This window comes from Tachyglossus aculeatus, chromosome X4 (genome assembly GCF_015852505.1).
Source record: "Tachyglossus aculeatus isolate mTacAcu1 chromosome X4, mTacAcu1.pri, whole genome shotgun sequence".
Lineage (NCBI taxonomy): Eukaryota > Metazoa > Chordata > Mammalia > Monotremata > Tachyglossidae > Tachyglossus > Tachyglossus aculeatus.
Window position 1 is genome coordinate 8,887,040 of NC_052098.1, and position 72,089 is coordinate 8,959,128.

At 43.2% G+C, this 72,089-nt stretch overlaps 1 non-coding gene across 1 annotated transcript; it reads right to left on the reverse strand.

Moving 5' to 3' along the window:
* Window positions 1-27,803: 27,803 nt before the first annotated feature.
* LOC119948483 lies at window positions 27,804-27,941 on the reverse strand. The gene has a single exon (XR_005456875.1). It is a non-coding gene; the product is annotated as a small nucleolar RNA SNORA7 (small nucleolar RNA).
* Window positions 27,942-72,089: the final 44,148 nt, after the last annotated feature.

Below are 72,089 nucleotides of genomic sequence, written 5' to 3' on the forward strand. Positions count from 1 at the left end.
AGAGCTAGAAAAGATACTGAAAAGGGCAATCAAGATGATCTGGGGGATGGAAAAGCTTCCATGTGTAAAGAGACAAAAATGTATAGAGCTCTTTGATCTGGAAAGAAAGCTGAAGTGGAACATGATTGACATTTACAAAATCATGAAGGATGAGCATAGGATGAATACAGACTTGTTGTCACCAAATCGCACAACACTAGCACAAAGGAATGTGGAATTTGTTATTGTAGGAAATTGTTCAGGCCAAAAGAATAAATAGATTGAAAGGGTCACAATAAGCCAGTAGAGGGAAAATTTGGTATGTTAGGAGGAAATAGAGGGAAAAAATGGCGCATCACTAAACATTCAGATGGATAACAAGGATGGTGACTGTCACATGGTTCCTCCAAGCAAACTGTTGCCACCGTTGAGAATGAATGCTGAGCTGGAAAGGCTATTGATCTGACCCAGTAATGTCATTGTGCATGCTGTAACAAGGAGGGGATGTCAGTGCAAGGTATTCTAATGTCCCTCCATGAACAGGAGGGAAGGAGATTGATTCTCTTGCCCTTCATGAATTAATTCTATGGGACTGGTTGTGACCCCGGGCAACCATCTGACCCAGTGAAGGAAATTATGAATTGAGAAAAATATCTTTGACTTAACAGTCATTTTTTAATAATGAGCAGTGCGGTTTTCTTTCTCTAGTCTCCAATAATACATTCCTTCATAGGAGGATGCTCTTTGGGCTTCTTGGAGAGAGATAAGTGAAGATGTATATATAGAAAAATAGAGTCCCTAAGAATTATCTTAGTGATACATTTTTTAAAAGAATCTACAAACCCTTAAAATTTTCTCCTGTCTCCAAATTTCAATCAGTCCCTCTTTCACTTCCCTCTCCTACAACTTTCTCCATCTCTTTCCACTCAGTGAACACAGCAGTGTGCCTGTAGGAAAGTATACTCGAGTTCATGCAAAAACTAAATTCCTATGAGCATCTAACAAATGGAGAACCAAAACATGACAGAGATGGAGCGTTTATTAAATTATTATGGCTGGTGGTCTGCTTTCTTTGAAGTTCTCTTCCTGATTTTCTTGTTGCCCTGGGCCCCTACCCAATTAACAGTGATATACATAATACATATATATCTCTATGTGCTATATATATGCATATGTATAGAAAAAGTAGGCTGTGCATTTATACATATGTGAATATAAATGCAATTAGTAGCAATCTCTGGATACAAAGCATTCATTAATAAAATTATGTGTGTAAAGTCAAGGTAAAATATTAATTAATAACATCACAGCTCAAACAGTTACAGAGGGATTGTAGGCCACGTGCCAGATATTTAAAATATAATTTCCCATTTATTAGAAAAAGTCCCAACCTATAGGTCTATTACAATAAGTCAAGTATAAGTAATTTGGAAACTGTGATGTAATTTTGCAGCTTATTTCATAGACTGGACAACTTCAGTACTACTACTATTACTACTAGTAACAAGTGTGGTATTTGTTAAGGTATTTGTTATATGTGCCAAGCACTGTACCAAGTGTTGCAACAGATACAAGATAATCAGGTTGTGCACAGTCCATCAAAAAATGATGTGCTATTTTAGGGATGTGAAACTCCATGAGGGAGAAAGGAGAGATTGACACCACCCCCCAAGATCCAACATCTCCCAAGACCTGGACTGTGAGGAGGAGGAAAACCTATTAGCATAGGCCAAGCAGCTAGCCCAACCAGCCTTTAGAACTGGATGGGGGCCAACAAGAAATGGAGACTCAAGATGGTAATATCTCTACTGAATTACCTCCAACCAATTAAGCTGTGGCAGGGTCAGATTCTTGACTACTCTCTGCTATGGTCAGTGTTGGGATCTCCCTGGCCCCTGACTTTAGTTGGGAGTAGGAAGGGGATGAGCCCCTCCCCACAGGGCAGGACTCTCTCCCTCATTGTGGTTCTGGGACTAGCTAGGGGCTTAACTAACCCTATCTAGCCTCCAAGGCTAGGCTGAGAATTTCACTTCACCTCAGCAGCTCCATCATCTATAAGGGGGCTTCTTCTACCCCTACCCCCACTGGATACAGACCTGCCCCTGGCACCCCTGTCAGACTCCCTGTCTGACCTCATTGTCTGTCTCCTATTTGTCTCTCTACTCTCTGCCTCTCTGGGACTTTCTGCCACTTTATCTCCCCCTGTGGAAGTCTTGTCCCTGGAAGGCCTCCTTCCCAAAGTTCCACCCTAATTTGACGATTGTCTTGTCTTACACTGTCGAGTCATCTCTGACCCACAGTGACACCATGGACACATCTCTCCCAGAACACCCCACCTCCATCTACAATTGTTCTGGTAGTGGATACGTAGAGTTTTCTTGGTAAAAATAAGGAAGTGGTTTACCATTGCCTCCTTTAATGCAGTAAACTTTAGTCTCCACCCTCAAGTCTCTCCCATGCCACTGCTGCTCAGCACAGGGGAGTTTTGACTTGTAGCAGATTGCCTGCCACTAGCTAGCCACTGCCCAAGTTAGGAATGGAATGGGTATGCCTCTGCTTGACTCTTCCCTCCCGTAGTCGAGACTGGTAGAGTACTGGAAACACTCCAGGTGTGACCCTGAGAGGGGAAAGTTTACAATACCTGTACTCAAAATGTAAAGTTGGTCCCTATGCTGCCTCTTTCACTGTACTGCACCTTTAACAGGACCAGATGAATTGAGGCTGTGCTGGGGAATGAGCAGAGAATGCCCAATGGAAGCCTGAACCTAAAGTTTGGGCCTCCCTGACTTCCCTTCCCCATCCCTTCTGGAGCTATTTTTGTGACCAGCAGTAGCTGCAACAAAATAGGAACAGGGGAGAATGAGGTTTAAGAGAAGCAGCATGGCCTAGTGGCAAGAGCACGGGCTTGGGAGTCAGAGGACATGGGTTCTAATCCCAGCTCCACCACTTATGTGCTGTATGACCTTGGACAAGTCATTTAGCTTCCTTGTGCCTCAGTTACCTCATCTGGAAAATGGGGATTAAGACTGTGAGCCCCAAGTGGGACAGGGACTGTGTCCAACCTGAAAACCATGTATCTACCCCAGCACTTAGAACAATGTGTGGCACATAGGAAACCCTTAACAAATACAATTATTATTTTTATTTTTAGGGAGATGGGGATGAGGGAGGAGGATGAGGGAGGGCGAAGAGGAAGACTACATTACTTTTGAGTTTCATTTAAGGCACTTCAATGTCATTGTCAATGTTAGCATTAACCTTATCTTGACCACTCCTTCTTTCTTTATTCTCCTTTCATCAGGCCCAGATTTCCTTAAAAAAATTCTCCTCTTTGCTCCAAATGTTGGTTGACCCTCCCCAGACATTCATGCTTCTTTGTCCAAACAACCACAGTTCATTTATCTCTGAATTCAACATGTTTTTAAACAATGTCAGAACCTCACAGAAGAGAGCTGATAATTTCCAATTTCTATTGTCAGCAGGTGTGATGGGAAAAAGGGCCTCACTGAGTATCCCCTTTTCATTATAGAAAGGCACCAGCCATTTTTTAGAACCACTGTCAAAGGCCCTGGCATTATCTAGAGAAAGGCAGAGACTGAAAACAACCATCCTTCACTGAGAGACACAGACTGCTTCAAGGGAGTTTCTAAAACTAGAAACTAGGGTATTGTTGACAAACTGCTGCCTGGATTTCATTCCTCAGGGTTTCTAACCTGATAGAAAGTTGGTTCTATGACCTTCATAGATAGAGGAAGGATTTTAAATCCCAGCTCCTTTTCTTTCCACTCCTATGGCCATCTACCTGATCCAAGCCCTCATCTCCTGGTCCAAACCCTGTTAACTACCACATCTTCTTACTCATCTTCCTGCATCAAGCCTCTCCCCTCTCCAGTCTATCCTACACTCGCTTGCCTGGATCATCTTCCTCAAATACCATTGAAAACATATCCCTTCCCTCCTCAGTGACTTCCGATAGCTACCCATTTCTCAAAACTCATTGGATTCAAGTCTCTCACCAGTGGTCTCCTACTTACCTTTTCACTCTCTTTTCCTGCTACACTGCAGATCACATTCTTCACTCTTCCCAAGCTAACCTCATCACTATACCTCACTCTCAACTCTCTCGGGCCATATTAATTGCACCCACCCTTCTCCCTGCTTGGAATTTCCTCTCCACTCAAATCCACCATACTATTTCCTTCCCAACTTCACAGCCCTTAAAAATGGTCATCTTCTCCAGGAGGCATTGCTTGAGGAATCCTCATCCTCTTGGTCTTTCTATCCCATCAGCTACTCTTAGCCCTTATGTGGCTATTGGTTCATTCATACATTGCAATTTATTGAGAACTAACTGTGTACAAAACACTGCACTAAGTGTTGAGGAAGAATAGAAAAAAAGATCTATAAGACTTGATCTCAGGCCCTCACATGTCTCGCCACCTGAAAGTGGGTATGGTGAGGGATGTTGGCAAAGGGCTAGTGAGGAAAGACTAAATACATAAAGACAAAGCAACATAAGAACACAGGGACACTAATAGACACAATTACAATTCCAGATCACTGCAGTTAAAGGAGCCATATTCAGCCTTCCACTCAGGCTGTCTGACCCACAGGTTGCATGGTTTGGCCTTTTTAAATTCAGAAGTGGAAGGTTTTTTTTAGCCTGTCAATTGATCTATCATTATTAATTAGCATTTTTAGAGTATTTTACATTTCAGAAGTACTTTGCAATCACTTATTCATTAGTTTCCATGAAATAAGGTCAATGCTATCAATTTCCACTGGAGAGCCACGAGCTGAGGAGAGGTGAAGTTACAATGTTACTCAGCCAGAGTTCTCAGTGTGTTGGGGGTGAGCAGTGGAAAATTTTATGTTGTGGATAAATACTTGATACAAAGTAGATTTTTGTTCTAGACTGTGAGCCCACTGTTGGGTAGGGACCATCTCTATATGTTGCCAACTTGTACTTCCCAAGTGCTTAGTACAGTGCTCTGCACACAGTAAGTGCTCAATAAATATGATTGAATGAATGAATTGTTGTCATTCATATGATATTCCAAAATTAAGGAAAGCTCTGGAAAAAAAAACTCTCTGGAATTAGGGAAAGACCCAGAAAAGAGAAACCAGAAACAAAATGGGGAGGCAGAGAATTACCCCATTCAAGAGGATTGAGCTAGAGGCTGGTTCCTCACCAATCTCTACAAGGACCAGATCCCAGCCAGAGTGAAATTGAGGGAGATGTTAAAAAGTTGAGGAGGAGACTAAAATACCCCCAAAAACATCTCTTTTAAAAGTATCTGTCAAGAAAGTTCTATGCAAGGCTGAAAGTAAAAAAAAAGTCTGGTGCTGGTGGGGATGAAATAATAATCATAACTGTGGTATGTGCTAAATGCTTACTAGGTGCCAAGCACTGTTCTAACCACTGGGGTAGATTTCAGATGATCAGACTGGACTTAGTCCTTGTCTCAAAAGGGACTCACAGTCTAAGTAGGAAGGAAGCAGAGAAGTAGTGTGGTCTAGTGATAAAAACACAAGCCTGGGAGTCAAAGAACCTGCGTTCTAATCCTGGCTCTGCCATATGTCTGCTGTTTGAGCTTGGGCAAGTCACTCCACTGGGCCTCAGTTTCCTCATCTGTAAAATGGGGATTTGATATTTGTTCTCCTTCCCATTTAGACTGTGTGCCCCACGTGGGACAGGGACTATGTTCGACCTGATTATCTTTTATCTACCCTAGCACTTAGAACAATTCCTGGGAATTGTTAAAAACTTAACAAGCACCATAAAAAAAGTAGGACAGATATTGAATACCCATTTTACGGACAAGGAAACTGAAACACAGAGAAGTCAAGTGACTTAACCAGATCACACAGTAGCAAGTAGTGGAGCCCAAATTAGAACCCAGGTCCCCTGAAGTGATCACAGTACTCCCCCAACACACCCCTGTTCATCTGGCAGCAGAGTCGGACCATACCCTCTGCATAGAAAAATGGCAAGCTAGCGAAGAGGGACTCACTTCTGCCTCCTCACCAGTGGGCCAGAGACACCGATGTGGCTGCAGTTGTATGCAAGAAACAGCAGGGCTGAGGATGGAACCAGGTGGTACAGATCCTCCCCGGCTTGGGTCCACGTGGGAAGGATTGCTGTCCTCCTCTGCTGAAAGGGTCACACCCACCAATACCCCTACCACCCCCAAAAAATCATTCCAGGACTTTTTTAAGTTCCAGTCTATTCCAAGTTACTTTCAGCTTTGGTACGATGTCTGTGAAATGCAAAGAGAAGTTGATATCCAGATCATTCAGACCTAAAAGTCTGTTTTGGCTTCCATTATTCAAATATTTCAAGCCAAAGTGTTTTTCTGGCCCAAAATATCCACATCATGAATTTTCAGCCTTCAGCACTCTCCTCACACATGGTTTGAATCAAAAGGCTAAGAACATGGCTGGCAACACTTCACCTGAAATATCCAGATACTTGAGGCCAAAAGATATCTTGAGGCCTGAATTATTCAGATAATGTGCTATGGAAGACACACCCTAGACAATTGGAGGTTGGGGAGAAGATATCCCCTCTCACTTACCTCTTTAACTGACAGGCCCATGTGGCAGGGCCTGTGTCTCATTTGATTCTCTTCAGGGCTTAACACAGTGCTTGACACATAGTAAGTGCTTAATAAATCCTGTAACAAACTAACAAACAAGGAAATACACTGATGAGTTTTTTTCAAGGTATGAACCTGCTATGATTTAGCTTGAGACTAGATCTTAGTAGAACAGAGTGGAACATGATCTGGATATCTGAAACACCGTCAGTTTTAACTTCCATTATCTAAACTATTGTAGTTGGGGAAACCAGGCCTGAAATGCCTATGTTCTGAAAACACTATTGTAGAATGAAATTACCAATAAGTGAGTCTGTAAATGTTGCTGAATACATGGATTGAATAGATTAATTAATTCATTCATTCATTCAATTGTATTTATTGAGCGCTTACTGAGTGCAGAGCACTGTACTAAGCATTTGGGAAGTACAAGAATAGATGACTGAGGTTTACTGAATTTCTAATTGTGATTTTAAAAGGGTTGAGCAGGTTGTAATATCTAATCAAATGCTGACAAAATACAGGCCACTATGGTACAGTCCTTTCTCAAAGAGGAATTTTGCAATTATGTTTAACAGATAAAAGACACTCCAAAGGCACGCGCGCACACACACACACACACACACACACACACACACACACACACACACACACACACACACACACACACACACCCCCCCCCCCCCCCCCCCCACCGAGGAACTTTCCCATGGATTGCAAATCTCAGGGTCAGAAGGTGAAAAGGAATCATACTTATCTTCCCCTCTATTCCCTAGTTCTTTCCCCTCCATCTCAGTATCAATACCCTACTTTTTAGACTCACTTTTAAACCATGTTAAAAAAAAATGAATTCATCCTTTTCTACATCTCTTGAGTCTATCCTGTGATAAACTAAAATATCCAAAGGTTGGAAGAGATGAAGTAAATGCAGGTTGAAGCCCTTTGGAGCACTGCTGCGAATATTGGAAGAAATGAATTTGAAAGGATTGAATTGCAGGCACTCTGCTGTCCTTGTGGATTATGACATCATCCAAACAAATTGATTGAATTACAGTCTTCTTTTCCACCTGTGACCATGTATTATTCAGAATGTTATTTGTTAACAAAGAAAACTCATCCTTTTGAAACAGTTCCCTATTGTCTGAAGTTAGTTTATTAATAGCAAAACTGCTGTCAATCATTTGTGAGGAACTAGGTACAATCAGAGGCTGCCTTGGGTAGAACACCGAGGAAACTGTCAAAAGATTCCAAGAAAATCAAGTCTTAACCCCTAAATAAATGAAATAAACCCCAAATAACTGCATAATTCCAAACTTAAAGGAGCTTCAACAAATAACCTAGAAAGAAAAATAAAACCATGTTACCTAGACAAAAGAGAAAGCAATAAATTAGCAATAATTTTTGTAACCAGATATCTTTTATTTTACCTTGGCCAGTCAGCAAGATTCCTAAGAAAAAATCATCCTCTACATCCCTTGCAATTTTGAATCTTTGCTGGCATGGGAAGCTAGCAGAAAATTTCTTAGAGAATTCTGTCTTGGTCTCTCTCTGTCTTTCTCCCCACCCCTCCATGGATTCTCCATGTCCTTTTTTCTTGAATGTCAATGCTGAAATTTGTAACCAGTCTTCCAATTAAAGTAACCCTGGATTTCCTTAAGAAAATAAAGAACATGATTTAAAGATTGTTAGTGCTGGAAAATATTTTGGACGATGGATTGCCTACCAAGTCACAGGAAACAGAAAGGGAGCTGGACATCAGCAGGAAACCTCTGACTATATTTGCTTGTGCATCAAGCACGAGGTAAAGTTTGCCTTTTAGTTTTATTGTTGGCTCCTCAAGAAATGATATTCAAAGACTCTAATCAAAGACTTGTGGTCACCCCTCAGGGTGGATAATTGCTGTACCTTGTGCTGCAGAGCACAAAATGGTACCCTGTGGCCTGTGTTCTAGGAATCTTACTTACAGGGCCACTCTTAAGAGGTTCTGGGATGGAGTGTGCAGGACCCTGTCATGCTTGGGGGTGGAGGGGAGAAGTAGAAAGATTGTTGAATAAATCAATCCATCACTGGAATTATTGAGTGCTTACTGTGTGCAGAACGCTTGGGAAAGTACAATGCTATAGAGTTGGTAGATGTAATCCCTGCCCCCAGGGAGTTTATAAGCCACAGGGGGGTACAGCCTTTAAAATAGACATTTAAAGAGTGGAAGCTGTGCCCTTAGATCTTTCCCCCACAGATTGACCAGCTAATCGGGGGCAGGGAATGTGGCTCCCAACTCTGTTTTATCATATTCTCCCAAGGGCTTAGTATAGTGCTCTTCACCCAATAAGTGCTCAATAAATACCATTGGTTGATTGATTTGTAGTGTTGCCAGGCTTCTCAAAAGATAATCTGCCTTCTCAGCCCTCCAGACAGCCCTGGGCCCGCACCATAGAGAGCTGCTGCAGCTACGTAGAATAGGGCTGGGAAGGTGGGAGCTAGTTCGTTATGGGCAGGGAACCTGTCTGCTAATTGGGTTCATTCATTCATTCATTCAATCATATTTATTGAGCACTAACTGTGTGCAGAGCACTGTACTAAGCGCTTGGGAAGTACAAGTTGGCAACATATAGAGACGGTCCCTACCCAACAATGGGCTCACAGTCTAGAAGGGGGATACAGACAACAAAACATGTGGACAGGTGTCAAGTCGTCAGAACAAATAGTATTAAAGCTAAATGCACATCATTAACAAAATAAATAGAATAGTAAATATGTACAAGTAAAATAAATAGAGTAATAAATCTGTATGAACCTAAATACAGGTGCTGTGGGGAGGGGAAGGAGGTAGGGCGGGTGGGGATGGGGAGGAGGAGAGGAAAAAGGGGGCTCAGTATGGGAAGTCCTCTTGGAGGAGGTGAGCTCTCAATAGGGTTGTATTGTACTCTCCCAAGGGCTTAGTACAGTGCTCTGCACACACTAAATGCTCAATAAATATGATTAACTGATTGGCGGCTGGAGAATGCAGGAGGAAGTGGATGTAACTGATCAAGCCTTGGGAGCAGGACCGCCCCTATCTTTCCACCATTGCTCCTCATAGGACCAGGACAATTACCCTTATTGGATCTATGATCCAGATGGCTCTATCAACTACCAACCATTGACTCAACCACTGGGGAAAATAAAGTCCAGCTAGATAGCAACAGAGCCAGAGCAGAATTTACAGTAAGTCTGCACGCTATTCAGTCGGCGACATTCTGAAGGGGTTTCACCTAGGCTACTTGAATGACTTTCTTTTGGACTTTTATATGTAAGTTTCTTTCCTCCCATTCCCTTATTCAGTGGTCAAGTCTGCATGTTTCCCAAATTCTTGTTGGGAAAAGAAAATTCCCAAACCTACATACTTTTTTTTTTTGATGGCATTTATTAAGCGCTTACTATGTGCAAAGCACTGTTCTAAGCGCTGGGGTACATACAAGGTGCTCAGCTTGTCCCATGGGGGGCTCACAGTCTTAATCCCCATTTTACAGATGAGGTAATTGAGGCACAGAGAAGTTAAGTGACTTGCCCAAAGTCACACAGCTGACAATTGGCAGAGCTGGGATTTGAACCTGTGACCTCTGACTCCAAAGCCCGTGCTCTTACCACTGAGCCACGCTGCTTCTCTTCCCATCTTCAAAGCCCTTCTGAAATCCTATTTTCCCCAGGAGCCCTTCCCTGATTAATCTCTCATAATAATAATGATAACAATAGTAATAATAATAATAATTATGGTATTTTTAAACACTTACTATGTGCCTGGCACCGTACTAAGTGCTGGGGTGGCTACAAGCAAATCGGGTTGGACACAGTCCCTGCCCCATGTGGGGTTCATGGTCTCAATCCCCATTTTGCACAGGCAGTAACTGAGGCACAAAGAAATGAAGTGACTCTCCCAAGGTCACAGAACAGACAAGTGTCAGAGCCGGGATTTGAACCCTTGACCTTCTGACTCCCAGGCCTGGGCTCTGTCCACTAGGGCCATACTGCTTCTTGTGCTTCTCATCTCTTCACTCTATTTCCTCCAGCACTTAGAAGCAGCATGGCCTGGTGGAAAGAGCACAGGCCTGCAAGTCAGAGGACCTAGGTTCTGACCTCGGCTCCACCAAGTGCCTGCTGTGTGACCTTGGGCTAATCACTTCACTTCTCTGTACTTCAGTTACCTCATCTGTAAAAATGAGGATTCAATACCTGTTCTCCTCCCTACCTAGACTGTGAGCCCTTTGGGGGACAGAGACTGTGTCCAAATTGATTATCCTGTATCTTCCCCAGTGCTTAGGATGGTGCTTGACACATAGAAAGCACTTAACAAATAGCACAATCATGATTATTACTTCTGTGGTACCTAAGCACTTTGGTACTCACTCTGCCCTCCTCCCCTCATAGCACTCATGTATACATCTTTAGACTCTGATGATTCCCTCTACCTGTACTTCATTTTAGTGTCTGCTTCCCCTGCTAGATTCTCCATGTCTTTTTTTCTTGAATGTCAATCCCGAAATTTGTAACTAGTCTTCCAATGAAAGCATCCCTGGATTTCCTTAAGAAAATGCAGAACAAGATTTAAGATTGATAGTGCTGGAAAATATGTTAGACAATGGGCTGCCTAACAAATCACAGGAAGCAGAACAGGTGCTGGAAGTCAGCAGGAAGCCTCTGTCTCCGCTTGTCCATCAGGCATGAGGCAAAGTTTGTCTTTTACTTTTGTTGCTGATTGATTCCTCAAGAAATGATGTTCAAATGCTCCAATCACAAATTTGTGGTAACCCCCAGGGTGGTTAATTGCTTGAAGGAAGAGATCATGTCTACTAACTCTACTCTACTTTATTGTACTATTGTGCCACTGTTGTACCTCTATTGCACTCTATTGTACTAGGGAAGCAGTGTGGCCCAGTGGAGAGATCGCGGGCCTGGGAGTCAGAAGGACATGGGTTCTAATCCCGGCTTCACCACTTGTCTGCTGTGTGACCTTGGGCAAGTGACTTCACTTCTCTGTTCCTCAGTTACTTCATCTGAAGTAGTGTGGCTTACTGGCAAGATCACAGGCTTGAGAGTCAGAAGACATGGATTCTAATCCCGCCTCCACCACTTGTGTGCTTTGTGACCTGGGCAAGCTATTTAACTTCTCCGTGCCTCAGTTACCTCATCTGTAAAATGGGGACTAAGACTGTTAGCCCCATGTGGGACAAACCGATTACCTTGTATTTTCCCAAGCACTTAGAACAGGGCTTGACACATAGTAAGTGCTTAACAAATACCATAATAATAATAATTATTATGAGACATGGACTGTGTCCAACTTGATTATCTTGTACTAACTCAACACTTAGTACAGTGCCTGGCACATAGTAAGCACTTAAAAAATACCATAAGAAAAAAAGAAACAGAAGAATTCTCTCTGATGAAGAGAGAATTGGCCCCCCTCAGTAAACCAGGGGGGCCAAAGGAGATGCCTAGATGACAAAAAGTCAGTAGGGCTGGGAGAAAATGCCAGATTCTGCTTCTTAGTTTTCTCCTTTGTTCAATTAGAGCAGAGAAGGAGAGGAGAGGACTGATCAACAGATTGAACGTCCTTTTGGAATTTGGCTCTTCTTGTCCCTCTCCCCTCTTCCAGGGCTACTCCCAAACAGCATCCCCTCAAACCATCCCTTGGAGTTAATTGACAGCAGTTAGCCAATTAACTGACATCAGGCAACAGGTAACCGGTCCAAAATGGTTTCTGTCAGGTTTGGATTAACAAATAATATTCTGAATAATAAATGGTTCCATGTGGAGTTTCTTATAAATTTCAACTGGCACAATTTATGCCACCTATGTTGGGGGGAAAAAAGAGGTTATATGTTTTTCTGAGTTTCTCCAGCTTCCCATCTTTTTTCCATGATACTTTTAGGAAAGTGATTCTAATGTTAAACCACAAAGTGAGTGTCTTCCTTGACACCATACTTCAGGAAATTGAAAGTGAACAGCACATATTCTAGCCAGCAAGCTCTTTGAGTTGGGAATAACCATTCGCTGTTGGGAAATCAAATAGAATTTGATCCCAAATTGGCAGTTCTGCCTAAGGGAATATCATTTCTATTATTATTATTATTGTATTTGGTAATCACTTAATATGTGTCAAGCACCATTCTAAGCTCTGGGGTAGATACAAGTTAATCAGATTGGATGCAGTCCCTGTCCCACATTGGGCTCACAGTCTAAGTATAGACTGTAAGTATATCCTTACCTCAAGTAAGACTATCTCACTTGAGGTGATTTACAGGAAAAAATGGGGCTTTACAGATCTCTTATGCCCAGAGATCTGTTTGGCCAGAAAACTGAGGAGGGAGAAACTTGTTACCTGTTATTTGCATCAAGGACTGTTAGTATTTACAGTATCTATGAAGATCATTTTCTAGGGTAGGAAGCAACTCCACTAAGCTTTATTAAAGACACAGGCATTATAATGCTAAAATTCTCAGTAATGACTTTAAAAAGTGATTATGGACTAGCTTATTTCTTGATGCAGTGTGCACTACAGTAATAATCCAAATTGCCTGTGACTTATGAGTATATTTGGCAACAATCACTAGCTCCCACTGTAGTGTGAAATTAACACCACAGACTGTAGCTGTGGCATTTATTGAACACAAGGGAGTTGATTATAGCCTCATAAATTCAAAGGCAACCTCTGCTATTACTTAATTAGAATCAGTATCTGTGCATAAATTATAGTAGCCTCACTAGCACTGTTATAGTTAAAAGATTTGTCAGATTCCTTATCATTATCCCTTATTTTTCTGCATAAATCTGCAATTTGGAGAGGTTATACATTGTAAAAACTCACTTTGAAAGGGAATCTGGCAGACTGCGAGACTAGTAGGGCTTGTTTTTCTTACTACATGTAAGAAAAAATCTCCAGTTGCTACTTTTTTGATGTTAAAAAGCTTCAAAAATGAAAATAAAGAAATTCCTTTTATATACCTTGGACTTTCCATAATACACAAATGTTTTCTTTATTTTAATACAAATGTTTGTTTTAATATTTTTCTTTCCAGAATATTTTTCAATAATAGTGAAGAGCCTAGAGAATTTATTGCCAATCAAGACTTTGAACTGCACACATTTCTGTGTTCATTGACCCTCAGTGAGGCTATTTCATTCTCTGATGATGGTGGCTTCGATTTATGAAGTATTTGAAAATTACATTTCAAATTGACCATAAGTTGTTAACACCTGGACAAATAAATAAATAAGGGCAAAACATTCACCAGCACACATACCTTTTTTACCAGCTGCTTTCCAGCCATATAGCAATTTCCCATCGAAACTGGGATGTCAAAATGGAACATCTGTTGTTGAAAACAATATTCTGTCACCAGCAGTTATTCATTCAATTGTATTTATTGAGCACTTACTGTGTGCAGAGCACTGTACTAAGCACTTGGGAAGTACAAGTTGGCAACATATAGAGATGGTCCCCACCCAACAGTGGGATCACTGTCTAGAAGGGGGAGACAGACAACAAAACAAAACATATTAACAAAATAAAATAGAATAAATATGTACAAGTAAAATAGAGTAATAAATACGTACAAACATATATACATATATACAAGTGCTGTGGGGAGGGGAAGGAGGTAAGGCGGGGGGATGGGGAGGGGGAGGAGGGGGAGAAGAAGGAGGGGGCTCAGTCTGGGAAGGCCTCCTGGAGGAGGTGAGCTCTCAGTAGGGCTTTGAAGGGAGGAAGAGAGCTAGCTTGGCGGATGTGTGGAGGGAGGGCATTCCAGGCCAGGGGGATGATGTGGGCCGGGGGTCGACGGTGGGACAGGCGAGAACGAGGCACAGTGAGGAGATTAGTGGCAGAGAAGCAGAGGGTGCGGGCTGGGCTGTATAAGGAGAGAAGAGAGGTGAGGTAGGAGGGGGCAAGGTGATGGAGAGCCTTGAAACTGAGGGTGAGGAGTTTTTGCCTGATGCATAGGTTGATTGGTAGCCACTGGAGATTTTTGAGGGGGGGTGTATCATGCCCAGAGCGTTTCTGCACAAAGACGATCCGGGCAGCGGCATGAAGTATGGATTGAAGTGGGGAGAGACAGGAGGATGGGAGATCAGAGAGGAGGCTGATGCAGTAATCCAGTCGGGATAGGATGAGAGATTGAACGAGCCGGGTAGCGGTTTGGATGGAGAGGAAAGGGTGGATCTTGGTGATGTTGCGGAGGTGAGACCGGCAGGTTTTGGTGATGGATTGGATGTGAGGGGTGAACGAGAGAGCAGAGTCGAGGATGACACCAAGGTTGCGGGCTTGTGAGACAGGAAGGATGGTAGTGCCGTCAACAGTGATGGGAAAGTCAGGGAGAGGGCAGGGTTTGGGAGGAAAGATAAGGAGTTCAGTCTTGGACATGTTGAGTTTTAGATGGTGGGCAGACATCTAGATGGAGATGTCCTGAAGGCAGGAGGAGATGCGAGCCTGGAGGGAGGGAGAGAGAGCAGGGGCAGAGATGTAGATTTGGGTGTCATCAGCGTAGAGATGATAGTTGAAGCCGTGGGAGCAAATGAGTTCACCAAGGGAGTGAGTGTAGATAGAGAACAGAAGAGGACCAAGAACTGACCCTTGAGGAACCCCTACAGTAAGGGGATGGGAGTGGGAGGAGGAGACCACAAAAGAGACTGAGAATGAACAGCCAGAGAGATAACAGGAGAACCAGGAGAGGACAGAGTCTGTGAAGCCAAGGTTGGATAGCATGTTGAGGAGAAGGGGGTGGTCCACAGTGTCCGAGGCAGCTGAGAGGTCGAGGAGGATTAGGATAGAGTATGAGCCGTTGGATTTGGCAAGCAGGAGGTCATTGGTGACCTTTGAGAGGGCAGTTTCTGTGGAATGTAGGGGACAGAAGCCAGATTGGAGGGGGTCGAGGAGAGAGTTGGCGTTGAGAAATTTGAGGCAGCACGTGTAGATGACTCGTTCAAGGAGTTTGGAAAGGAATGGTAGGAGGGAGATAGGGCGATAACTAGAAGGTGAGGTGGGGTCAAGAGAGGGGTTTTTTTTAGGATGGGAGAGACGTGGGCATGTTTGAAGGCAGAGGGGAAGGAACCAGTGAAGAGTGAGTGGTTGAAGATGGAAGTTAAGGAGGGGAGTTCATTCATTTCTCTAAACCAATTGCCAACAGAATAATGCAGCTAAGCTAAAGTGGCAAACTGGCAAAGAGTCTCAGGCATTTGTTGCTTCAGGCTACAGGATTTTTGACCACATCCCATGGTCCTTTGCTGTGTCCTAGTCCTTTGTGAGACTGAAAAGAGGAAAGTTAAAATGGCAAATGGCCTACTGAACACGTCCACAAGTCACTGTGGATTTTTGGACGCCTCAGCAATTTCAAATTTTCAATGATTGGAGCTTAACTGATAAGCAATTTGGCCTCATGGAAAGAGCATGGGCTTGGGAGTCAGGAGATCTGGGTTCAAATCCTTGTTCCACCATTTGCCTACTCCTGGTTCTCCTCTTATCTCTCCGGTCGTTCTTTCTCAGTCTCTTTTGCAGGCTCCTCCTCCCCCTCCCATCCTCTTACTGTGGGGGTTCCCCAAGGTTCAGTGCTTGGTCCCCTTCTGTTCTCAATATACACTCACTCCCTTGGTGACCTCATTCGCTCCCACGGCTTCAACTATCATCTCTACGCGGATGACACCCAGATCTACATCTCTGCCCCTGCTCTCTCCCCCTCCCTCCAGGCTCGCATCTCCTCCTGCCTTCAGGACATCTCCATCTGGATGTCCGCCCGCCACCTAAAGCTCAACATGTCGAAGACTGAGCTCCTTGTCTTCCCTCCCAAACCTTGTCCTCTCCCTGACTTTCCCATCTCTGTTGACGGCACTACCATCCTTCCCGTCTCACAAGCCCGCAACCTTGGTGTCATCCTCGACTCCGCTCTCTCATTCACCCCTCACATCCAAGCTGTCACCAAATCCTGCCGGTCTCAGCTCCGCAACATTGCCAAGATCCGCCCTTTCCTCTCCATCCAAACCGCTACCCTGCTCATTCAAGCTCTCATCCTATCCCGTCTGGACTACTGCACTAGCCTTCTCTCTGATCTCCCATCCTCGTGTCTCTCTCCACTTCAATCCATACTTCATGCTGCTGCCCGGATTATCTTTGTCCAGAAACGCTCTGGACATATTACTCCCCTCCTCAAAAACCTCCAATGGCTACCGATCAATCTGCGCATCAGGCAGAAACTCCTCACCCTGGGCTTCAAGGCTCTCCATCACCTCGCCCCCTCCTACCTCACCTCCCTTCTCTCCTTCTACTGCCCAGCCCGCACCCTCCGCTCCTCCACCACTAATCTCCTCACTGTACCTCGCTCTCGCCTGTCCCGCCATCGACCCCCGGCCCACGTCATCCCCCGGGCCTGGAATGCCCTCCCTCTGCCCATCCGCCAAGCTAGCTCTCTTCCTCCCTTCAAGGCCCTGCTGAGAGCTCACCTCCTCCAGGAGGCCTTCCCAGACTGAGCCCCTTCTTTCCTATCCCCCTCGTCCCCCTCTCCATCCCCCCGTCTTACCTCCTTCCCTTCCCCACAGCACCTGTATATATGTATATATGGTTGTACATATTTATTACTCTATTTATTTATTTATTTATTTTACTTGTACATTTCTATCCTACTTATTTTATTTTGTTGGTATGTTTGGTTCTGTTCTCTGTCTCCCCCTTTTAGACTGTGAGCCCACTGTTGGGTAGGGACTGTCTCTATATGATGCCAATTTGTACTTCCCAAGCGCTTAGTACAGTGCTCTGCACATAGTAAGCGCTCAATAAATACGATTGATTGATTGATTGATTGATTGACCTTGGGCAACTCACTTAACTTCTCTGTGCCTCAATTTCCTCACGCATAAAATGGGGATTAAACAACTGTTCTGCTTCAGAATGTGGGTCCCAAGTGAAGGAAGTATGCCTGACCTGATTGTCTCATAACTACCCCAGTGCTTAGTACAGTGCTTGGCACATGGTAGGCACTAAACAAATATCACTATCATTATTATTACTACTATCGATAATAACAATAATGAGCAATTTATATTAGATTATTTGTTGTCTGTCTCTGATTTTTGTTCTCTTTCCCCCAGGAGACACTGGTAATAAAGTGAATGAACATACAATTTTCTTCTTTTCACCTGGCATAGATTGCTCTTCATACTAGGCAAGAAGTTAGGTGGCTATTTGCAAGACTTCATTAGGCTTTGGAATCCCTGTAAAACTATCAACAAGAAGAGTGTTATGAGCTCTCGAGGGGAACTGTTTTCTGCTAATTGGAGTAAAATTTCTTCTTAACATTGCCACCGGTCTTCCATTTGCCTTGAAAAAGTAATTAAATGCCATGTGCCTCAGACTTATCTGTTAATTGGAGATATGATTAATAGAGCTGTCCTTGGTTCGAAGATGATGCAGCTGATATAATTACCTGCTTATTAAATAGCATTTTAACATGAATGATTACTATAAAGGGACTGAGCAATTTAAGAGAATGAAAATCCATTTATTTTTAAAATGTCTTAATTGAATTCAGCATAAAGGCCCTCAAAAACTCAAAGTGGATAGCTGCTATATAGAAAGAAGAGGGTAATAATATGCTTTTTGAAAAATTGCCTAAGTGCATATTTGCATATAGCCAATTTCTAAAGCTACAATACACTGATATAGTTGGTTGTCATATCAACTTTCCAAAGCCCTTCTGAAAGATTTCTTTTTCTTTTTAAAGCTAGTTATATAACAAACGCTCACAAATATTGCTCTGGAAAATAGGAAAAGGGAATATAACTTTGCCTGTCTTCTAATGTACATGAAATAATTATCATCATACACAACCAATAACGCCACGCTGGGGAAAAGCCCACTGTGGTCAGGGGCCCTGCATTAGGCACAGCCTAGGCCCCTCCGTCCATCCCACTGACTGATTGGGCAAGGTACATGGATGATAGTCTTGGGCCGGGGGAGGGCTCCATCTGCTGCAGTCAGGGAAAGGCTCCCGGAGGCCGGTGAGAAACGAGAGTGCCTAAGTAGTAACAGGAGTAGTGCTTAGGACAGCACCCGGCACATAGTAAGCACTTAATAAATACCATTGTCATCATATCCAGCTCCCCATCATTCATTCATTCATTCAATCGTATTTATTGAGTGCTTACTGTGTGCAGAGCACTGTACTAAGCGCTTATAATAATGACAGCATTTGTTAAGCACTTACTATGTGCAAAGCACTGTTCTAAGTGCTGGGGGGATACAAGGTGATCAGGTTGTCCCACTTGGGGCTCACAGTCTTAATTCCCATTTTACAGATGAGGTAACTGAGGGTCAGAGAAGTTAAGTGACTTGCCCAAGATCACACAGCAGACATGTGGCGGAGCTGGGATTCAAACCCATGACCGCTGACTCCAAAGCCTGTGCTCTTTCCACTGAGCCATGCTGCTTCTCTGAATGAGTGTTCTAGAAACTGACTGCCAAAATACATTGTCTTAATCTGTGACTGATTTTAGAAATCAATTCAATTTCGTTTATATTTATTGGAGTCCCACAGAATGAACAGTACCATTCCATATGCCATATGTGGCTTTAAGTTGAGGGCTTTCAAGAACACCTGATTCCTCATATTTTGGGGGGCTTTGCCTACATAAATGCTATCAAAATCAAGAGTGATAGTCGTTTTTTCTCTTAGTGATTTTCCAATCAAGATATTTCTGTCTTTCCCTCCAGGAACTTTCTTTTCCATTTTTAGTTCTTCCATGGAAGGCGCTCACCAATGGGGTCTCCCTAAAAAGAGGCTTTTGTTTTCAGATGCCAATGTACATATATGTATGTGCAGTCAAGAGTCTAAAAGTGACAGGTCAGCTCCCAGTGGTCAATTCTGCCTATATCTCAGCAGGTTTCTTGGTCAATTTCAAATTGGGGCCAGCAGGCCACTCACAGTTATTGTCTTGGCCATCCTCCGCTTTGAACACACAATCCTACCATTATCTTGGGAAGATGGCTCCCCTAGAAATGGGAACCTCCCCTCATCGGAGACATCTCAATGTTAACAGTTTCCTTCCCCAACAGTTCTCTACAACTTGCTCCCACTTAGGTGTATGGTTTACATTCTACCAGATGCAGAGAATTTAGATGGCTCATCAGTCCACACTTGCTCAAATTCTTTCTGCGATAAAGTGACAGAGAAACTAGGAATTTGCTATTTGGTAAATGTACAGAATCAATCAATCAATCAATCAATGGTACTTATTGAGTGCTTACTATGTGTAGAGCACAGAAACAAAGCACTTGAAAAAGTGCAAAAAAACAGAGTTAGTGGACACATTCCCTACCCACAACAAGCTTATAGTCCAGAGGGGGAGACAGATATTAATATAAATAATTTACAATATATAATTTAAAGATATGTACATAAGTGCTATGGGGTTGAGGGTGGAGCAAATATCAGTTACCCAAAGAATCCTCTTTATATCTCTCAAGAAGCACAAAGAGTATCCCCTTTCAGAATATGAACTCCTAGCCCTCCCATTACTACCACTTACCACCACTGTCATAAATTTATGTTCTTATTCAACACCTAAATTCATTCATACTTCAGGTTTCCATCCTTCTGAAAGAGATGCCTCCTCTTATACAATAATCCCTGCCCTCCTCCTTTCCAAAGAAGCATGTAATGAGATTGCAAATTAAAGGGATCTGAAATTAAATGTAGAGAATTTGCTGGCACTTTCCAACTATTTTTGCAGTTTTTAAGTTAATTATTGTTTTTGCAGCTTTTCCCTTCTGCTAAACTTCCCTAAGGGTTTTTTTGTATTTAGATATGTGTTTTCATTAAGGAGAATACGTAGCACTTAAACTGCACTTGGCAATCCTGCACTGGTTTCAACATTCAAAGCATCACTGGAATAAGGAAGGGAAAGTCTCTCGGAAAAATTGAGAAACAGGGGCAGAATCAATAACAGCCCAAGTTCGACCTGAAAAGCAAATGTAAGAGCATGGTAAAGAACCATCTTTAGGTATTCACAGCATGGGAAGGACTACTGATTACACAAGGACCTTTCCACCCATTCCCCCATCACCCCCTCCACCCACAACTATAGGCAGCTATATGCAAAGAACTACTCCAAGTGAGCTTACAGAAGCCAGCTAAGATTCCTTGAAGCTCTAATGAAACATAGCACCTAGCATATAATGAACACTCAATAAGTATTCAACCAACACATTTCAATTCTTAGGGCATTATAGCACTTCAGAAGTTCCATTTTTCACAACTTATATTTCATCCAAGACTCATTAGCAGATATCTCCAAATCCACCATCAGCCCCTTTACTCAGACAACTTTCCTGCACACTTTGTAGTTTTTTCTCCAGGCTTATAACATCCTAGGGAAATAAATATAGGATTTCCTGTTTGTCTTTCAGTTTGCTAGTCTCTTTTTGATTATTTTCTACTGAAATGACCATTTTGCTTATCTTAAAGCCTTCTTTGTCTCTCATCCTTTTTCTATTGTTATGGAAAAAACTGTTCATACCTTATTCTTTACATTAACACAGCAAATGGAAAGTGATTAAGCTCCCTTCCTTTTAGGAAACATTTTTGCAAAAACCCTCTCACATGTTCTTACAAAAAATTTCCTTGGCTTGTTTTTTTGCGTGGCTCAGTGGAAAGAGCCCAGGCTTGGGAGTCAGAGGTCCTGGGTTCTAATCCCAGCTCCGCCACATGTGTGCTGTGTGACCTTGGGCAAGTCACTTAACTTCTCTGGGCTTCAGTTACCTCATCTGTAAAATGGGGATTAAGACTGCAAGCCCCACGTGGGACAACGTGATCACCTTGTAACCCCCCCGCCCCATGCTTAGAACAGTGCTTTACACATAGTAAGCACTTAACAAATGCCATCATTTATTTTATTTTAGTCTTTTAGATGCTGCACTAAGATGTCCTGACTTTGCCATCACACTCCTTGGTCAATCTCTAGAGTAAATTCTTAGACAATTGCCTGAATTCTCTGACCGTCTATACTTAGTACTTAGAATGAACAAAAGTGAAGAGCTTTCAGTGGTATTGATCCTCTACTAGGAAGGGGAGGCAACATGGCCTAAGAAACAAGCACAGGACAGAATAGAGAGGTCTGGGTTGACCTTTCTTCCTGTCTCTTCAATCATCGAATCAGAGCATTCTGAAACTGAGAAGTCTTTGAGAAGTCACCAAGTCCATCTGAAGGCAGGACCATGCCTAAACCAGACCTATGAGAATCTATTATATCGCAAATACTAGTCTCTTTTATTTTCCTCTGGCATCAAATATACATGAAGGCATGCTACATCAATGCTCAGTAGTATTTTTCTTTCTCTTCCTCCTACCTTGTTTCCATACATTTGAATCTTATCATTTTCACAGTGGCACAGGTAGGTGGAACAGCGACTGCCTGATCTGTTTATCTTATGCTGTATCCACCCTGGTGTTTAGAGAATGCTGTAAAAAAAATAGTAATTGGTTTCTTTCCTTAGTTTGATTTGCTCCATCATAAGAATGTCGGTTGCTATCAGAAACACCTGTCACTTCTCTCAGGGAGTGGCAGAAGGGCAGGGGAGACAAGGGGCCCCAGGAACATATGTGTGGAGTCCAGCAGAGACTGCTTCCGACTATTTCCTCTCCTCGTCCAAATTCCCCTTGGCCAGTTCTCTCCCATCATTGCTTATGTATCTTGCATATGACTCTCCCAGGTCAGACACCTTGCTGGTGCCTACCCCCCGATTAGAACTCCCACCGCCCTCAAATCAACCAAACGACACCCTTTTCCACTTCCAAAGCCCTCCTCAAAAGTCACCTCCTCCAAGAGGCATTCCCCAATTAATCCCACCTTCCTGGTCACATATATCATTTCTTCGGCCCCCTCAGTACCCATGTCCATATCTAATTATGGATTGAATTGCCTTTTTTTCTTTTTATCCCTCCTATTCAGATTATGCACCCCATGGGGGCCAGGCACTGTGTCCAACCTGATTATCTTGTATCTATCCCAGTGCTTAATACAATACTGGGCACATAGTAAGTGCTTAAAATGGACCATACTTCACAGTGCACAACATCCCTGCCAGCCTTCTCACTGGTTGAATTCAGCAGCCCAGTGGAAAGACCACTGGCAGGATTGAGAGCATGAGTGGCATGGCAGATATCCCAAGGGCTCAGATTGATTCGTTTCTGATCTCGTCCAGGTTCTCAGTACTGAAATCTCTGGGCTGAGGCTGTCATTATCGATGGGAGGCTGCAGCATCATCATTATCATTATCATCATCCTTTTGGGGATTTGTATAGTCTATCTCACAAGGATCATGTCTTTTTACTTAATAATAATGATAGAATTTATTAAGTGCTTACTATGTGCAAAGCACTGTTCTAAGCGCTGGGACCAGGTTGTCCCACGGGGGGCTCCCAGTCTTAATCTCCATTTTACAGATGAGGTAACTGAGGCACAGAAAAGTTAAGTGACTTGCCCAAAGTCACACACCTGGCAATTGGTGGAGCAGGGATTTGAACCCATGACCTCTGACTCCATAGCCTGTGCTTTTTCCACTAAGCCACGCTACTTCTATCGTAGATTCCCAAAGGCCTAATATAGTGCCCTGCTCAGAGAAGGCACTCAGTAAGTGCTGCTGCTGTTGCTCCTGCTGCCATTGAGGGTACCCCCTATGCCACCTCCATCCCCACCACATGCCCTCCTTTATTTCTGTCCCCCATCATTTTTAGGATCCTTAGCTTACTCAATCCTATTTATCGAGCATTTACTGTGCGCAGAGCACTGTATTAAGTACTTGGGAGTACAATATAATAGAATTGGTGGAATGTTCCCTACCAACTAATCTTACAGTCTAGAGGGGAATCTACACTTTATATCATTCCAACCATCCTTGCTGTCCTTCTCTTCTAAAAAGGAAAGTTTAATATTTCATAGAATCAAAAGACTGGAAGGAACCCAGAGAGGCTGTTTCATCCACCCCTCTTATTCAGCACCTAAAATTGCTAAAGCAGATGTGTATCTACCTTCCAATACTAAAGCTCTTCAGAGAAAAAGATTCCAGAGCCTCCCAATAGGGGTCAACAGAATTTTTCTTGTTAGATGTTTCAGTCGACACAATCTCTGTATTTTAATTACCCTATTTGATTTCCATCATAGTTTCAACTAACTACCAGCTGTTTGGTTTCAACAGTAATGTCATCATTATCTCTAATGTGTACCAGCTGGCATATTGTTGCCAAAATTGAAAGTTTAGCTTCCTGGCCACCTTCATCCAGGATGATGTTCATATCCCACCCCTACACCTCCCTCTCCCTTAACAGACTGTCAAAACACTGAAACCAACAACCTTCTGAATTCCAAAGCTTACAGTGTGAAGCACTTCAAAGGAGAGGCTTTTCTCTGCAGATTTGCACAGTTGCAAAGAGAAAGAGCTTTTTAGTCATTTCTGAATAATTCCTCTTAGAAACAGCTCCTCCAAATGTATAGGAATAATACCACGGCATCCATAGTCCAAGTTGCTGCTCTTGATAGTGTGGATAGTGCTGGGGATAACTGAAGATGGCCGTGACCAGATGCCCTGCATTAGCCATTACCACTGTGCTTTTGGTTCCCATCACCTGAATGATAATAATAATCATGATGATGAGGATTACATTTGTTTAGCGCTTACTATGTGTCAAGCACTGGGGTAGATACAAGTTAATCAGGTTAGACACAGTACCTGTCTCACATGAGACTCACAGTCTAAGAAGGAGGGAGAACAGGTATATAATCCCCATTTTACAACTGAGGAAATTGAGGCACAGAAAAATTAAGTGACTTGCCCAGGGTCATATCACAAGAAAGTGGCAGAGCTGGGATTAGAACCCAAGTCCTCTCACTTCCAGGCTCATGCTCTTTCCACTAGACCATGCTGCTTCCGAATGGCGAAAGCAGGGAGCCATTCAAAATCCTCTTTGGTCAGAGAGACATGAGGGAATGCCTCAGCCACTATGGTAATGGCGGTGGCATGGTAGCAGGGAGGAGAGAGGACAAGAGGGAGAATTGGGAGGAGGAGGAAGAAAGGGAAAGGAGGGGGAAGGAGACTATGGAAGGAGGAAAATAAAGAGGAAGAAGAGGAGGCAGAATCATCTCTTCCTCCTTTCCAGTAGCAACAGCTTGATGCTGCCACCACTAATCACTGTAGCAGCTGCAAAGGGCCTTGCTGAGGCTAGGCAGGATAAGGAGGATCTGGAGCAGGTGGAACTATGTGTTCCTGGCTGCACTGGAAACTCCTACTCATTCCGGTCACAGCAGAAGCTGGTAACCGCTGCCACTGCTACTTCTATCCAAAATGCAGTGTTAATGGCAGTACTGATGGGGTTCCTGGAGGAACCAGATGATTCTAAGCCACAGTTTCCTCATCTGTTAAAATGGGGATAAATCATACCAGCTTCTTCCTCTCGGAGTTGTTGAGAGGAGAGGATGAGATCACTGATGTGGAAAAAATAAGTGCAAAATGAATATAAGGTATTATTTTAATTTCCTCTTCTCTTTACTTCTCCCCCTTCACCATCCCTCCTACTCCTTTTCCCCCCTCTCTCCAGCCACTCTTTCGTTGTTCCTCCTTTTCTCTTTGCCCTTCTCATTCTCCTCCCTCCTTCTTCCTCACTCTCTTTGCCCCCTCGCTTCTCTGAACTCACTTTCTGTAGGCCCCACCCCACCTTAGGCGTCTAGATGTCTTGTCAGTTTACTCAAGAAGAATACTTTTCTCATTGGATAGATTCGAGATTGCCCTTTGACAAGTAACTCTGGCCACTGCTGTTACTCTTCCTCTTCACTTCATGGGCTTCACATGCTCAGAATAAATCTCCTTTGGAAGAAAAAACAAACTTTCCTTCCCCTCATCCCCTCATTTCCAGATTTGGGGAAGCTAAATGCTTCAGGTAATGTCTCATCCTCCACCTCACTTTCCTCATGTAGCCATAACTAAAGAGAAACATCTTAAGAGAGATAGTCAAGGGAAGCATTTTGGGTTTTTTGAGTCTTGACAAACATAAGAGAAAGGATCCTTAAATTTGTTTAATGTTTTAACAAGTTCTTCCCCTTGATGATTATTAAGAAGCAGTGGGGCCTAGGAGAAAGCACATGAGCCTTGGAGTCAGAGGACCTGGCTTCTAATCCTTGCTCTGCCACTGCCTGCTATGTGGCCTTGGGAAAATCGCTTCACATTTTTTTAATGGTATTTGTTAAACGCTTACTATGTGCCAGGCTTTGTTCTAAGCACTGGAGTAGATACAAACTAATCAGGTTGGACACATTCCATGCCCCAGGTGGGGCTCACAGCCTTAATCCCCATTTTACAGATGAAGTAATTGAGGTCCAGAGAAGTTAAGTGACTTGCCCAAGGTCACACAGCAGGTATATGGTGGAGCCGGTATTAGAACCGAAGTCCTCTGACTCCTAGGCTCAGGCTCTTTCCACTAGGTCATGCTGCTTCCCAATAAGTGCCAAGGGAAAAAAACAGTTAAAACACTGAACAAATCCAAGGATCTTCCCTCTTCTCTCTCATTTCTCCGGGCCTCAGCTTATTCATCTGAAAAATGAGGTTTCAATGCCCCTTCTCCATCCTACTTCTATTGTGAGCCCCAGGTGGGACGGGGACAGTGTCTAACCTGATTATTTTCTCTCTATTTCAGTATTTAGTACAGTACTTAGCACATACTAAGCCAATATGTGTTACCACCTTGTACTTCCCAAGCGCTTAGTACAGTGCTCTGCACACAGTAAGCGCTCAATAAATATGATTGATTGATTGGCTTAAATACCACTATTAGTATTGCCAACTACAATGGAAGGTAAAAAGGAAGTAACATAAAATTTTGTTCTATAAGATGACATTTAAGTCCACCAATGAGCTCCTTTTCTCTGAAACACTTTTGCTCCACCATTGTCCCTTACTCTCAAGTCATGAAATTTCACTATCATCTCATGAGAAGTAGCATGGCCTAATGGAAAGAGCATGGGCCTGGGAGTCAGAGGACCTGGGTTTTAATCCCAGAACTGCCACTTGTCTGCTGTGTGATCTTGGGTAAGTCATTTCACTTCCCTGTGCCTCAGTTCCCTCATCTGCCAAATGGGGATTCAATACCTGTTCTCCCTCCTACTTAGACTTTGAGATCCATGTGGGACCTGCTTAACTTGTATCTACCTCAGCATTTAGTACAGTACTTGACACATAATAGATGCTTAACAAATACCACAATTATTATTATTTTCTCTTCTCCACCTATTCCTTCTCTACAAGTCTTGGTGTTGCAGTCAGCATTTCTTCATTCCATCTTCCAGTAGAGTTATCTTCCCATCTAAGGTTACTCGTTTCATGTTTAGTTTCCAATAAACCTGTTTTGCCTGCCTAGCTTAGAATTGTTCTAGTTCCTTGAAATTCACTTTCATTACCCATGGGTGTTTGTAGCCTCATTCAAACTCCCCCTGGGATGAAAAAAGGTGTCATTGGTTTAGGAAGCATTTGGAAGACTTCTTATAACTCTCATCTTTTTATGCACTGCACTTGTCAAGGGCCAATTAGACTTTCCAACATCCATCTTTTGAAAGTTGATGTTTTCTTTAGGGGACATCTTTGCCTTTGGGCAAGCTGACTGTTGTCCATTTCTCACATCCCTGAGGAGGCCCTGTCTGAGGCTGATAATAATAATGATTGTATTTGTTAAGTATTTATAATGTCCCAGGCACTGTTCTGAGCACAAGGGTGGATACAAACAAATTCGGTTGGACACAGTCCCTGTCCCACAAGGGGCTCACAGTCCTAATCCCCATTTTGCAGTCAGTCAATAATATTTATTGAGCGCTTACTGTGTGTAGAGCACCATACTAAGTGCTTGGGAAGTACAATACAACCATGAACAGACACATTCCCTGTCCACTATGAGCTTACAGTCTCCGGCTCCCCCACAGATGAGGCAACTGAGGCATACTGTTGCTGTCTTATGCTGTCGAGTCATGCCCAACCCATAGTGATGCCATTTACATATCTCTTCCAGAACGCCCCACTTCCACCTGCAATTGTTCTGGTAGCATATCCAGATAATTTTCTTGGTAAAAATATGGAAGTGGTTTACCATTGCCTCCTTCCATGCAGTAAATGAGTCTCTGCCACTGACCCTATTCCCTGCCGCTGCTGCCCAGCACAGGTGAGTTTTGACTTGTAGCAGATTGCCTTCCACTCACTAGTCACTGGCCATGCTAGGAATGGAATGGGCATGCCTCTGCTTGACGCTCCCTCCTGTAGTCGTGACTGGTAGAGTACTGGAAACTCTCCAGGTGCAACGCTCAGAGGGGAACTGAGGCATAAAGAAGTGAAATGACTTGCCCATGGTCACACAGGAGAAAAGTGGCAGAGCTAGAATTAGAGAACAGGTCCTTCTCACTCCCTGGCCCATGCTCTAGCCACTAGACCAGGCTACTTCTTAATCAAACCGTACCCACTGCCCTAGCTACTGCTGCTCCTGGCTAAAGAGGCCTGATGCACAGAAGTAATTACAGCCAGGTGCATGATGGGAAGGGAGTGAGGTGAGTGTAGACTATAGCATGGGAAACTTCTCTAGGCTGCCACAGCCCAGGGACTTTCAGTACTTTAACATTGCTCTTTCTAGGGATTAGAATGTAGCAGCCATCATCATAAGAGGCCCCATTTTCCCTGTGAACAATTTAAAGAATGAAGGAAAGGAACATAAAGAAATGCCTCAGAAATCTGAGGCATCCGATTGGCATTTAATAACAATAATAATAATAATAATGAACCATTATGGTATTTGTTAAGTACTTATTATGTGCCAGGCACTGTACTAAGCACTGGGGTGGATACAAGCAAATTGGGTTGTGAATGCCAGTGTCCTTGATTTTGGTTTGACTTGTTGAAAACAAAGAAGCCCAAAGTTCAGGATTTCTTAAATTAAGAGAGCTTTAAGTTCAACACAAACGGCTTCACTTGGAAGAGCTCTTTGGTAGTTTTCTTCTACTTCTGGCTATCATGGTGTAAGTTACAAACCCAGCGATCCTTTAAAAGTGCAGTGAGGATCTCCGGTGAGGATCTCCCCGACATTGCAATGAATCCACAGGACACATGGGGTTTATTAAAAGATCTGTTAGAAGAGCTATTTGTTGACAAATAGCCCAGAAGAGGTACAGGATGATCAGTAATAATAAAATCTTATGGAGATCATTTTCCAAACGTTGCCCAGGAGAGATACTTCGCCAAAGTCATTAACTAAAGGCAGCTTTTCTGTGTGCACTGTGCTTCTGAACTAGTGCTTTTCAGATGTAATCTCCGGAGAAAGTTTGGATGCTTCAAAACCCAACCCAGCATGAAAGTTAGTACTTTATGAGACACAGCAAAGGTTTCTGTTTATCACCATTTGTTATTCCTTACCAGCAGCTGAAAAGCATCTGGATTTCAATCTTCTTGTCTCCTCAGTCCTCTCCCACCCCATAATGTCAAGCTGACCCATCTTCTTTCCTTGGGAGAGCCAGAAATATTTCACATCAACCCCCCCTTTCACAAACACTGATAAAACGAGTCCAGGCACGGAGGGCTGACTAAACCATGGAACCTACAGAGCAGTTCACTAGATGTATGTGGCCAGACCAATAGAAGTCTTGAAATCCATGTCTACAGTTTTTCTCCAGATACAAGTCCTTTAGCTGACACAGCCATCCCAGCAGCTCTGCAATGATGGGCAAGACATGATTGAAAAATCTCAGCGGAGGGCACATGTGTTCACTCCAATCAATCAATCAATGGTATTGATCGCATGTTTTTCAGACCAAAAACCACTGTACTAATTGTTTTGAAAAAGACAACAGTCAGTGGAAGGACCCATGCTCCCTGCCCTTAAGGAGTTTACAATTTATTTTATTGGCTAAATGCCTTCAGGTGGAGATTATTTCTTATACCTCCGTTGTACTCTCCCAATCACTTTTTATAGAGCTCTGTGCACAGTAGATGCTCACCAAATACCATCAATCGACTGATTTGGTCAGTCCCTGTGTTTGGTGGTGAGTTACCACATGGTATATTTGAAGCACTTACTACGTGCCAAGCAGCATGCTAAGTGCTGGGGTAAAGCTACACCGTTCCCGTCCCACATGGGGCTCATAGTCTAAAAGGAGGAGGGAGGACAGGTATTTTTATCCCCATTTTATAGAGGAGGAAACTGAGACCCAGAGAAGTTAAATGACTTGCCCAAGGTCATACAGTAGGCAACTGGTGGAGAAGGGACAAGAACAGTGGTCCTCTGACTCCCAGCCCTCTGCTCTGTCCACTAAGACTCACTGCCTCACTAAAGAACCAAATTGCTTTCATGGAAAAATTGTTTCACTGTTGAGAAAATAGATGGGAAAGGTGGGGCTGGTCAGGGCAGGAATCTTTGGGTGCATCTCTCTGGTTCTGTTGCTGTTGGCTAGAGGTTAGAGGCCTGATTTAGACTGTGACTTTTAGACTGTGAGCCCACTCTTTTAGACTGTGAGCCCACTCTTTTAGACTGTGAGCCCATTGTTGGGTAGAGACTGTCTCTATATGTTGCCAATTTGTACTTCCCAAGCACTTAGTACAGTGCTCTGCACACAGTAAGCGCTCAATAAATACGATTGATGATGATGATGATGATTCCCCGAATGTGATGTGGATTTTCCCTGCTGGCCCAGGCTGGGAATGGGTATGACTATGAGGAAGGGAGAATTGGGGAGGGTCGAGAGCTAGGGTGGTGGGGGGGGGGGGGGGGGGAATGGTAGATGGACAGACAGAAATGATTTACAAATACTGGGAGTCAGGGTAAGAATAAGGATATGACAGGAAGCAGTACAAATACATCAGATGAAATAGCTGAATGAATATACACATAACTATTTAAATGAATAAAATGCCTATGTGAGCCTAATTGCCAAAAACAATAATAAAATAGAAAAATGTTAAAGAGTGGGTGTTGGGTTGGGTGTTTAGAACAGAGGATTGGGAGAGCAGAATACCAAAATGCAAAATGGAAAATAGCCCCAGGCACTTACACATAACAAAAACAATCTCAAAAGGACTATGTTGGTTATGCATGGCTCTTTTTTGCCATACCCACACTCAGGGTTTCATCTCATCCTCAATGGCACCATCTTCAAACAGAAAGAATATGCAGACACATACACAGAATAAATTCTGTTAGACTGCACAGATCATTCAGCGGATCCAGAAATGTTGAGGGGCACCCAAACCCACCCTTCCAAAAGTGGGAGTCCCCTCAATATTTGCCATTCCCCGAGCAGGAGATTTACCTCAGGTTTCCTCCGGTGCTAGTCCCCAGGTCAGTGTGGGACTGGCGACCAATCGATCATATTAATCAATCATATTAATTGAGTGCTTACTGTGTGCAGAACACTGTTCTAAATGCTTGGGAGAGTACGATAAAACAGAGTTGGTAGACACATTCCCTGCCTGCAGAGAGCTTACAGTTTAGAGACAACTTAGAAGTAAACCAGAAATGTTGCCAAGGGAGTTCTGAGGACCTGAGCTGCTTCTCCAGGACCCTTACTTTCACCCATCTACGTGGCACAATCAGTGGAGAGTGCTGGAGTTGTGTGGAGGAGAGAGGATACCCAAGAGGGTGTGGCAGGCTCTTGGCACTCTAATAGAGTTGTTTATGTTTACTTGAGGGTCTACTTTGTATTTTATCGTTTTTATCAAAATCTCCAGTGGCTACCAATCAATCTACGCATCAGGCAAAAACTCCTCACTCTTGGCTTCAAGGCTCTCCATCACCTCGCCCCCTCCTACCTCACCTCCCTTCTCTCCTTCTACAGCCCAGCCTGCACCCTCCGCTCCTCTGCCGCTAATCTCCTCACCGTGCCTCGTTCTCGCCTGTCCCACCGTCGACCCCTGGCACACTTCATCCCCCTGGCCCGGAATGCCCTCCCTCCACACATCCGCCAAGTTAGCTCTCTTCCTCCCTTCAAAGCCCTACTGAGAGCTTTCCTCCTCCAGGAGGCCTTCCCAGACTGAGCCCCCTCCTTCCTCTCCCACTCCTCCCCCTCCCCATTCCCCCCACCTTACCTCCTTCCCCTCTCCACAGCACCTGTATATATGTATATATGTTTGTATGTATTTATTACTCTATCTACTTTATTTTATTTGAACATATTTATTCTATTTATTTTATTTTGTTAATATGTTTTGTTTTGTTCTCTGTCTCCCCCTTCTAGACTGTGAGCCCACTGTTGGGTAGGGACCGTCTCTATACGTTGCCAACTTGTATTTCCCAAGTGCTTAGTACAGTGCTCTGCACACAGTAAGTGCTCAATAAATACGATTGAATGAATGAATGAAAGACCCCCTGCACTAACCAGGGTCCAAGGTTTCTGGGTGAGGGCTGGAACCAAGTGTCAGGATTATTACCTAGGATGAGGCCACTGGGATTATCTAGTTAACTCACTTTCTCTGCAGGTCTACTGGAGTATTGCTGAATTGGGAAGACAGCTCTGATAACCATGGTCAGATTAGGGTGATGATGATGACAAGGGCATCAGAAATGGTGGTGGAGCCTTGGCCCCGTCATTTCCAATGTGTTGTGAGATGCACACAGAGGCTAAGGCATGAGGCCTTGGGGAGCAGATGAGAACTCTGGGTGTCCCTAGGAGGGCAGCAGATGAGTTTGATGGTTCTGGGCAGGACCAATGCTAATTGTGTGAAGTAAATGGAATTTCTGCTGGCCTGATGATTTTGGAAAATGATCAGTAAAATGATCTTAAACTCAGTCCTACCCTGTCATCATGACCCTATCTGGAGTCTATTCATGGCTCTGCTCCTTGCCTTCTGTGTGACCTTGGGCAAGTCACCTAACTTCTCTATATCTCAGTTTTCTTATATGTAAAATGGGGATTCAACCCCTGTTCTTCCTCCTATTTAGACAGTGAGCCCTGTGTGGGACTGGCACAATGACCTACCTGATTATTTTGCATCTATCCCAGTACTTTGTTCAGTGCTTGTCATGTAGTAAACTTTTAACAAATATTATTATATTAATAATAATAATAATTATTATTATTATTATAAATTCACAGTCACTCATAGAAAGGACATTAATGATCAGGATGCTAATGACATTTTGTTATGACTCAGGGTCTAGGATTGTAATAATAACAAATACCATGAAAATAACAACAATAATAATTTTTTCATTCAATCGTATTGAGTGCTACTGTGTGCAGAGCACTGTACTAAGCGCTTGGGAAGTACAAGTCGGCAACATATAGAGACGGTCCCTACCCAAGCATTTACCATCACCCACTCTTCTACAAGTTAATTAGGTCGGACACAGTCCCTTCCTCTGGACCCCACCCATCTTTCGGAACGCCTCACACCCCACCTCGCCGCCCTCTCCTCTCTACCCAGTCTTGATGATCAGATTACTGCTCTCAACTCTACCCTTTCTACTCAGCTAGACTCGCTCGCTCCCCTTTCCCTTCGCCTCTCTCGCACCACTAACCCACAGCCCTGGATCACTGCCACTGTCCGCCTCCTTCGCTCTTATGCTCGAGCTGCCGAACGCTGCTGGCGAAAGTCTAAACACCATGCCAACCTCGTTCACTTCAAGTTTATCCTTTCCTGCCTTAACTCAGCCCTCTCTTCTGCCAGACAAAACTATTTCTCCTCCCTTATTGACACCCATGCCCATCACCCCCGCCAGCTCTTCCGTACATTCAACTCCCTTCTCAGGCCCCCGGTTCCTCCCCCTCCTCCTTCCCTCACCCCCAACGATCTGGCCTCCTACTTCATTAACAAAATTAAATCCATCAGGTCCGACCTCCCCAAAGTCTCTTCCCCCCTTTCTCCAACCCCCCGGCTCTCAACATTCTCTGCTACTCTCCCATCCTTCCCAGTGGTATCCTCAGAGGAACTCTCCTCCCTCCTCTCAAGTGCTACTCCGGCCACCTGTGCTTCTGACCCCATTCCCTCTCATCTTATGAAATCTCTCGCTCCATCCCTTCTCCCCTCCTTAACTTCCATCTTCAACCGCTCACTCTCCACTGGTTCCTTCCCCTCTGCCTTCAAACATGCCCATGTCTCTCCCATCCTAAAAAAACCCTCTCTTGACCCCACCTCACCTTCTAGTTATCGTCCCATATCCCTCCTACCATTCCTTTCCAAACTCCTTGAACGAGTTGTCTACACGCGCTGCCTAGAATTCCTCAACAACAACTCTCTCCTCGACCCCCTCCAGTCTGGCTTCCGTCCCCTTCATTCCACGGAAACTGCGCTCTCAAAGGTCACCAATGACCTCCTGCTTGCCAAATCCAACGGCTCATACTCTGTCCTAATCCTCCTCGACCTCTCAGCTGCCTTTGACACTGTGGACCACCCCCTTCTCCTCAACACGTTATCTGACCTTGGCTTCACAGACTCCGTCCTCTCCTGGTTCTCCTCTTATCTCTCCGGTCATTCTTTCTCAGTCTCTTTTGCAGGCTCCTCCTCCCCCTCCCATCCTCTTACTGTGGGAGTTCCCCAAGGTTCAGTGCTTGGTCCCCTTCTGTTCTCAATCTACACTCACTCCCTTGGTGACCTCATTCGCTCCCACGGCTTCAACTATCACCTCTACGCTGATGACACCCAGATCTACATCTCTGCCCCTGCTCTCTCCCCCTCCCTCCAGGCTCGCATCTCCTCCTGCCTTCAGGACATCTCCATCTGGATGTCCGCCCGCCACCTAAAGCTCAACATGTCGAAGACTGAGCTCCTTGTCTTCCCTCCCAAACCTTGTCCTCTCCCTGACTTTCCCATCTCTGTTGACGGCACTACCATCCTTCCCGTCTCACAAGCCCGCAACCTTGGTGTCATCCTCGACTCCGCTCTCTCATTCACCCCTCACATCCAAGCCGTCACCAAAACCTGCCGGTCTCAGCTCCGCAACATTGCCAAGATCCGCCCTTTCCTCTCCATCCAAACCGCTACCCTGCTAATTCAAGCTCTCATCCTATCCCGTCTGGACTACTGCACTAGCCTTCTCTCTGATCTCCCATCCTCGTGTCTCTCTCCACTTCAATCCATACTTCATGCTGCTGCCCGGATTATCTTTGTCCAGAAACGCTCTGGACATATCACTCCCCTCCTCAAAAACCTCCAATGGCTACCGATCAATCTGCGCATCAGGCAGAAACTCCTCACCCTGGGCTTCAAGGCTCTCCATCACCTCGCCCCCTCCTACCTCACCTCCCTTCTCTCCTTCTACTGCCCAGCCCGCACCCTCCGCTCCTCCACCACTAATCTCCTCACTGTACCTCGCTCTCGCCTGTCCCGCCATCGACCCCCGGCCCACGTCATCCCCCGGGCCTGGAATGCCCTCCCTCTGCCCATCCGCCAAGCTAGCTCTCTTCCTCCCTTCAAGGCCCTGCTGAGAGCTCACCTCCTCCAGGAGGCCTTCCCAGATTGAGCCCCTTCTTTCCTCTCCCCCTCGTCCCCCTCTCCATCCCCCCGCCTTACCGCCTTCCCCTCCCCACAGCACCTGTATATATGTATATATGGTTGTACATATTTATTACTCTGTTTATTTATTTATTTATTTATTTTACTTGTACATTTCTATCCTACTTATTTTATTTTGTTGGTATGTTTCGTTCTGTTCTCTGTCTCCCCCTTTTAGACTGTGAGCCCACTATCGGGTAGGGACTGTCTCTATGTGATGCCAATTTGTACTTCCCAAGCGCTTAGTACAGTGCTCTGCACATAGTAAGCGCTCAATAAATACGATTGATTGATTGATTGATTGATGTGGGGCTCACATTCTAAGTAGGAAGGAGAACAGATATGAATCCCCAGATCAAGAAATTGAGGCACAGAGAAGTCGTGACTTGCCCGAGGTCACACAGCAGGCAAGTAGCAAAACCAGGATTACAGTCCAGGTCCTCTGACTCCCAAGTCTGGGTTCTTGCCACTAAACCACACTGCTTCTCCTAAGATTCAAGCATGAAATCCTATGACCTATGAAGTCCTTATCCTCAAGGACTCTTCATCCTCCACAGTAGACTAAGAGATAATATAAAAACACTGGCCGACATATCCAGATATAAAAGGACAAGAACTATTAGTGTCTTTCTTGTGTTGCCTCATCTTATGGGGGCAGGATTGGAGGACTTGAATTTGGGTGGAGCCGAGGGGATCTTGATTCTCCCTTCTCATTGGCTGCAAATCTCTCTATCTCTCCTTCTGGATTCAGGGAGGAATGTGCAGTTGTATTATATGGGTCTTCTTGCTCAGAACACCAATAAAGCCATATGAAGAGAAAAGAAGATAAAGAAATAATAAGAGTTGGCCATACTCCCATATATTAAAAAGAGTAAATGTGCCTGAGCACAAAAAGCACCCTAAAGAGAGGATACCATTTTTCTTTTCAGCTACTAGCCACAGTTGAAAGAACTTATGTACACAATAGTCACTCAGAAGACAGTATTATTATCAATCCTTGTAATGAGACAATAAATTGGAAAAAAAGGGAAAATAATATTTGGAACAATAATAGCATATAGCCCTCTAGCATGTGTATGAGAGAGGATTAATAACCCTTTTTTCTGTAGTTTTCATTTTACTTTAACTGTTGATGAGGGTGCCCGGTATTGTTGGAAAACAAAACATTCAACTCCCAATCTCATTCACGTACATAACCCCCACTGCCTTGTATTTTAACTTGAACAAGAAAAATGCTATATAGAAAACAAGGGAAGAACATGAATCTCAAATTTGAGTATGATTGCCTGTAAATCCTTCATCCAACACACTTTTCGGGGAGCTTTGCTTTGAATCCTGAAATAGTTTAGCACCAAAAGTGTCACAATCCATCTGGATGGATTAGAATCCATTAGATTGTAAACTCCTGCCTTAGGCTCTAAAATCCTTGAGGACAGAGACCATGCCTTCTACTTATATTTTATGCTCCCAAGTGCCTATTATAGTGTTCTACACAAAGTACTCATTCATTCATTCATTCATTCAATCGTATTTATTGATCGCTTTCTATGTGCAGAGCACTGTATTAAGCACTTGGAAAGTACACTTCAGCAATAAAGAGAGACAATCCCTGCCCACACTGGGCTTATGGTCTAGAAGGGGGAAGACAGACATCAAAACAAGCAAACAGGCATCAGTACAAATATATCAAATTATAGATATATGCACATAAAAACAAGTAAACATGTATTAATATAAATGAATAGAATTATAGATATGTACACATATACACAAGTGCTGTGGGGCAGGGAGAAGGGGTAGATAAAAGGGAGCAAGTTGAGATGACGTGGAGGGGAGGGGGAGCAGAAGGAAGGGGGGCTTAATCTGGGAAGGCCTCTTGGAGGAGGTGAACCCTCAGTAGGGCTTTGAAGGGGGAAAGTGTGATTGTTTGGCAGATTTAAGGAGGGAGGGCGTTCCAGGCCAGAGGTAGGAAGCAGGCCAGGGGTCGATGGCGGGACAGGCGAGAACAAGGCCCAGTGAGAAGGATAGCACCAGAGGAGTGGAGTGTGCTGGCTGGGATGTAGAAGGAGAGAAAGAGAGGTGAGGTGAGATGGGGCAAGGTGATGGAGAGTTTCGAAGCCAATAAGTGAGGAGTTTTTGTTTGATATGGAGGTTGATAGGCAACCACTGGAGATTTTTGAGGAGGGGGTGACATGCCCAGAACGTTTCTGTAGAAAGATAATCCAGGCAGCAGAGTGAAGAATGGACTGAAGGGGGAGATACAGGAGGTTGGGAGATCAGAAAGGAGGCTGATGCAGTAATCCAGTCGGGATAGGATGAGTGATTGTACTAACACGGTAATGGGTTGGATAGAGAGGAAAGGGCAGATCTGGCGATGTTGTGAAGGTGAGAGCGGCAGGCTTTGGTGACGGATTGGATATGTGGGGTAAATGAGAGAGCAGAGTCAAGGTTGACACCAAGGTTGCGGGTTTTTGAGACGGGAAGGATGGTTGTGCCGTTGACAATGACAGGAAAGTCAGGGAGAGGACAGCGTTTGGGAGGGAAGATAAGGAGCTCTGTCTTGGACATGTTGAGTCACTCAGTGAACAGTGATCTGTACTTGCTTATGATTAACTTTGCATCGAAATCAGAAACAGACTTCAAATACCATCATAGGCATACTTTCATTTTTAATTACTCTGCTTGCACCTATTACTAATATTCAGATTTTGCAGGCTCCTAACACTACTTTGACAATGTTTTCCCATAGATCGTTAGTATTTATTGAGCACTAGCTGCATGCAGAGCACTATACAGTTATTTTCCAACCACATGGTAAATTGTGTTCCTGCAAACCTCCATGTTATCCACACATCATTTGCCTCAGCTACTATTTCAATGGGAAATAAGGGGCTGGGGGGAAGTTGCTTGGAAAACAATTGAAATTGTACATAGCTTCTATTATACTGGGTGAAATGTGAGAAGGTTGTGGAGGACAAAAAACCCTTATAAAGCTTATTTACTTCAAGTTTTAGCCTCATATATCTGGAACTATTCTATTACACTTATTTCTGTGACATTTCTGTGACACTTATCAGTGATCGATAGCATCTCACAGGGAACCAATTTCACAGGGAATCTTCTGACTTAGACAGTGAGTCCACGTGGGAAAGGGACTATGTCCAACCTGATTATCTTGCATCCAACCCAGAGCTTAGTAAAGTGCCTGGCACATAATGAGCATTTAACAAATGCCTTTAAAAAAACCTACACTACTCAAAATGAGTGTCTAGTACTCAACGAGTTTCAAATACTTGCAAATGTTTCTCTTTGAAACGTTAATGAAGGACTGAGAACAGAGTCTTTACAAGGTCCTGGATCCTTTCCTCAATATAAACAGTCATTCATTCAATCATATTTATTTTTGGTATTCATTCATTCAATTAATTCAATCATATTCATTAAGCGCATACTGTGTGCAGAGCACTATACTAAGCACTTGGGAAAGTACAACACAACAAGAGCCCTTACAGGTGATTCATAGCCATGTTATGATGACTATGGTCTCCTATTTTTCCCTCTCCTTTTGTTTAAATCTAGCAAACAGGTGATGTAACAGAAATGATTGGGAGAGTACTACAGAAGTAGAAACATGATCCCAGCCCTGGAATAGCTTACTTTCTAATGGGGTATACATGGATTATTTACAGTTAGAGGGAGAAATCAATCAATCATTCATATTTATTGAGCACTTACTGTGGGCAGAGCACTGTACTAAGCACTTGAGAGAGTACGATATAACACTATAACAGACAGATTCCCTGCTCACAACAAACTTACAGTCTAGAGGGGGAGACAGACATTAAAATAAATAAATAAACTATAGATATGTACATAAGTGCTGTGGGGATGGGAGTTGGGGTGGTGAATGAAGGTAGCAAGTCAGGGCTACACAGAAGGGAGTGGGAAAAGAGGAAATGAAGGCTTAGTCAGGGAAGGCCTTTTGGAGGAGATGTGCCTTCAATAAGACTTTGAAGGTGGGGACAGTAATTGCCTTTTGGATGTGAAAAGGGAGGGTGTTCCACGCAAGAGGCAGGATGCGGAAGAGAGAGGTCGGTAGAGAGATAGATAAGACTGAGGTACAGTGAGTAGGTTGGCATTAGAGGAGCGAAGTGTGCGGGCTGGGTTGTAGTAGGAGAGTAGTGAAGTGAGGTAGGAGTGGACAAGGGGGATTGAGTGCTTTAAAGCATATGGTAAGGAGTTTCTGTTTGATGCAGAGGTGTATGGGCAACCACTGGAGATTCTTGAGGAGTGGGGAAACATGGACTGAACGTTTCTGTAGAAAAATGATCCGGGCAGCAGAGGGAAGTATGGACTGAAGTGGGGAAAGACAGGAGGCAGAGAGGTCAGCAAAGAGGTAGTAATCAACAGGGTATAGTACAAGTGCTTGGATTAACATGGTATCAGTTTGGATGGTGAGATAAAGGGTGTATTTTAGCAATGTTGTGAAGGTTGAACCAACAGGATTTAGTGATAGACTGAATATGTGGGTTCAATGAGAGAGAGGAGTCAAGGATAAAAAAAGATACAATTGGCAATAGCAAGACTATGGAAAGATGGATACATGAATAAAAAAGTAAATAGATCAACAGATACCTACATAAGCGCTAATCAATCAATGACATTTATTGAGTGCTTACTGTGTGCAGAGCACTATACTAAGTGCTTGAGAGAGTTGGTAGACAAATTCCCTGCCCATGATGAGCTTACAGTCTAGAGACACTACAGGCTAATGGTGGCGGCATATACATAAGGGAAATCAATCAATCAATCAATCGTATTTATTGAGCACTTACTGTGTGCAGAGCACTGTACTAAGAGCTTGGGAAGTACAAGTTGGCAACATAACATATAACATATACATAACATATAACATATACATAACTGGGAAGCAACATGGCCCAGTGAAAAGAGCACAGACCTGGGAGTCAAAGCTCCACCACTTACCTACTGTGTAACCTTGGGCAAGTCACTTTAATTCTGTGTCTCAGATCCTTCATCTGCAAATTGGAGATTCAATACCTGTTCCCCCTCCTATTTAGAATGTCAGCCCCATGTGGGTCCTGATTAGCTTGTAACTCAGACCTTAGGATAGTGCTTGGTACATAGAAGTGCTTAACAAATATCACAATCATTACTATTCTGATAAGGGCACAACTATGGAAATCTAGCTATCCCTTTCTCTCCTTGATATTAAATAATTACAGTTTCTTTGACCTTTCTGCCAATTTCCCATTTCAGAAGAGAGTATTACTAGTTTTAATGTGAACTGCAAAGCTTCCTAAAAGATCTCAACTTTTCAACTGCAAGACTCCATAAAAATATACACATTTGTCTGTATAGGAAGACTTATAGGTGCCTGGTATTTTGTACAGTGATTTTATATTTCCAGTGTGGTTTCGCAATATCCCTGTGAGGGAGGGATAGACATTACCCTCATTATTATCCCCATTTTATAGATGAGGAAACAGAGGAGGTTAAGTGACTTGCCCAAGCACCCAGGTCTCTTGATTCCAAGCCCCGGGCACTGAACACCAGATCATGCTTCAGCCCAGATGAGCGGAAATACAAAATTATTAAACCAAGCCAATAGCAGGATCGCAAAATGCAATCAACATGTCTTTGACAATAAAAAAAATCAGATGAAAATAGCAAAACCCCTCTCTAAAGTCCTCTGAATTTGGCATTGATAGTATCTGGGTAACTACAAGTATGCCAATCGCTATTCTTGGGGCTGCTTTATGAGGGAAATGATCTCATTTCCAATAACTTTAACAAGATTTGAGTAAAGGAGAAGTATAAAAAAATATTTTATCTGAGGTTAGTGTTCTGCTCTGTCTATTCAGATTTTGAATGCAATATGAAAGGTGAAAAAACCCAAAGGGAAATTTACTGACAAAGCTGGAAATTGACATGCAACTGGATATGTACGGGAAACAGAAGATCTTTCCGTGTGAAAGAGAATTTACTACTTGAGTTGGTATGGAATTTGGCCAGAGTAGAAACTCCTGAAGATATGTTTTTAAAATCTACTATATTTAGGAAATGGGAAATAGCATTTGTGCTTACATTTTTTTCACTTGGTATTTTATTATATGTTTTCTTTTTCTAGTTTTATACTTTACTGTTACAGAAAATAATGCCATTTCAGGCACCCAAGAGAGAGACAAAAGAGAGCTATGTAAGTAATAGCCTGCCCAATAAATCCGATTCAAGCTGTCTTTTGCATATATCTGTCACGTTTTAGTCTGCCCATGTTTCTGCTATTCATCTACTGATGAAGAAAACTCCCACTGGTATAATGTATAACTTCCACCGGTATTATAAATATCCCTCCATAGAGCTCCACCGAGGAATAATGTATGGGGTCAATTCAAAGTCAATCCTAAATTTTGAAAGAAACGAATATTTTATTTGCATAAGGAGTGACTATCTGTCCTTTACTTAAGGAGTGATTTATTGAGCTCTGAAAATCAGATGTAATCCGTACAGCAAACAAGCAAAGAAAAACAAAACAAAAATGGAAAACCCAAATCCCTGCCACTTTCTTACTGGAGAGACCTAGTTGTCAGGGTGTATAAATATTTCCACTGGTCTCTTTTGGTTAAGGTTCTGAAAGTAAAAAGAACCAGTATGCAGATTTTGTATCTAAACTATATCAATGGTGACAGACTCCCTGCAGATACTGCACATCATTTAACTCAAAACCGCAACACTTCTAGCCCCAAATTATGATTTTTAAAAAAATGATAATGACTTCCTTTCAATTATCTCTGTCTTTATCACTGCATGCACACAATTTTCTCCAGTCAAACAGAATTTATCAGTTGCTGGCATCCTTGAAACTCATTCATTTTCCTCCTCCTCTCCAGAGAGAGAAATTCAATATCTTTGTGAAGGTCCTAGGCTGGAGGACCTTGACGTTTCAGTAAAGCATAACTGCTTCCTAGATTCAAATCATAGAGACTGATGCCCCAGTTAATGGGGAGGAGGTCTGAGCCACCAGGGTAAGTGAGTCTGCAAGTTGAATGTCCTCTGCCCAATGTATGGTGTATGTGGGGGGGGGGGGGGGGGGGGGGGGGGGGGTGGCGGGGGAGGAGGGTATGACTCAAATAAAGAGATGGTTGCTTCTGCCAGAAGATGCAGCTCCAAGTGATCACCCATTCTGCTTTGAGACAAATAAATGGATCCCATAAATAGAAAACAAAGTGGGATTTGGACTCCCTTACCCTGAACCTTCACAGGTCTTGTGCATCAGAGAACATATTCTACTACCTTTTAAGAGAATGTCTGCAACTTCCACGCTCGGCAACAAAACCTGATTATAAGTTTCCGTTTTGGCTGGGGTTCCCCCCTCCATCCCTTTCTGAAATTCCATGGCCATTGAGAGCTGGAGCATGTCCTTTTAGTGGAACCAGATTGTTGGCCAATACAATTCAAATACTACCATGCACGACACTTTATATCAGTTTAATGGGCTGTTTTGGAGTTGGAGATGTAGTCTTTCCCTGAACAGCTATCAGGTTTGGGTCTCAGAGGGATACTGGAGGACTGAAGAAGGGTGGGAGGTAATGGAGGAAAGTGGAGTGGTGGCAGTATGCATGTATATCTATCTATATATCTATCTGTCTATATCTATCTATATAGATAGATAGATAGATATAGATAGATACAGAGAAGCACCGTGGCTCAGTGGAAAGAGCCCAGGCTTTGGAGTCAGAGGTCATGGGTTCAAATCCCAGCTCCACCAATTGTCAGCTGTGTGACTTTGGGCAAGTCACTTAACTTCTCTGTGCCTCAGTTACCTCATCTGTAAAATGGGGATGAAGACTTTGAGCCCCCCGTGGGACAACCTGATCACCTTGTAACCTCCCCAGAAGAGTGCTTTGCACATAGTAAGTGCTTAATAAATGCCATTATATATATATCTACCTATATGTAGATATATATAGATATATACACTTTTATTTAATTGTATATTCTTTAATTTTTATTAGTCTATTTGTACATACTTGTATGTCTGTCTCCCCGGTCAGAGTATCTATCTGTTCCTTATGGGCAGTGAGTGTGTCACTTGCTTGTTTTGTACTTCCTAAGTGGTTAGAACAATGCATTCCACCCAAATGCTGATGTTAGGTCTTGGCAGGTACATAAGTGTGAGAGATGACTGATGGGTTTATATTCATTCATTCGATCATATTTATTGAGTGCTTACTGTGTGCAGAGCACTGTACTAAGCGCTTGGGAAGTACAAGTTGGCAACATATAGAGACGGTCCCTACCCAACAGTGGGCTCACAGTCTAGAAGGGGGAGACAGAGAACAAAACAAAACATATTAACAAAATAAAATAAATAGAATAAATATGTACAAATAAAATAAATAAATGGAGTAATAAATACATACAAACATATATACATATATACAGGTGACATGTATGACATGGAATGTTATATGACATGGAATGTTGGGAATGAATCAGGGAAGGCATGTTGGAGGAGGAGGGGTTTCAGGAGGTCTTTGAATATGGGGAGAACAGTGGAGAGAGGGAATTCCAAGCTGGAGCAACAGCTTAAGTGAGGAGAAGGAGGCGGGAGTCAAATAACATTTGAGAGGAAGGAAAAGCAAGGGTTGGGAAGCAGCGGTTATGGAGAGCAGATATATCACGTGTGGTCAGTAGGTTGGTGGAAAAACTTGAAGCCCATGGCCCTTTTGCCAAAAGAACCCCCACCCACATCCAAGGAAGTCTTCACTCCTGTGTCCAATGAAGCTTACCTGTTATTTGAAAAGGTATATTGTCATTATGAGTCGCTTACAATTCATTACTGGAGGCTGGCCAAAAAACATTCATTTCAGTTTTCTCCCAATCATGAAGAAAGACATTCATTTTTTACAATCTGAGGGGCTGTTGAATTGTAACAAAAAGCAAAACCTCCCTTGCTTTTCTCAAATTAACATTATGAAGAAGCTCACAAATAGGACTGCTTGGTTAACTTTTTTTTCTGCCTCAATTTTCCTCTCCTTATTTTGGCTCCCCAAAACCAACACCCGATTTACACTTAGTCTATTGACTTGGAAGACTTCTTGAGAGAAGGGGTCCGGGGAGTGCTATGGGGATGCAAAACATCTTATGATGGAGATGCTATGTTCCAGGGTCCAAGGGATGAGGGTGATGTGCGTGGGATTTTCAGTGGTTTCTTGCTTTCTTCTGCGGCTTGGCAGAGAAACAGGCTTCATCTAGCAGTGTGACTAGCATTATTAACTTTGAAGAGAGTCACTCATGGTTCTTCAATCATCCATTCTTGGAAGTAAAAAATCAAAAGATCTCTCTCCCTCTTTCCAACCCCAGCAGTCTCTGGAATAGGCTGTGGTAAATTCCTTTACTTTTTCTTGGCTATATAATGCTTTTTTATTTAGTTTTTTTTTTTCCAGGGTGTATCCTGCCAAACATTTTCAAGGCAGTAAAATTTCCTTCATCCCTGGGTAATGAAGCTTCAAAGGGTGATTTGTACACACCCAGAAAAAAAAAGTTTAAAAATATGGAATTGAAAAGGAAACCTCTGGAGGTAGAGAAAGCTGCTACAAAAAAATGATAATTGCCCATTTTATTGCCGACTCTGGGCAGCTGCCCTGACATGCATGAGAGGAACACATTCTGCAGGGCAGTGGTTTTAAATCAGTGTATAGTTCCGGTGATCTAGGTGGCACAATAGATTGCCTACTTGCTACTTGATCCATAGAAGAGAGACTGCCTGAATTTAATCCTGTCTTCACACAAAAAAATTCCAATGGACTGACTGCTGAGTGAAATGAATTGGGTGGGTACCGATAAATTCTCTTTTGAAAGATGATAATAATAATAATAATAATGTTGGTATTTGTTAAGTGCTTACTGTGTGCCAAGCACTGTTCTAAGCACTGGGGGGGATTCAAGGTTGTCCCACGTGGGGCTCACAGTCTTAATCCCCATTTTACAGATGAGGAAACTGAGGCACAGAGAAGTGAAGTGACTTGCCCAAAGTCACACAGCTGACAGGTGGCAGAGTTGGGATTAGAACCCATGACCTCTGACTCCCAAGCCCGGGCTCTTTCCACTGAGCCACGCTGATGGTCATTAAACATCTAATGTAACATGCAAAGAAGCCACTGGGTTGTTTAGCAGGGAAAGGAAGAAAAGTTCATCTCTGTTAATCAGTATCCATTCCTTGGGCTTTGGGGGATTTTTCACTCTTTTTTTATGGTATTTGTTAAGCACTTACTGTGTGCCAGGCTTAGGGAAGCAGCGTGGCTCAGTGGAAAGAGCCCGGGCTTTGGAGTCAGAGGTCATGGGTTCAAATCCCGGCTCCACCACATGTCTGCTGTGTGACCTTGGGCAAGTCACTTCACTTCTCTGGGCCTCAGTTCCCTCATCTGTAAAATGGGGGTGAAGACTGTAAGCCCCATGTGGGACAATTTGGTTACCTTGTATCTACCCCAGCGCTTAGAACAGTGCTTGGCACATAGTAAGCGCTTAACAAATACCAACATTATTATACTAAGCACTTTAGTCCTCTAGACTGTAAGCTCATTGTGGGCAGAGAATGTGTCTGCCACCTCTATTGTATTGTACTCTCCTGGGCACTTAATACAGTGCTCTGCACACAGAAAGCTCTCAATAATTGCCACTGATTGATTGATTGCTCTGAGTCAATGAAAAATATAATGGTGCATCAAATTAAATCAAAACTCTTAAGTGGAGTGTCAAACACACCCTGAATTGGCTGTCAGTGGATAGGCATGATGTGAACTTAACTTTATTTTATACCACTTACTAAATACTCCTTCAAATTAGTCATTTTCATCCATGGCCTAGTGAGAAGCAGCATGGCCTACGGGCTGCACGGACCTGGGAGAAAGAAGGTTGTGGACGGCCATGTGGCCTCATGGATAAGGCATCTGACTTCGGCTCAGAAGAGTGCAGGTTTGAATCCTGCCGCCGTTGAGTGGATTAGGATTTTTTGAGAAGGGCATGGCATAGTGGATAGAGCACAGGCCTGGGAGTCAGCAGGTCAAGGGTTCTAATCCAGGCTCCGCCACATGTCTGCTATGTGACCTTGGGCAAGTCACTTCACTTCTCTGGGCCTGAGTTACCTCGTCTGTAAAATGGGAATTGAGATTGTGAGCCCCACATGCCTAATAAATACCATTATGATTATCATTATGTGGGACAGGGACTGTGTCCAACCCAGTTTGCTTGTATCCACCCCAGTGCTTAGCACAGTGCCTGGCACACAGTAAATGTTTAACAAACACCACAATCATTATTATTATTATAAGCTTGACAGACTTTTGCCACTGGTGTGAATTTTTTTTCAAAACCACTTGAAGAAAGACCTCAATGTTGGCATATTCCTTCCCTGATTAATCTCTCATCTCCCCACTTATTTCCACTCCCACTGCCACTACTTCAGCACTTCTAGGCCCTAAGCACTGGGGTTTTCACACACACACACACACACACACACACACACACACACACACACACACGCGCGCGCACACACTCACACACCCACACCCACACACACACCCACACACACACCCTTCCCCAGTAGTACTTATGTACATATATATCTTTAAAATCTGTTGATTCTCCCTACCCTGTAATTCATTTTATTCCCTCCCTCCCCCACTAGATTGTAAGATTCTTGATGGCAGGGATCATGTCTACTAACTATATTGTACTCTTCCAAGTGTGTAGTACAGTGCTCTTCACAGAGTAAGCACCCAATAAATGCTTTTAATAATAATACAGGTATTTGCTTAGTATGTTACAGAACTAACCAGGAACAGTGAGAGCTCCTGCCCTGATTGTATTAGGTACCATCACACAGAGGTACGCAAGTCACTGGAAATAAAAGCCAATTTGGACTGCAGGGCTGCCCTCATTTTCTGATCATACTCTTAAAACCTCAAAATTCCTTAGGAGTTGTCCTGTAGAAAAGGAGAATGGATTGTTGGAAGGGAGCCGCCATCTCTGTCACTCACCCTTTCTAAAGTCATAGGAATATCATTATTCCTTTCTGCCTCAGTGTCTCAGGTGAAGTGTAAAAATAGAATCAATACTTTCCTACTTTCCATGGGTACTGGGCAACTTAATTAGTGAATGATTGCAAAAGACTTGGCCAAAAATTGCTACCCTTACCAGTAATTGACCCAAAATGGGCGCCGTCCATCTTTCCACTGTTTCTCTTTTAAACAAAATGTGACCATTCAATTAGGTAATGATATACCATTTACTAATTCTACAGCTCTGAAACAGCTGCAGAAGACTTTAGTAGGCTGTTCACACTCAGGATGGGTGTGCTTTGGGGTGTGCTTGGGAGAGGCAGACTGACTTTTTTCTGGGACCTCACCAGGGTTATGGTTTTCCTCCTGAAAGCAGTGTGAAGCTCACATGATGAGCAGCTCAGAGACCTGAGAGGGGAAGGATGCTTGAAGCTATGAGAAGAAATGTTGACCAGCAACTGGGGGTGTCATAAAGAAGCTAACAGCCCAAAAATATGCTGCTGGATCCCAGCAGAGGGAAAGATATTAATTCTAATTGGACGGTGTAGGGGGGGTCTCAAGAGAAAGGCTCAGGACCATTTACACTGGATGAAGACAATAGGAGCTGAATATCAGGGTGCTTGTGTGGTGCCCACACAATATTCAATCAGTAGATACTTTTCCTCAGGATAAAGGCATTTGTGTGTGTGTGTGTGTGTGTGTGTGTGCGCGCACGCGCACATGCGCACATGCGCATATGTGCATGAGCATCTGAGTATGCATGCATTAAATTAGCCTCACTTGGCTAGAACGACTACAGGGAATAGGAACCACTAAAGAATTGTTAAGGAAATCCTTTCAGGTTTTCTTCATCAATCGTATTTATTGAGCGCTTACTATGTGCAGAGCACTGTACTAAGCGCTTGGGAAGTACAAATTGGCAACATATAGAGACAGTCCCTACCCAACAGTGGGCTCACAGTCTAAAAGGAGGTTTTCCCTCCTGACTGTCTGTAGTTTGGTGCCCCAGGATGGAAGCCCCTGTATCTGTAGCCATGGCTGCCCAATCCATTGGGGCAAAGGGGATGATGGATCCCACAGCTTTTTGACCTGGACTCCCAGATTTGCTCATTCCAGATTTCTGACAAGATCTGAGTTTTCAGTCAGGGCTGAAAAGACTCAAAATGGTGGCTTTCAGGCCTGTTAGCTCTTTGAAGCCTGGCCCCTCCCAGTCCTCATCCCTCACAAAAATCCCTGGCCCTTTCTCATCCCCACACTCCCAATAAGAAGTTGACGCAAATCTGAATCACCACCAAGGGAATTTATTAATAGTGTCTTATTGGTAATTGGGTCTACATCACAAATCTTGGTCTTATAGCCCTAACATTGCAAACATGGTCACCCAGTTTCTGAGTGTAGAGCTAAGTGGATATGTTTCCCTTTTTTTCCAAATGTTTTGCTCATTAAAACTGTCCATTGGCATGATAGAGCCCTATAAAAACAACAAAGGTTAGACTTTGATATATTGTTCAGTTCACTTTTGGAGAAGGTGGTTGAAATTTGTTTTTACCTTTGTTTACAGAAACCAACTCCAGCATGATCTAATGGAAAGAGCATGGGCCTGGGAGTCAAAGGATCTGGGTTCTAATTCCACCTCCACCACTTACCTGCTGTGGGACCCTGGGCATGTCACTTGACTTCTCTGTGCCTCAGTTCCTTCATCTGCAAAATGGGGATTCAATTCCTGTGCTCCCTCCTCCTTTGAATGTGAACCCCATGTAGGACCTGATTATCTTGTATCTACCTCTACGCTTAGTACAGTGCTTGGCACATAGTAAGTGCTTAACAAATAGCAAAATTATGATTATTATATTATTATTATTTCCCTCCTGTTCGCTACTGGTTCCCTTAATGTCTATGTCTTCAGAATACTTAGCCAGCAGTAGCCTATTACAAGTCTTTAGATAAAAAAAAAAAACAAGGGGTCCAAAGCTGGAAAATTTCCCTAGTACCTCAACTTCTCCCGGTTGAAAGTTAAGCATCTTTGGTAGTGCATTAATCATTTCAAGCCTGTGGAACTCTATTTAATACTAAAGAGATGATGGAGTCTCCCATCAAGAATGACTGATGGACCTCAGTCCTAAGGCTTTAGGAATGAGAATCTTCCTGAAGAAATTGATGATAGTGGTTAAGTGTTTGTGCGGTGCCAATCAATCAATCAGTGGTATTCATTGAGTGTTTACTCTGTACCGAGCACTGCACTACGCACTTGGGAGAGCACAATATAACAGAGTTTGCAGACATGGTCCCCTGCCTTCAAGGAGCTTACAGTCTGACATGACTATCACTCTCTTTCATATTTGCCAATCACTTTCCTGCTGGGCACAGAAGTGCAATGAGCAAAGAGTTGGGCTGGGGTGGCGGGGGGCGGAGGGCGACACACTGAAAATCACCCGCAGGGGATTTTATACGTGAGATCCATTTATGACCACAGTTACCACGGCAGAATGCTGTTGCTGTGTGCCTGTCTCCAGTCCCTTCTCCCGACTTATAATTTTGAGCTCCCTGAAGGACAGGGAATGTGTCTAATTCTCACCTGTGCTTAGCACAGTGCTCTGCACAGCACTTAATAAATACTCTTACTACTACCACCACCACTGCTGTATGACCTTGGGCAAGTCACTTCCCTTCTCTGTGCTTCAGTTACCTCATCTGTGAAATGGAGATTGAGACTGTGAGCCCCACATAAGACAGGGACTGTGTCCAACCCGATTTACTTGTACCCACCCCAGTGCCTGGCACACAATAAGCGCTTAACACATACCACAATTATTATTATTACTACTCCTACCACCAGAGCATCATAATTAAACACTTGGCAGCCCAGGTAAGCACTGTGGTCTTTGCTGTCCACATTAGCAAATACAACTGAATGAGTTTTTACATGTTCTTGTCACTGCCTTCACCCACTCCCCACCCCATCATTCCTCCCTCAAGGTCTGTGGCCATCCTTCCTCTAGGATCTGATTCTTGAGCAGTGAACAAATCCTGGAACCTTGTGCTGGGTGTACAATAGGAAACAATTCTCTTCATTTCTCCCATGGGCTGCCGTTTCTAGGCATGTATCCCACAGTTCACCTTACCTGCCCCAGGGAAAAACAGAAGCCTCATTGAGCTGGAAGGCACCTTAAGAAATCAGCTGAGCCAGGATCACTTCCAAGCAAGTGAATGACTGAAACCATCAGAGATATCCATTCCTCTATTCCTTTTTTCAAAAACGCTGCTGTTTGATCACCCAATTAAGTTGTTCTTTTTGCTCCATCAAATTCTGTCTTGTTCTGCTCCAATCCCCTGAGGCCTTAGAGAAAAACTGGTCAGAGTCCTCTGCAAGTCAGACAAACTTTCTCTTCTGAGGTATTAACTTCTGGTTAATAATCCAGAAGGTATATCCTTCTGGACTGGCCCGTCTTTGGGCCCGGGTCAGAACCGGAAAAGCGGCGAGGCCTAGCGGATAGAGCCCCGGCCTGAGAGCCACAAGGACCCCGGTTCTCATCCCGGCTCTGCCACTTGTCCCCTGTGTGGCCCTGGGCAGGTCACTTCCCGTCTCTGCTCCTCAGTTGCCTCGTCTGTCAAATGGGGATGAACATGGTGAGCCCCATGTGGGACGGGGACTGTGCCCCACCTGATTTTCCCACAGCACCTGTATATATCAATCAATCGTATTTATTGAGTGCTTACTGTGTGCAGAGCACTGTACTAAGCGCTTATATATAATATATTATTATATAATATATTAATATATTTTATTAATATATTAATATTATATATTATTTATTCTTAATATGATATAATATATAATAATGCATATGCTTAGCCTGTAGATATGAATATATGTTTGTACGTATTTATTACCCTATTTATTTTACTTGTACATATTTATTCTACTTATTTTATTTTGTTAATATGTTTTGTTTTGTTCTCTGTCTCCCCCTTCTAGACTGTGAGCCCGCTGTTGGGTAGGGACCGTCTCTATATGTTTCCAACTTGGACTTCCCAAGCGCTTGGTACAATGCTCTGCACACAGTGAGCGCTCAATAAATACGATTGAATGAATGAATGAATTAGCTTTTATCTACCCCCAGCATTTAGTGCAGTGTCTACCACACGGTAAGGACTTAATGCCATCCTGTCCCAACCAAGAGACCCCCCCCCGCCTCCTTTCCTAGAGAAGCAGCGTGGCTCAGTGGAAAGAGCCTGGGCTTTGGAGTCGGAGGTCACGGGTTCAAATCCCGTTCCACCAACTGTCAGCTGGGTGACTTGGGGCAAGTCACTTCACTTCTCTGGGCCTCAGTTCCCTCATCTGTAAAATGGGGATTAAAACTGCGAGCCACCCCGTGGGACAACCTGATCACCTTGTAACCTCCCCAGCACTTAGAACAGTGCTTTGCACATAGTAAGCACTTAACAAATGCTATTATTATTATTATTATTATTATTATTATTAACTATCTCTCTGTCTCCCTAAGGATCGTTCCCAGTGAACCTACAATCTACTTGCAAGACAATAAGACAAGAGACTGTAACTGTATCTCACAAATGTTTTTCTCCACAGCCTATAACTAGTATAGACAACTTTGTCTTCAAATAAGATCAACTCCTAGTAAATGTTTTGTTGAAGACCTAAAGGCCAAACTTAATAACTTTCTCTTTAATAACTTTCATTGTTTCTTTTTCAATGCCCCTTTTGATCACTTTGTGTCTGCAAAAATATCCATAAACTTTTAGACTGTGTTTTTATTTCTAGAAACTGCAGGTCTACATCATGTGGCAACTGCTGGAGGGGTTTAAAACTCCACCAGGAAGAAAAATAAACAAGAAAAGGAAAGGAGAGCATTAAAATTTAGTATTTGTTTGCCCATGAACCCTTGGGTTTAATTTTAGACCATGAAGTAAAGGGATTGAATGATGCGAAGGAGATGGGGTAGACAGGAAGTAGGAAAATCCAGAAAGAAAAATGGCTGTCTGGGAACTTGGAAGGAGTTATTAAACTGGGAACTGTTTAGTTTTCCTGGCTTTACTACTAACTCATGATCATTTAGAGTCTGCTTTGTGCAGAGCACTGTTATGGACCTAAGGATAATCATAAAAGAGGAACATGGTTGCTGCCCGTCTGGGAACCTACAATCTACAGGGGAGAAATAAGAGAAAAAAACAACTAGAACATCCAATGGAATATCTAAATAAGCAAACATATAAGATATATATATATATATATATATATATATATATATATATATTTGTGTCTGTATGCAAAATTTATAGCAACATACATAAATGCTTGGGTAGGAAGAGAAAGCTAGGTCTGGAGGGATTAATCTTGGGAAAGCTTCATTTGGGTGATATGTTTCTAGGCAAGTTTTAAATTAATTGATGAAAGGGAGGGCATTTGGGTGGGGGCAAAGGTATGAACCAAAGAAAATGGGCAAGTTGTGTGTGTGTTGGGGGCAGGTGGGGAGATGATGATTTAGGCAGAGTAAAGAGGGTGAGCTGGGTTTTTCCAACCCTAGGAAAACTAAATTGCTTATCTACCTGGGAATGTTAATAACTTACCTCCTGGGGGGAACAGTGAAAATTAATTTCAGTAGTTTATGTTTCTAATGGTCAACAAAGATGGAAAATAGTCAGTAGCTGCAGAGAACACTCCAGTCTCTTTTATTCAGGGTGAGATCAGCCAGGCAGAGATGATCCAAGCCCTTTAGTCCTCCTCTTGTTCCTCCTCCTCCTCCTTTCCCTCCTGTCCCTCCTTTTGATGATGATGGTATTTGTTAAGTGCTTACTATGTGTCAAGCACTGTTCTAAATGCTGGGGTAGGTACAAGCTAATCAGGTTGGGCACAGTCCCTGTCCTGCATTGTGTTCACAGTCTTAATCCCCATTTCATTATTATTATCAAGTGCCATTGAGTCGTTTCCGATTCATAGCGACTCTATGGATATATTTTCTCCAGAACATCCTGTCTTCTGCCACAATCTGTAACCTTTCTAACGGTTCTTCCGTTATCATTGTTATGGTCTCTATCCATTTAGCTGTTGCTCTGCCTCTTCCACGTTTTCCCTGGACTTTTCCTAGCATTACTGTCTTCTCCAGAGAATTAGTCCTCCTGATTATGTGTCCAAAATATGCTAATCTAAGTCGAGTCATTTGGCCTTCCAAAGACCACTTTGGCTTAATTTGCTCTAAAATCCATTTGTTTGTTTTCCGGCGGTCCATGGTATTGGCAAAAGCTTTCTCCAACACTACATTTCAAAAGAATCTATGCTTTTTCTATCCCGTTTTTTCACTGTCCAGCTTTTCAATCCATACATTGTCACTGGAAACACCACAGAATTGACAATTTGTATTTTTGTGTCAATTGTTACATCAGCACGTTTTATGACTTTTTCCAGGCTCCTCATAGCAAGTCTTCCTAACATTAATCTTCGGCGTATTTCTTGACTACTAGGTCCTTTATTACAGTGCTTGGCACATAGTAAGCACTTAACAAATACCATCATTATTATTATTATTTATTATAATCCCCATTTTACAGATTAGGTAACTGAAGCAGAGAGAAGTTAAATGACTTGCACAGGGTCACACAGCAGACAAGTGGCAGAACCAGGATTAGAACCCAGGTCCTTCTGACTCCCGGCCGGTGATCTATCCACTAGACCATGCTGCTTCTCCACCTCCTACTTCTCCTCCTCTCTGTCACTACCTGTACTGCACTTTTCATTCATTCATTCATTCAATCTTATTTATTGAGCACTTACTGTGTGCAAGCATTTAGTATTTATTGAGTCCCTAATGTGCATAGAACACTGTGCTAAGCACTGGGAGAATATAATTGAGTAAGAAACATAGCCCTTGCCCTCAAGAAGGTTGTAATATAATGGGAAAGACTGACAGACACAAGCCACTCACAAATAATTGTAAAGGAATAAAGAAATGATTCTATGGCTATTGGTTGCTGATATTTGTAAGAATAAGCAAATAAATTAGTGTAAATTAATATGTTGAAAATATGCTTGTTGTGGGCAGGGCATTTGTCTTCCCACTCCGTTGTATTATTCATTAATTCATTCAATCATACCTATTGAGTGCTTACTGTGTGCAGAGCACTGTACTAAGTGCTTGGGAGAGGACAAAATAACAATAAACAGACACACTCCCTGCCCACAGTGAGCTCAGAGTCGAGGGGGAGAGAGACATTAAAATAAATAAATAAATTACAGGTGTGTACCTAAGTGCTGTGGGGCTGGTAGGGCGGGGGGGATGAATTAAGGGAACAGGCCAGGGTGACGCAGAATGGAGTGGGAGAAGAGGAAAGGAAGCTTCTTTGAGTAGCAGCAGCTATGTCTTCGCAGAATAGATAATTGAAAAGTGGGTGTTTGAAATTTGATGGCCTAAATAACCACAGATAGAAGAGAAGCAGGGTGTTCTAGTGACGAAAGCACAAGCCTGGGAGTCAGAGGACCTAGTTACAATCCCAACTCCACCACTTATCTGCTGTGTGACCTTGGGCAAATCACTTTACTTTCTGGTGCCTCAGTTCCCTTATCTGTAAATGGAGATTAACTGTGAGCCTCATATGGGACATGGACTCTATCTAACCTGATTAACTTACAGTGTCTGATACATAGTAAGTACATAACAAATACCATTAGAAAAATAGTCAATAGTCCCAGGTATTTATTAAATACTTATAATGTGTTCCCTTCTGGAGTACATATGAGATCATCAGATAGGACACGGTTCCCTGTCCTGCATGAGGCTTACCATCTAAAGTGGAGAGAGCGAGAAGACCAATACCCAGGGAAAAGTTAATAATTAAAATGAAACAGAATAGGGAAAATGGATAAAATTGAACAACTGAAAAGTTTCAGATGCGATAATTGGGACACTACTGCACAGACTTCGGACACCTCACTGCTTCAGACCAGAGTCCTGAGAAAACAACTGTTACCGCCTTTCCGACATTATAAAGGTTGTTGTGAAGATATGCTGCTGCCTTCCTTCCATTCATGAGTGTGTGTGTGTGTGTGTGTGTGTGTGTGTGTGTGTGAGAGAGAGAGAGAGAGAGAGAGAGAGAGAGAGAGAGAGAGAGAGAGAGAGGATGGAAGAGGGAGGAGTTTCCTCTGCTGCAATAATAGATGCTTTGGGAGAGAGTCACCCAAGTCCTCAGCTCAAGCCCTATGGTCCCGATAATGCCCGCCCCTTCCTCCTGAAGGGGATGGGCCTGGCCTAGTGGATAGAGCATGGGCCTGAGGGTCAGAAGGACCTGGGTTCTAATTCCACTCCACCACTTGTCTGATGTATGACCTTGGGCAAGTCATTTCACTTCTCCAGGCCTCAGTTACCTCATCTGTACAATGGGGATTAAGACTGTGCGCCCTATAGGAGACAGGGACTGTGTCCAACATGATTAGCTTGTGTCTACCCCAGCACTTAGAATGGTACTTGACACATAGTAAGCACTTAACATATATCATTATTATTATTATTCTGCTGGCTGCTTTGGCGGACCCCAGAGCCAGATGCCCTGGCATAGTGGACCCCTCAGCTGATATCTAGGCTGCTTTATCTGTGAAAGGTTCTTAGGCTGTCTCCTGCACTTCCAAAACGGCCAGAAATACAGCAACGAGGCTCACTGTGGAACAATTTATTCTTTCAGACAGGCCACTGATTCTTATCTATTGCTTTTTTCAGCAACAAGCCTATTAGCACTAGATCTAGGATAATCTCCCCTTTGGATGAACCACTTAATAGTTGATTATGCTCTAGGGACTTAGGAAAGCATGCCATAGGCCTAGGCCTCTGGATGATTAAAGAAGCAAAATTATGTTTTAGTACTACAAGTTAGAAAGAGTTGGCAGACTGCTCTAATTTGGGCCAGTATCTGGTGAAAGAGTCAGACTTTTACCTCATCGTAAAGGTCAGTACACCACAGTTCTGTCATACTTTCTAAAACACTGAATATGAGGGCCTTTGGAGAAAACTTTTACCTTGCACTTCTCTGTCACAGTTTGTGCTGTCCTGACACACTGTTTGTCCTTGCTTCTTTCTACTTCTTCCTCTTTCTGCTTCCTGTTTCCTGCTTCCTGCTTCTTCCTGCTTTTCCCAGGCAAACACAAAGAGAAGTAAAGAGACTTCCTTTCCCCTGTCAGAGCTGGAGGGGTCTTGTTAAAGTTTTTTTTTTTTTTTTCCATTACAATTTGGGGCCTAAAGAAGCAGAGAATTAAGAGTACTTCAGTTCAATTTCATTGTTTTCAGGCTCTCAGTACAGACATATCAATCACAAACTCTGACACTGCACTTGCTCAATACCACTGGGGATTTATGCATTGCTCTTCTTCAGAGACGCCAGTAGATGTGGCCTTTCCTCTCCCCTTTGTTGGGGCTACCTCTCTGTTTCTCAGTCAATCAATGGTATTTACTGAGCCCTTACTATGTGCAGAACACTCTTCTTATGGCTGCTTGGGCCTGCTGCTCTTGAAGTTCTGATAGTTCCTTCTGGGCATTCGCCAATCTCCCTGCTTTGATTATTATTGAATGCCAACTCCCTGGCATATAGGGATTTCTATAGTCCCATAAAAATATGCATAGGCCAACGTATCCTCTTGAACCCGAAGGACAGCTCTACAGAATCTTGGTGAACTTTTTAGGGAAGTCTAATTTGTTTAATAGTTATCAGACCCAAATCACCTCGTGGTATTAAATATTTTCATAAGGGCTAACAATCCAGTGGGTGTCATATAAACACAGAAGTGGTACTCTAAGTGTAGTCATTCAGAACACTAATGTGTAGCTTATATATTCATTCATTCATCATTCAGTCATATTTATTGAATACTTACTGTGTGCAGAGCACTGTACTGACTGGAAAGTGCAATTCATCAATAGAGACAATCCCCGCCCACACTGGGCTTACAGTCTAGAAGGCAGGAGACAGACATCAAAACAAGTAAACAGGCATCTACATAAATAGAATTATAGATATATGCACATCAAAACAAATAAACAGGCATTAATATAAATGAATAGAATTATAGATATGTACATATATACACAAGTGCTGTGGGGCAGGGAGAGGGGGTAGAGCAAAGGGAGCGAGTTGAGGTGATGCGGAGGGGAGGGAGAGCAGAGGAAAGGGGGGGCTTAGTCTGGGAAGGCCTCTTGGAGGAGGTGAGCCTTCAGTAGGGCTTTGAAGGGGAAAAGTGCGATTGGAGGATTTAAGGAGGGAGGGCGTTCCAGGCCAGAGGTAGGATGTGGGCCCGAGGTCGACAGGGGAACAGGCAAGAACAAGGCCCAGTGAGAAGGTTAGCACCAGAGGAGTGGAGTGTTCCAGCTGGGATGGAGAAGGAGAGAAGGGAGGTGAGGTAAGAGGGGGCAAGGTGATAGAGAGCTTTTAAGCCAATAGTGAGGAGTTTTTGTTTGATACGGAGATTGATAGGCAACCACTGAAGATTTTTGAGGAGGGGGTGGTGACATGCCCAGAACATCCAGACATGCCCAGATATGCCTAGAGCCCAGTGAGAAAACAAAAATATTTTGGGGTGGGAGCATATACGCATGTAGACCCAATCAGGAAGGAAGAAGTGAGTGAAGCCGTAAATAATTAAGAACTTAGTACCAAAATGCTAAGAACTGCAGTCTGTTGCTAAGCATTAATAATAAGAATAGTAACAATAATAATAGTATTAGTTAAGCACTTGGTCTGTGCCAAACACTGTATTAAGCATTGGGGTAATCAGATTGGACACAGTCCCTGTCCCATATGGAGCTGACAGTTTAGGTAGGAGGGAGTAGGATTTAATTCTCATTTTTCAGATGAGAAAATGGAGGCACAGAGAAGTGAAGTGACTTGCCCCAAATCACACATCAGAGAAGTAGCAGAGGCAGGATTCAAACTCAGGTCCTCTGACTCCTAGGCCTAGGTTCATTCCACTAGGCCATGTTGCTTCTCATTACTGTCTATTACCTCCACTGTGGAGTGTCCCTTTTCCACTACTATTAATTTCCATGATTAGCATTCAGTAATGACTCATCTTTGTCCTTGGCCTTGGCCTTGCAATAATGAGAGATAGATTAAGGGGAAGTTGTAATTGTAGCTGAATATTCATTCATTCATTCATTCAATCATATTTATTGAGCACTTACTGTGTGCAGCACACTGAACTAAGCACTTGGGAAAGTACAATACAACAATAAAGAGTGACATTCCCTGCCCACAACGAGCTTACAGTCTAGAGGCGTGGAGACAGACATCGATACAAATAAATACAATGAATAATAATAATAATAATAATAATAATGTTGGCATTTGTTAGGCGCTTACTATGTACAAAGCACTGTTCTAAGCGCTGGGGGGGATACAAAGTGATCAGGTTGTCCCATGTGGGGCTCACAGTCTTAATCCCCATTTTACAGATGAGGTAACTGAGGCTCAGAGAAGTTAAGTGACTTGCCCAAGGTCACACAGCAGACATGTGGCGGAGCCGGGATTCAAACCCATGACTTCTGACTCCAAAGCCCGGGCTCTTTCCACTGAGCCACGCTGCTTCTCTAATGTACATAAGTGCCATGGGGCTGGGAACGGGGAAGAGCAAAGGGAGCAAGTTAGGGTGACGCAGAAGGGAGTGGGAGATGAGGAAAAGAAGGGCTTAGTCTGGGAAGGCCTCTTGGAGGAGATGTGCCTACAATAATGCTTTGAAAGGGGAGGAGAGCAACTGTCTGTCGTATTTGAGGAGGGAGGGTGTTCCAGGCCAGAGGCAGGACATGAGCTAGGGGTCAGCAGCGAGATAGGTGAGATCGAGTCACAGTAAGATGGTTAGCACTAGCGGAGCCAACTTGCCAACTTGTACTTCCCAAGTGCTTAGTACAGTGCTCTGCACACAGTAAGCGCTCAATAAATACGATTGATTGATTGATTGAGCCAAGTGTGTGGCCTGGGTTGTAGAAGGAGAGAAGTGAGGTGAGATAAGAGGGGGTAAGGTGATGGACTGCTTTAAAGCCAATGGTGAGGAGTTTTTGTTTGATAAGGAGGTGGATGGGCAACCACTGGTGGTTTTTGAAGAATGGGGTGACATGTCCTGAACGTTTTTGTAGAAAAATGATTCGGGCAGCAGAGTGAAGTATGGACTAGAGTGGAGAGAGACAGGTGGCTGGGAGGTCAGCAAGGAGAATGAATATGAATGTGCACTGTGTTTTTAAAATCTCCTCCATAATGATTATTAACATCTGAATTCTCCCAGACCTTAACACCATAAAGTGTTTAAACAGTGTTGAACTCACTATCCTACTCTCTTAGTGGCTCAATACAGTCCATTTTATATATCCTTCTTATATATTATTGTGTTAATGATGTGCATCTAGCTTTATTTCTATTTGTTCTGATGACTTGACACCTGTCCACACGTTTTGTTTTGTTGTGTGTCTCCCCATTCTAGACTGTGAGCCCGTTGTTGGGTAGGGACCGTCTCTATATGTGCTGACTTGTACTTCCCAAGTGCTTAGTACAGTGCTCTGCACACAGTAAGCGCTCAATAAATATGATTGAGTGAATGAATGAATATCCATATTAGTCTTGAGTTGTCCCTATTCCCATGTTTATTCCTATAGTTTTAAAAGTTTTAAATGCCACGCCTATTTTGCAGATTTTCAGAACCTTTCCCTGCTTGTCCACATCTTCTGAATTTCTTTTTTAATCAAGTGTTTAATATTATTATTATATTACTATTGTTATTGTTAGTATTATATTATTTCAGTGCTTACTATGTGGCAAGCACTGTTCTAAGTGCTGGGGTAGATACAAGTTAATCAGGTTGGGCACAGGGATGAAGAAACTAAGGCACAGAGAAGTTAAGTGACTTGCCCAAGGTCACCCAGCAGGCAACTGGCAGAGCAGGGATTAGAACTCTGACTCCCAAGGCCCATGCTCCTTCCACTAGGCCTCGCCACTCCTAATGCATGTGTATTTTGAATGCATGGTGTTCTAACTCAGTTTTGGAAAGATCATTTTAAACTTTGGTCACCTGGTTCCCCTACAACTTGCTGGAAGAAGGAGTAGTGTGTGGAGTTTGGAGACAGAGTAGTTCTGGGGTGAGCAAAGAGAAACCTAAAGAGGAAGACAGACTTCAGTGGCATCACTCTCCTCCTCTAGGATGGCAGCAGTCCAGGGCTTAGAGTCCACTCCCCTAAAGCTCCTTTCTGCACACTTCGATAGCCTTCCTTTTCCCTTTTCTGGTCTAGCCTGCTGGGTTCCCTCCTCACCGAAGGAATTAGAATTCATAGACCTTAAATAGATTTTTTTTTTGCTTTGTTTTCTTTGTTATTCAGTGTAAGAGGCCCTCAGAAAACTCAGGTGTCCAAACACCACCCTTTGAGAATATATATTATTTATTACAGAGATTACAAAAGGCCTGGAGTTGGATATCATAGCAGCGAGACTCCTGAGCTAGCCATTATTTTGTGTTTATAAAAACAAAATAATCATTGGTAGAAAATACCATATGCCTACTTCATATTTGGAAATGGGAAAAACACTTGTATGTTGTTGAGGGAGAAAACCATGTCTGGTCCAATGGCTTTCTTTTGCTATCTCACTTTTGTTGTTAAACAAAAATTCCACCTGGTAAGCCAGTATATATAGGAAGCAAAATTACATAGCTTTCATCGTATTGTATAATGCCTTTCAGAGGCCAGGTAATATAGCTCACAGTGTTTCATGCCCATAATTACAACCCAAAAGGCCTCTGCTCTTTCTCTCCATTTATGGCATGGTCACACATAAAGATGTGGTTGTTTGTGTTTGAAGAAGGAGAGGAGATGAATAAGACACCAGAGCTGTGTGGGAAAATTTTCACTCTCAGCAAAATCAGCCCGTCTGTGGGGATTTGCTAAAAAGAGTGTAAAATTTTTCACACTGACCTTTAATGGCTTCAATAAAAAAAGAAAATCAACGTAAATGGCTCTTTCATCGAGAGGTGGCACTGGACTTTCATCTTGTTGCCAAATGGTATTCTTTGCACGTTTTATTGTTTGACTGAGTGAACTATGTTCTTAGTTTCTTGTCCAGCCTTTGTGTTGCAGGCTAATCCAAGCACTCCTTCTAGCCAAGTATTATAGAAGTTGTGCATCGGAATCCTGCCACTGGCAGAAGGTTTTGGGGTCCTCTCAGAGGAGCTGGGCTTACGTTTGGAGGTTCAGAGGTTACATTTGGAGGTTTTCAGCACTTAGTACAGTGCCTGGCACATAGTAAGCACTCAACAAATACCATAATTATTAATTTATCTGTTCCTAAGGCATGCAGGTGTCTAAGAAATGATTCTTATCAGAAACTTGGGCAACAAATAATGGTGGAAAAGACTATTATATTTTCCCAAAATTTAGCCCCGGCTTGAAAATAAGACCTGGCCCAGGTGCCCAGGGTTTAAAAGACGTCTGATGAGGACCTTATACAAATCAGGGAGCAGATCTAAAAGAAATGTAGCAAATTGCACTTTTCCTTTCTACTCTGTTTTTGTTTGGCTTTCATGTGAATGTGTGTATTTGGTGAGGAAGTGGAGAAAGTAGGGTGCAGGGGAATGGAGGTAAGAGTGGGAACACCTGAATGGCCAATGTTGAGTGGGTTCGCTGAGGGCAGATGCTTGTTTTCTCTTAGGCTGCTGTTTGGGGAGCAGAAGGAGGTGGGACTATAAAATATAGATGGCTAGGAGAGGATAGTTTTGGAAATGGCTGAGCAGATGCAAACTTTGAAGGGCAAACCACATTTTTATGGACCTAATGGGTTTTTTTCAACAACAAGGCGGCTTTCATCACTCAATTTTCAGATCAATAAAATGTCCCATCTAGGTGAATTAATAAACAGAAACTGAAAACTGTTTATATCCCACGCCTGCACCTAGTGGCTCCTAGATAATGCTATAGATGCAAATTATCCTCCTCTTCTCCAAATACTCTTCAGCTTCTGGTTGAATTTAGATATTGCCTATCCCTTCTCACAGTACTATAAGGTGGAGTTTTTTGTTGTTCCATCGATTAGCCTTACCATTAAAATGTATGGCTCCATTCCTAGACTTAGAGTTATACTGGAAATATTAATCATCAAAACTGCTGGCCAGTGTGGCAGAGTTAAGTACCTGATCCTTTTTCTTTTCTCAGCAGTTCACACCTCAGTGCTTCCTAGTAGTTATCTCATCAGTCTTGGCTTTTTACATTCTCACTCAAACGTCACAGAACAAAGGGTTGAAGCTGGGAAAAGATGCTCGGAAGTCATCTTGTCCAACCCCATGTTTCCTGAAAGCATTCCAGGAAGATAGAATTCTATATCTTGTTCTTACAGATGCCCAAAGAAGGAGACTTCTCAGTCACCTCAGGAACCCAGTGCAGATTGGGAATGTGTTTGGTCTTCAATGTATAAAAGCAATGACTGCATTCAGAATACTCAGGAGAGATTTTGATCTAAACCCCCATCTGTCTTCTGCAGGGACAGACCCACGTAAAGGACACTGGGATAGTTAGCTGCCTAGTAGCTGGAGTTATAATTTTGACTCATTCATAGAGGGGAAGAAAGAGTTGAACCCTCCCTTGTAGCTCCGCCCCAATAATGTCACACGGAACAACAGCAATCCCATAAGCATTGCCTCCACCAGGGACCTTTCACTTTGGGAATTTGTCTGGCCTGCTGGACTAAGATATCCTGTCACTGACCCTCAAGAAAATGCTCTTGTTTGGGCTTTTCTGCAGATCTCAAATCTCTTTTCAAATGTAGCTGTATGAACCTTCAAAGGGAGAAAGAAAAGTTATTACTATTTCACCTGTGAAGGAATAGGGATAGGGAATTTATTCCAGACTCCATGGTGAACTGGTGAAACACATAAGAATAAAATGCCAATTTTTATTAGCAAAACTATCACAGCTTTATGTTCTCCCCAAGAGAAAGATGGGGCCTTGGGAGGCACATTAGTGCTTTCACATGGCAAGAGAACCATTAATTGGCTGGCAGCTAACTCAGGTCAGAAGGTCCTAGGTTCTAATCCCGACTCTGCTACTTGTCTGCTGTTTGACCCTAGACAAGTCACTTCACTTCTCAGTGCCTCAGTTACCCCATCTGTCAAATGGGGATTAAGACTGTGAGCCCCATGTGGGATAGGGACTGTGTCCAACCTGATTACCTTGGATCCAACCAGTGCTTAGTACACTGCCTGGCACATAGAGAGTGCTTAACAAATACCGAAAAGAAAAAAAAAACCCTTACCTCCTGAGAGTGTCTCAAGAACTAAGGAGGGAATCCACTCTATTAACTCTTTCAGTCAATCAATCAATCAGTCCGTGTGCAGAGCATTGTACAATAGGTGCAAGAGAGCACAATAGGTCTAGGAAAAGTAATCCCTGCCTACAAGAAGCTTCCAATTGAATGGAGAAGGCAGACCCAAAATAATTGACAGATAAGAGGAAAAATTACTTAAGCAGTAGACCCTATAAATTAATATGTACAAAAGTGCAGCAGGGAGTTGTTAGTGCACAAGTGTGGAGATGGTAGTTGGGAGGATATGCCCTCGGAGGAGAAAAATGATTCGGAGCTAGCTACGTGGAGGAGATGTAATTAGCTCATTGTGGTCAGGGACTGTATCTATTTTATCGTTATATTATACTCTCCCGAGTGCTTAGTAGAGTGCTTTGCACACAGGAAGTGCTCAATAAATATGATTGATTGATTGATTCTGAGGGATTTGAAGATGAAGAGAACTGAAGTAGCACAGATTTGATGGCGAAAGGAGTTCCAGGCAGGAGGAAGAGTGTGAGTAAGAAATTGGCAGCAGAGGAAACAAGAATTGAGGTGCAGTGAATAGGTTAGCTTTATTGGAATGAAGAGTGTGAGCTATAGTAGGAGAAGAGGATTAATAGGTAAAATTGAGTTGATGGAGTGTCTTAAAGCCAATCAGTAGTTTCTGATGTGGAGAGAAATGTGTAACCACTGAAGGGTTTGGAGGAGTGGGAAGATCTGCGCAGATTGATCTTGTAGAAAAGTGGTTTGAGCAGAAAAATGAAGTATGGACCAGATAGTGCTAACCTTCTCAATGTGCCTCAATCTCGCCTGTTTCGCTGCCGACCCCTGGCCCAGGTCCTGCCTCTGGCCTGGAACCCCTCCCTCCTCAAATCCAACAGACAACTACTCTCTCCACCTTCAAAGCCTTATTGGAGGCACATGTCCTCCAAGAGGCTTCCCAGACTAGCCCCCCCCCCCCTTTCCTCTTCTCCCACTCCCTTCTGCATCGCCCTGATTTGCCCCCTTTGTGCTTCCCCTCTCTCAGCCCCACAGCACTTATCTATCTGTAATTTCATGATTTGTATTGATATCTGTCTCCTCCCTCTAGATTGTAAGCTAGTTGTAGGCAGGGAATTTGCCTGTTTATTGTTGTATTGTACTTTTCCAAGCACTTAGTTTAGTGCTCTGCACATAGTAAGTGCTCAATAAATACGATTGAATGAATGAATGAGGGGAGCAACTGCAGGCAGGGAGACCAATGAGGAGGCAGATACAGGAGTCTAGCTAGATATGACAAGTTCTGGGACTTAGGGTGATGGTTGTTTGGGGAGAAACTGACAGGATTTAGTAATAGGCTGAATGTGAGAGTTGAAAGAGAGCGAGAAGATGTGGATAATGACAAAGTTGCTGGCTTAGGAGACGGGGAGGATGGTGGTGTTGCCAACTTTGATAGCAAAATTAGCTAAAGGAATTTGGTAGAGTAGAAGATGAAGTGCAAAATTGCAGATAGGGAAAACGGTAGGGGCTAATAAGATAGATTTGGGGCATAGAGGTGATAGTTGAAGCCATGGGAACAGCTGTGCACTGTGAGGGTGTGAGTATAGAATGAGAAGAGTAGGGATACCAGAATAGAGCCTGGAGAGATGCTCAGAGTTAAGAGGTGAGAGACAGAAGAGGAGTCAGCAAAAGACACTGAGAAAGAACAGCCAGAGAGGTAGGACTAGAGTGGTCATAATAAATGAGTGCACATATATACATGAGTGCTGAGGAAGGCATGAATAAGTTCATAAATGCTAGGTCAATAAGGGGGTGAGAGGAGAGGAAGTTGAAGCAGCAGGCTTATACAATCCATTTGAGGAGTTTGGACAGGAATCGGAGCAGAAAGTTGGGGTGATAGCTTGGAGGGTGCAGTGAGGTCCAGAGAAGTTTTTTGTTGTTGTTTTTAGTATCACAGAGACTCAAGCATGTATGAAGGCAGAGGGAAAGGTGTCAAAAGGTTGGAGAAGGTAGTTAGGAAGGGAAAAATGGTGGGAGAAAGTGCTTTTACGGAGGTGAGGGGGATAAGGTCAGAGGCAAGATTTTGGGAAGATTTTGAAAACAGATGGGGTGGGAGATCTCTGGAGAGATGGCCGGAGAGGATGTGAGTGGCTGTGGGAGTGGAAGAAAGTTAGGGAGATGAAGGGGGAACTTTGGGGAGCTCACATCTGATGGGATCTGTTTTGTTATAAAGTAGTTAAGAGGAGGGGACACAGGGGGCTTCAGAAAATAGTTAATGGTCTAAAATAATTCCTGAGACCAATAGGTATGGGAGTTGATGAGAGAGAAGCCAGGTCTCCTAATTTCTAGCTCAGTATTCTTTCCACCAGGCCAAGTTTCCTCCATAAACACACCATGCCTAGCTAGGCCTTATGTGACAGTCTGTCTCTTAGAAGAAGAGGATTATCGTTAACCTACTGTGCATGTATAACTATTACTGCATTCAGTCAGTAAGTTACTGAAGCAAATGAACATCCACTGAGCAGATTGAAATTTTTTTACTATTATTTCCTATTATTTCCATGAGATGAGGATTCTATAAGGATTCAGAACAGGAATGGAATATGACCCATGGGGTTTTGGCCCTAGGACAAAGTGAGACCCCTACTGTGGGTGTTGGGGTTACTTCCGTCTGCAACAGGATGAATTTGCAAGATGTATACACATATGGAGCATGTCTACCAACTCTGTTATATTATATTCTCCCAAGTACTTAGAATAGTGCTCTGCATGCAAGAAGTGCTTAATAAATATGTTTGATTGTTTGATTTATTCATAATAGTTGTTCTTTGGTTTGGAAGAAGACACTACTGCTGGTGAAATTTGCCCATGAGCGTATGTGTGGCTGAAAAAGTCAATGTGGGATCCGCAGACTCGGCCACATTGGGCAAACATTGGGCAGAGAAGCAGCATGGCTCAGTGGAAAGAGCATGGGCTTTGGAGTCAGAGGTCATGGGTTGGAATCCGGGCTCCGCCACATGTCTGCTGTATGACATTAGGCAAGTCACTTAACTTCTCTGAGCCTCAGTTACCTCATCTGTAAAATGGGGATGAAGACTGTGAGCCCCACGTGGGACAACCTGATCACCTTGTATTCCCCCAGTGCTTAGAACAGTGCTTTGCACATAGTAAGTGCTTAACAAATACCATCATTATTATTATTAATAAACAAAAAGATCATCCTTTTTTTTTTGCTGGGATTAATGTGCTTAGCATTTTGCACTGTTTTCTGTTTTGCCTGCTTGTCTCTCTCTGTGCTCAAAGACAGCTACTCCCTTCTTGAATGCAGAGTTCCATGCAGGTCTATCCTCAGTAATTGCCTCCCAGTTTTCAACTGGGATGTCGCATTGTCTGAGGCTTTGTTTTACTCCATCCTTAAAAGGCTTCCCAAGACGATCTCTCCCAGAGCAGAAGCAGCCCTGCCTACTGGAAAGAGCACAAGCCTAGACTCAGAGGATTCTAATCCCAGCTCTGCCACTTGCCTGATGTGTGGCCTTGGGCAAGTCATTCAATTTCTCTGTGCCTCAGTTTCCACATCTGTAAAATGGAGATTTGATGCCTGTCCTTCCTCCTACTTAGACTATGAGCCTCATGTGGGACAAAGACTGTGTCCCACCTGATTATCTTGTATCTACCCCAGTCCTTAGTACGGTGCCTGGCACATAGTAAGCGCCTAATATGTACCATTAAAAAAGTCTGGGGATTAATGACACCCAGCATGATATCTCTGGGAGAGATGGGGTTGTAGCAGCATTGAGGTAGAGTTGGACTATCAGACAGAAAGTTCCTTCTCCCTGAAAAAGTGCAAGTTAGCTAACAGACCTCTAAGGATTAAGGAATTGTTCAAGTTTCTGCTGGTCTAATACAAACATAAAAGCCTCTCTGGTTTCTGAAAGATAAAGGATATAGAGAATATGGGCATCTGTTCAACAGGGTCTGAGTGAAAACAATCACTAATTCTTTCCAAAATGGCTTTCTTCCATCCTTTTCCCAGACTAAATCTAAGGAAGTTTTCCTCTGGCATTCCTCTTTAAAATGCTATGAGGATCTAATTAGAAAATGGACCATGAAGCCTAGTCTGTGTGGAAACTCGGAAAGGCTCTAGAAGCAAAAATAGCCTTTATAAATTCAGGTTTAGATTGAGGATTTTCAAACTATTGAACACTAACCATAGGCAACATTTCTGATAAATCAAATTACATTTTTGAAAAACATTTTATGATGGAATGAAACAATCAAAGGTGCAATGTTCCAATTTAACTCAGGAAAACTAGTGGCCTGCAAGAGCAAATCCACCTCCTCAAACTCCTAAGTGACTTCCAGAGAAGACAAATGATGAGCACTAACAAATTTGTAGGCTAACCAAATTCAGTAAGCAAATGTCCTTAAATCCTTGGCATTGAAATTATTAAATAATGAAAAGCCATCAATGGGCTCTGGGAATGACTTCTCTATAGACTACATATCAAATGTAGAAATCCAGCTACTCAGGGATCGGAAGATGCTAGCATAATGACTTTCAGTTCTTGAACGTGAATAATGATCATTGTGACTTCATAATTATGGTATTTGTTAAGCGCTATGTGTCAAGCACTGTACTGAGCGCTGGGGTGGATACAAGAAGATTGGGTCCCACATGGGACTTGCAGTCTAAGTAGGAGGGAGAACAGGTATTGAATCCCCATTTTGCGGATGAGGGAACTGAGGCACAGAGAAATTAAGTGACTTGCCCAAGGTCACACAGCAGAAAAGTGGCAGAGCCAGGATTAGAACTCAATTTCCTTGGCTTCCAGACCCGTGCTCTTTCCATTAGGCCATGGTGCTTCTCATTCTTAGCGAGCCGTTAAGATTACAACCATTAGGATGAAACTACTTGAGGGCAGAGACTGTGCATCTTGTCCTCTCCCAAGTACTTGGTACAGTGCTTTGCACTCAGTAAGTACTCAAGAAATACCACTGATGGATTGAATGAACTGTAACCCTACCCCACATTACATACTGTACATTGAATGAATGAATGAATATTGTATTACTTCCTCCTGTCTACAAGGTATTTACAGATAGTCTCCCCTTTTAGATTGTAAGTACCTTCAGGGCAGAGATTATATATACTGATTCCTTTGTACTCTCCCTAGTGCTTAGTACAGTGATCTGCACACAATAGGCATTCAGCCCTAACCTTATAGATGAAAACTAGATGTGGACAGTGCTCCGCTTTCACTTCCATTCCATTCCTGTGGGACCTCCAGGTGCTGGCTCTTTGGTGGCCGGCGCCTGGATGATGAATTTGGACAGTCTGTAACTTCCCTTCTTTGATGTATGGCAAGCCACCCTTCCCTCTAACTTGGCCTCGGGCTTCTTGATCTCTCCCTCTGTTGATCTGTCGGTTCTGTTTCATTCTTTACTCCCTTTACATAATTTTGATGTGGCAGCATCCTTAATAAAAAGCAAAAGAAAACAAGCTCTACGGCTGGAGTGGTTTCATAGCATCGCTCAAGAAAATGATGAAGGTGGAGACCCTTGGCCCACATCCACCCTAGCAGTCAGTTTTGTTGCAAACAGCCAAGTGATGTTCTTGGTCTTAGCAGAAAGTCAGTGAAGTAGCGTGTCACAGGCAGTGCTGTGTACTTCCACACATTTCCAAGGCTCAAGCCACAATTAAAGAGGAGTCTCTCTTGTAATCCTCTGATTGAAAAGCTGATTTGTGGACTTGGAAGTGAGTGACTCATTTGGGTTCTTCAAGGTCTCCGGTGGTTTGATATTGCCTTCTCTGGAATCACTCTCAGCTCCCACTGCTCCTTAGCCCTACCCTCCATTCCAGTCTTGCAAACCCACTTGCCACGTCTCACCTACTTCATTCCCTTCCTGAACTGCAGCCCTTCATTCAAACTGTTCCGCACACCTAGGGCAAGCTACTCACTCAACCTGTCATTCACACATAAGAACATAAGGAATGGCATTACTGGGTCAGAACAATGGCCCTCCTAGACAGACTTGGTTGGAGGGATGGATAAAGTGGGTGATGCTTCAGGGCCTGTCTCTCTTCTCCCTTGGGCAAAGGTTTGACAGCCCTGGTCCAAACCTGCATGCTTCAGGTCCAAGCCCAAGGTAGGGATAAAGGGTGGGGCCCAGTTTGGGGATGGATGAAGAGCAAAACTCCTTTCCATTGACGCAGTCCTATACTTTAAAAAGCTCCCTCCTTGGACCAAACTCAGGGCAGTTTCAGACCTTGGAACCCATGCCTTTTGGGCTCAATCCAATGAGAACACAATTTAAGAAATGGAACTACGGGAGTGGCAGGTGGTACCACTTCTCCATCTGCCTCCTGCCCCAACCACAACAGCCAAACACCAGTTGACCTGGGGCTGTCAAACTATTAGCACCAGCCCCGCTCCTGACTTCCACAGTGGCATTGAAGAATTCCTCCCTCCAGTCTTTCTGAATCCAATTTATAACCACCTCTTCCAGGAAGCCTTTCCTGATTAACCCAGATCCACCTACCACCCCACCATCCCACTGCCTGCAACTGATTCTCACTTTCCCGCTCATTTGCAGATCTATTTATACCCTCTATGCTCTGTGTTGTCATTGCTGTCTTTTTCCAGTTGTTTTATGCCTAGCTATCTATCTAGGGGCTTGTTTCATCTTTCCTCTTGAGGGGAAGCCCCTCAAGGGTTCACAAAAGTCTGTAAGCCCCAAAATACCCAGCAAAGTATCATGCATCCCAAGATCATTCAATACATGCTCGATTAGGATTCCTTTTGGTTTTTAGGTAGTTCATTACTCTTCAGCCTTTCTTCATTTCTCATCAAGAAACTTAGGCTTTTGTTTATGTTAATAATAATGTTGGTATTTGTTAAGCGCTTACTATGTGCCAAGCACTGCTCTAAGCATTAGGGTAGATACAAGGTAATCAGGTTGTCCCACGTGGGGCTCACAGTCTTCATCCCCATTTTACAGGTGAGGTAACTGAGGCACAGAGAAGTTAAGTGATTTGCCCAAAGTCACACAGCTGACAAGTGGAGGATCTGGGATTAGAACCCATAACCTCTGACTCCCAAGCCCATGCTCTTTCCACTAAGCCACACTGTTTCGCGTGAGTGGATCTCATGCTTTTCATAATGGGGCTGAACTATATTTCCAAAATTTTAGCCCAGAGCTCTAAGTTTCCTACCCAGGCCGTTTTAATGTAATCAGAAGTATTGCATTTCTATAAGAAGTTTCAATTTTAGACCAAATCAGTGTTTCATTTTTCACTCACTGAATTTTTCTGTTTACCAATGAAAAGAACGCTTTGTGCACTGAACCGTTCAATCCATTTTAGTCAGATGCATGATATTTTCATTTCTATCAAAAATGCCTGTAAGTCCCACTGCAACACCATCTAGCTTTAACTTTAATGCAAATTGCCACGGTTTGTGATTTAAAAGTTCAGCCAATGGGTAGATCACATTTATTCCCTCTAGCCCTTCAGAGGGTGGTAGCTCCACCCAAAATAAGAAAGAAAATCAACAAACTGTAAATCGGATTTCTCTGGTTTAAAAAGCAAGCTGATTTACAAAGAAACCCGTGAAACTCTGAGGGGATTAGGGCGGCCTGACTGCTGCCTGCCTATGGAACAGTTGAAGAGGCACCGTCGCTAAGGCCTAGTTCGTGAGCTCTTCAGCTTTCTTCACTGGCGAGGACAGCACACTGGCAATAAGAGGAAAAGCTGAAGAAACCTTTGGGTTCCAAATAGCTGTTTATCTGAAGATTAGTAAAGGGAAGGAGAGCAATCGATTTGTCTGGCGGGATGAAATAGAACAAAAGTTCATTTGATGGTTAAAGAAACAAAGGCATTAAAAAAAATAGCCGGGCCCTGTGCTTAAAATATGAAAAGATCACACTGAGCGCTGTCTGTGCTCAGAAGTAGGTTAGGACTCAGCTACTAGGGACTCCAGAACCACAAAATACCGCACGGACTCGTAAGATAGTTAGATATGGATGTCTGTCCAGATGCTCAAGGACATTTGTTTTGGCCTCGGGAGATATCGTGATTTATTCTTTGCACAAATTCGGTCATCTCTTAGGAAGGAATTCCTTTAAATGTTATACCTTTGTCCAAGTTAAGGAAAGCAGCGGAAGCACATTGTGACCTAACTGAAAAGACTGACAAAATCAGTATGGGAAGAGAGGAAGATGGAGAAGATGGAGAGATCTTAAAATCATGACTTTCATTTTTGTGGTGTTTAGCAGTTGCTCTCCCAAATGTGGTTGAGGAAAAGTTACAATGCTGCGGACAGGAACGCCAGGCACCCTTAACTGAGCTGTACTGAGCGAATTGTGAACCTGTATCAGGGGAACAAGAAATGGAAGGGTCCTCTGTTGACTGTTGGATTCTTTTACATTTCTCTGTCTACATCTGTGAAATAACGAGAGCCCAGTCATGACGGTGATCATGTTTCTAAAGATCTTTGGAGAACTTCCTTCACTAACTCTTTCCAGGGCCTAATAATCAATCAATCAATCAATCAATCAGTGGTATTTAATGAGCACCTACTGGGTGCAGGGCATGGTACTAAGTGCTTGGGAGAGTCCAGTAGA